General features: G+C 31.7%; 4 protein-coding genes across 7 annotated transcripts; all 4 read right to left on the bottom strand.

Moving 5' to 3' along the window:
• Positions 1–23,032: 23,032 nt before the first annotated feature.
• Positions 23,033–30,944, bottom strand: LOC130974004 (probable LRR receptor-like serine/threonine-protein kinase At1g06840). The gene is made up of 22 exons (XM_057898709.1): positions 30,839–30,944; positions 30,672–30,738; positions 30,216–30,320; positions 28,973–29,123; positions 28,805–28,876; positions 28,179–28,250; positions 27,959–28,102; positions 27,812–27,883; positions 27,650–27,721; positions 27,251–27,325; positions 26,967–27,035; positions 26,785–26,853; positions 26,639–26,710; positions 26,452–26,538; positions 26,311–26,379; positions 25,674–26,188; positions 25,239–25,397; positions 24,854–25,137; positions 24,610–24,661; positions 24,034–24,278; positions 23,773–23,907; positions 23,033–23,588 (listed from the first exon to the last, which is right to left on the bottom strand). Exons 2-22 carry the CDS (start codon positions 30,688–30,690, stop codon positions 23,241–23,243), a joined length of 2,886 nt encoding a protein of 961 aa, XP_057754692.1. The 5' UTR covers positions 30,691–30,738; positions 30,839–30,944; the 3' UTR covers positions 23,033–23,240.
• Positions 30,945–37,412: 6,468 nt separating this feature from the next.
• On the bottom strand, positions 37,413–43,573 carry LOC130976756 (pentatricopeptide repeat-containing protein At1g56690, mitochondrial-like). Of its 3 annotated transcripts, XM_057901685.1 has the most exons (5): positions 43,320–43,573; positions 39,384–42,201; positions 39,174–39,300; positions 37,736–37,909; positions 37,413–37,620 (listed from the first exon to the last, which is right to left on the bottom strand). In XM_057901685.1, the coding sequence occupies exon 2, from the start codon at positions 41,695–41,697 to the stop codon at positions 39,535–39,537; it is 2,163 nt and encodes a 720-aa protein (XP_057757668.1). In that variant the 5' UTR covers positions 41,698–42,201; positions 43,320–43,573; the 3' UTR covers positions 37,413–37,620; positions 37,736–37,909; positions 39,174–39,300; positions 39,384–39,534. The 3 variants fall into 3 exon arrangements, with proteins under 3 accessions (XP_057757668.1, XP_057757666.1, XP_057757667.1); XM_057901683.1 differs by having other exon boundaries at positions 37,413–37,909; XM_057901684.1 differs by having other exon boundaries at positions 37,413–37,883.
• Positions 43,574–46,237: 2,664 nt separating this feature from the next.
• LOC130973816 (probable LRR receptor-like serine/threonine-protein kinase At1g06840) lies at positions 46,238–53,420 on the bottom strand. 2 transcript variants are annotated; one of them, XM_057898487.1, is made up of 21 exons: positions 53,173–53,420; positions 52,663–52,768; positions 52,361–52,511; positions 52,163–52,234; positions 51,961–52,032; positions 51,528–51,671; positions 51,358–51,429; positions 51,183–51,254; positions 51,001–51,075; positions 50,633–50,701; positions 50,453–50,521; positions 50,267–50,338; positions 50,005–50,091; positions 49,795–49,863; positions 49,162–49,670; positions 48,916–49,080; positions 48,542–48,825; positions 48,364–48,415; positions 48,024–48,277; positions 47,269–47,403; positions 46,238–46,993 (listed from the first exon to the last, which is right to left on the bottom strand). In XM_057898487.1, the coding sequence occupies exons 2-21, from the start codon at positions 52,757–52,759 to the stop codon at positions 46,634–46,636; spliced, it is 2,880 nt and encodes a 959-aa protein (XP_057754470.1). In that variant the 5' UTR covers positions 52,760–52,768; positions 53,173–53,420; the 3' UTR covers positions 46,238–46,633. The 2 variants fall into 2 exon arrangements, with proteins under 2 accessions (XP_057754470.1, XP_057754471.1); XM_057898488.1 differs by lacking the exons at positions 52,163–52,234; positions 52,361–52,511; positions 52,663–52,768; positions 53,173–53,420 and having other exon boundaries at positions 51,893–52,032.
• A 12,541-nt stretch (positions 53,421–65,961) lies between these two features.
• Positions 65,962–69,997, bottom strand: LOC130976194 (probable acetyltransferase TAP2). The gene is made up of 8 exons (XM_057900980.1): positions 69,880–69,997; positions 69,686–69,771; positions 69,496–69,556; positions 68,126–68,309; positions 67,666–67,765; positions 67,430–67,530; positions 66,956–67,049; positions 65,962–66,327 (listed from the first exon to the last, which is right to left on the bottom strand). The coding sequence occupies exons 1-8, from the start codon at positions 69,912–69,914 to the stop codon at positions 66,248–66,250; spliced, it is 741 nt and encodes a 246-aa protein (XP_057756963.1). The 5' UTR covers positions 69,915–69,997; the 3' UTR covers positions 65,962–66,247.
• Between the last annotated feature and the right edge of the window lie 2,092 nt (positions 69,998–72,089).

Here is a 72,089-nt window from a genome sequence, read left to right as displayed (position 1 = left end):
AAGAACAAGCAGATGTCACTCGTTCTTACCTTGACAAAGCTGCAAAGAGGATGAAGAAATGGGCTGATAAGAAGAGGAGGCATGCAAGCTATCAAGTGGGAGACAAGGTAATGATTAAACTTCTTTCACAACAATTCAAAGCCTTTCGCAAGGTTCATAAGGGCTTAATTCGCAAATACGAAGGGCCATTTGAGATCATTGGACGTGTTGGGGAGGTTGCTTACAAAGTACAACTCCCTCCCTCTATGAAGATCCACCCGGTCTTCCATGTGAGTATGCTTAAAGCATATCATGAAGATCAAGATGAACTGAGTAGAGGTGACTCGAGTCGTGCTCCGCCTGTGGTGATTAGATCCTTCGATAAAGAAATCGAAGAGATCTTAGCTAATCGTGTTGTGAGACGAAGAGGGGTACCACCAAGTATTCAATATTTGATCAAGTGGAAAGGGCTCCCGATAACTGAAGCTAGTTGGGAAGCTCGTGAAGATCTGTGGCAATTCCAAGAACACCTAGAGCGCTATCATGAACAGAACGCGATGAGGACGTCTGCGCATTAGGTGGGGGAGAATGTCACGGTAAATTTTTAGAAGGTTAGATTTAACAGTGTTTGTATAGTTTTCTGGAGTATTTGAGAATACTCTAGATGGTTCCAGAACATTCTAGAATATTCTAGAAGGTCCCGGAATACCCTAGAAGGTTCTAGAAGACTTTAGAAGATCATAGAATATTCTAGAAGAGTGTGGATTGATATAAAAGTATGAAGAGTTGTATGGAACAATCTAGAAGTATTTAGAAAGTTGTGGTAGGATAGATTTGTAAAGAAGGTTCTGGATGATTAATCTGGACCGTTGATTAGATTTAATCATAACCATCCATTGAGAAGGTGGATGGCTATAAATAGAGGTGAGAGTTAAAGTTTGTGGGTGTGAATCATTTGTAACCAACACTTGAGTAATAAAGTGTTCTTTCCACCAAAGCTTCCTTTCTCTTGTGTTCTCTTGTGTTCTTAGCTTTCTTGCTAAGTATTGAGGGTTAGGCTGACTTGGTCTTAGCTCAAGAGGTTGAGTAAGTCCGAGTGCCGGCACGGTAGCGTTGGAGTGTGTCCAAGGCCGTGACACATGGCCCCCCAAAATTTTTGTAAAAGTTTTAGTAATTCTACTTTAAAGAAAATAAAATTAGTTTGTTTGATTAAATTGATATATTTTTAATTTATGTATTTAAATTTCATGTTTATCTTCACCATTCTTTCAAACTTTTTATCCTATCCTATTTGACATAACAAATAGCATATATTTAAATCAACAACAAATAACATATTTTTAAATCAACGTTACAAATTAAATATCATTATAGAATTAACACTAAATTATATTTAGCTTCTCATATAGCTTCATGCATTATTTTATTTTATTTTATTTTTAAAATAATAAAAATTATAATATAACTAATAGTAATATAAGTTATTAATAAAAAATTATTATTTTATTTTTAAATCAACTTTAAAAATTTAATGCCATTATAGTATAATACTGTTTAAATTAATAAATTTTGATATTTTTATTTTATTAGAAATGTAAGACTTTGTTTTGTTGTATTATATTATTTAATTTGTAATAAAAGTAATAATAAAAATAATTAATCTTGAGACTTTTAAGAAATAAATATTATCAAAAGTAAAATTAATTTTTTAAAATATTAAAAAATAATTTATAAGTTATAATTAATTTTATATAATTTAAATAAAAAATCAATTTTAAAAAAAAATCAATTTTTAGATAAAAAAAAATTAGTTTTTTAAATAAAAATAAATTTTTATGTGCAAAAACTAATTTTTTTCATGTAAAAATTGATTTTTTTAAATTAATTTTTTATTTATAATCAAATTGACTTATTAACCTAAACAAAAATTTTTATTAATCAAAATCAGAATTATATTTTATTAATCTTAACTATATATAATCCTACATATTAATAATAAATTTAAAAATAAAATAATTATATTTATAAATTTTATTTTAATATAAATAATATTATATAATTTTTTTAAGGATTTTTGGCCCCTCCAAAAAAAATTTTTAAGCTCCGCCATGTAACTATAAAAAGATATAAAATAAATATGACATTCTATATTTATATGTTGTACAAATTGATATGTATGATAAGATAATTAGGAGATTAGTTTTTTTGTGTAGTATATCGGTTTAAATATGTATATAGAATAATGTGTAAATTAAAATGCATAGTAATTTTTATATCCCATGTAGCCTTTTACTTTTGAAATTTATTGTTATTCATTGTTCTGATTTTGTATAAATTAAAAAATTTATAATCATAAAAAAAATTCAAGAACATCAGCAATACAATTCACTTTAATTTTTTTTAAAACAAAAATGGTAACTTATAAGTAATAGATACAAACTATTTTAGATAAAATATATATTATTATTATTATAAAAAAAATTAAGTTCATATCAATAAAAAAATCTATTCATATTGACAGGTAATAAAAAAAGAAAATATTCACTTACATATTGTTGTTGTCGAATAAACCAGTTTTATAATTTTAAAGACATTCTTCTTTGTATATAAAATTTTATGGAAGAGTTATTTTTAAAGGAAAAAAAAATATGAAAAAGGTATGGTTAATAGAAAATAAATTAGTCTATCATAATTTTTCAATGACATTTGCAATTGAATGTTGAAGCATATCTAACATTGTTTTTGAAAACCGTACATTTGAAAAATACTAAACTTTGATGAAAAAGAAGAAAAAAGAAGTTAAACAAAAAAGAAACACAATAATAAAATGTATTTTTGTTGGATGAAACATTAAATTAAACACACATTAAATTCAAAATATTTTTGACAATGTTGTTAAATAGTTAATTTTTATTTTAGTAGTTAAATATTTACTTGAAAAATAAAAGTGAAATGTATATAAATAAAAATATTATTTATATATTAAAACTAATTACTAAAATCAGTTATTATATATTTATGTATAAATAAATATTATTTAACATATTTTTAAAGACAAATTACTTAAAAAAATTGATTGGATTTTAAATTTATCATATTAGAATTTTCTAAAATAATAAACCTGTTTGTAACTTTTTTATATTTATATAAACTGTATAGGGAGTAGCAAATCTTAAATTGAACGTAATTCGTGCGTAAATTACGTAGAAAAATAAGTTTAGCAGAAATCGCTAAACGGCCTAATAATTTCTGAAGGATATGTACCATGCATAATTTGTATTATCTATAGTGGATTACGTTTAATTTAAAAACTGTTGTATCTTATAATAATTTATATAGATATAAAAAATTATAAATACGTCTATTATTTTAAAAAATTGTAATCTAATAAATTTAAAGTCTAATTAATTTATTTAAGTAATTTACTATATTTTTAATATATTTATATTTTAATATATATTTTATAATTAATTTTAGCGATCGATTTTATATAATATACACTTATCATGATTGGTATATAAATATTTGTATTTATTTATATAGATAGTGGTCAATTTAGATATCCAATGACGATTGAATAGTTAATTTGTACGTAATGTGTAATGTGGCACCCATTATGTTGTGTGTAGTGAAAAAAATAAATTTTAAGTCAGAAATGATAAGCCATGTTCCGCTTAAAATAATAACTAATAAATAACATCAACATGTGATATTACTTCTAGTTCTAACTCTGCCAATAATCCTAATCAATTTCGCACTACCATTTGTCAAATAAAATACTCTCATAATTCTACTATTAAATATGTACCAAACTAATAGTCAACAGGTCAAATCTAGCTATTAATACAGCCATAATACATTTCTTATTCTTTCTCTCTATCTCTTTTCTCCTCATTATGTTTGGTAACTAAAAAGTCCACAATTATTAAATGTAAATATGTTATTTTTCTACTTTTCTTATCCATGTTGGAATAAGATTTTTTTTAAATAAACAAAATAGATATTTTATTTATCAAAATAAATAATTTATAGTATTTTTATTATAATATATCAAATTTTTTATTTTATTTACAGTAAATAGATGTGTATATTTTATTTACAATATAAACTAGATATGTGTAGTATTATTTTGTTTATAATAAACAAAATACGTAAATAATTATAATATTTACAGTATAAACAAAATAAAATTACAGATATCTCCTGTAAACGAGATAAAAACGTTACACAATATATGTATAAACGTGATACAGTTATATTGTCTAATATATTTTGGTAAAAAAGTACAAATTATTTATTTTATTTATTTAAAAAAAATTCTGTTAGAATATTCCCTGAACTAAATTTGATGCTTTGCCAATAAGAAATGTATAAACAATCCTCGAAGCTAGTTGTATCCTAACATGGTTCGTGCTAGTAAACGCCTAAACTATAACTATTAGTTAATTACTTTGCACTAAACATAGCTTTTCTAATTCTATGGGATAATGACATAATTGGTGTATGCTTATATTTTATACTGAAGATAAATATCAACTATAAAATAAATATGTATAATTTATAAAAGATTATACAAAAATAAGTATCATTAAAAAATGAGAAATAAACATTCATCATTTAAATAAATAAATAAATATATAAGCTAATAAAAATAAGTAAAACTAAAATATTTGGTATATATATATTTCATTGTATTAAAGTCTATGTAAAATATATCTACTAATAATATGGTATAAAATATATAAAAATTGATATTAAATTATTATAGATGTATTTATGCCATATTTTAAATTATGAATTATAATTTAAATTTCATTATTTTTATTATTTAGTATTGAATTCATTTTACAATTTTTATAAGTTAAGTTGACTCAATTTCTAGTGATTAAATCAATGATTAGATGTACTCCGTACTCTGTACAATTTTAAAAATCGAAGATGAGTGGTGGAGCGAGCAGGAAAGAGACTTTGAGGGTGAAACACGACGAGGCAGCCGATAATGTCAGCAGGAGAGATAAGGGGGAGAGCGGGGAGGGCTTGCATCAGGGGGAAAGGATGATCATATTTCGAGAGGGGTTCTGTGAAGGTTTCTTTTAGGGATAAAGTTGTGGGTTCTAAGATTACTAAAGTTTTTTCACTCGTTGAAACTTTGTCAGGAGATAACATTGCGGTAGTTTCTGGGAAGCAAGGAGATCTCTTGCCACCGAGTGTCAGGTTTACCCAAGAAGCTAAGAATTGTTTGGCAGAACCTTATAAGAATGGTATAGTGATTAAGGTGTTAGGTAAACATTATAGCTACACTGCATTATCTCATAAACTCCGAACGGTATGGCGGATTAAGGGAGGTTTTGATTTATTGGATATGGGGTTTGACTACTTTCTTGTGAAGTTTGATGTGGTTGAGGAGCGAGAAAAGATTCTCTTAGGAGGTCCATGGATGACTGAGGAAAATTATGTGGTAGTGAAGCCTTGGGATCAAGAGTTTAGATCAAGTGAAAACTGTTTTGAAGCAAGTTTAATGTGGATTAGAATTTCCGGATTACCAATTTGGTGCTACCAAGAAGATGCAATGCTCCGTGTTGCGGTTGCAGTTGGCATTCCCGTCAAGGTTGATTTGACAACAAAATTAACTGAAAAGAGGACGATATGCTCGTGCCTGTGTTCAGATAAATTTAGGATTGTCAGTGACTAAGAAGATTCTTGTTGAAGGTGTTGAAGATGAGGTTGAATATGAAAGTCTTCACCTTATTTGTGGTTCTTGTCTCAAGTTTGGTCATGATATGAAGGTGTGGAAGACTGACAGTAACGCGGGAGGAGGAACTAATGCCAAGGTGGTCGGCGATGTAGCAAAGCAGTCAGAAAGTTCAAATTCAAAAAATATGGTGCATGCGGAAAAGGCAAGTTTTCATTTTGGTAAGAATCTTGGAGATGAGACTGTAAATGTTACTGTCCCGAATTTGGTGGAGAGTGATTTGCATGCTGTTCTGTAGGCCATGCACAATATGAGGATTTGGAAGGTTAGACTCAAGTGATTAGAAAAGGAAAGTATAAAATGGGTCAAAAGCCTTCTCCTAGCACCCATCAGGTCCAACCAAAAGCAAAGAAGACTCCTAACAAGGCTACCAATACTTGGACAAGGCCTAATGATGAGCGGATAATTTGTACGCTTTTTGGCATTGTTTTTAGTATGTTTTTGGTAGTTTTAGTTGAGTTTTTATTATATTTTTATTAGTTTTTAGTTAAAATTCACTTTTCTGGACTTTACTATGAGTTTTGTGTGTTTTTCTGTGATTTCAGGTATTTTCTGGCTGAAATTGAGGGACCTGAGCAAAAATCTGATCCAGAGACTCAAAAGGACTGCAGATGCTGTTGGATTCTGACCTCCCTGCACTCGAAGTGGATTTTCTGGAGCTACAGAAGCCCAATTGGCGCGCTCTCAATGGCGTTGGAAAGTAGACATCCTGGGCTTTCCAGCAATATATGATAGTTTATACTTTGCCCAAGATTTGATGGCCCAAACCGGCGTTCAAAGTCACCCTCAGAATTCCCAGCGTTAAACGCCCAAACTGGCACAAGAATGGGAGTAAACGCCCAAACTGGCACCAAAACGGGAGTTAAACGCCAAGAAGAGTCTCTACACGAAAAATGCTTCATTGCTCAGCCCAAGCACACACCAAGTGGGCCCGGAAGTGGATTTTTATGTCATTTACTCATCTCTGTACACCCTAGGCTACTAGTTTCTTATATATAGGACCTTTTACTATTGTATTTTAATCTTTGGATTGTTTTTGATCCTTTGATAATCTTTGGACATCTAGTTCTTAGATCATTGGGAGGCTGGCCTCACGGCCATGCCTAGACCTTATGCTTATGTATTTTCAACGGTGGAGTTTCTACACACCATAGATTAAGGTGTGGAGCTCTGCTGTACCTCGAGTATTAATGCAATTACTATTGTTCTTCTATTCAATTCCGCTTGTTCTTTATCCAAGATATCACTTGTTCTTCAACATGATGAAGGTGATGATTGACGCCCATCACCATCCTCACCCATGAACAAGGTGACTGACAACCATTCTTGTTCTACAAGCATCTGAGGCTTAGTGAATATCTCTTGGATTCTTTAATCGGAATCTTCGTGGTATAGCAGGACCTGATGGCGGCATTCAAGAGAATCCGGAAGGTCTAAACCTTGTCTGTGGTATTCTGAGTAGGATTCAATGATTGAATGACTGTGACGTGCTTCAAACCTGTAACCTACTGGCGTTAGTGACAGACGCAAAAGAGGATTCTATTCCGGTAGGGGAGGGAACCAAACCGGTGATTGGCAGTACTGTGACAGAGTGCGTGCATTAGCTTTCACTGCGAGGATGGGAGGTAGCTGCTGACAACAGTGAAACCCTACACGAGCTTGCCATGGAAAGGAGTAAGAAGGATTGGATGAAGGCAGTAGGAAAGCAGAGAGACGGAAGGGAAGGCATCTTCATACGCTTGTCTGAAGCTCTTACACCAATGATATACATAAGTATCTCTATCTTTACCTTTATGTTTATGCGTTCATCACCATATCTAATTGAGTCTGCCTGACTGAGATTTACAAGGTGACCATAGCTTGCTTCATACCAACAATCTCCGTGGGATCGACCCTTACTCACGTAAGGTATTACTTGGACGACCCAGTGCACTTGCTGGTTAGTTGTGCGAAGTTGTAGTGATCACAATTTCGTGCACCAAGTTTTTGGCGCCGTTGCCGGGGATTGTTTTTAGTATGGACAACTGACGGTTCATCTTGTTGCTTAGATTAGGTATTTTTTTTCTTCAGAGTTCTTAAGAATGAATTCTAGTGTTTCAGGGTGATGTTCTTATCATCACCAAAGCTGATTGATTCTCATCAATTTAGCTCTTGAATGCAATGTCCTGCTGAAGCTTTGCCGGCCATGTCTAATTCCTTTAGACTAAAGCTTTAGACTAACATTGCATGATTCCTAGAATTCTCATTAAGAATTTTGATACCTTTATTTTTATTTTCACTTAATTTTCGAAAAAGCACAAAAAAAAATTATAAAATCATAAAATCCAAAAATATTTCTTGTTTGAGTCTAGAGTCTCATCTTAAGTTTAGTATCAATTGCATGTTTCTGTTCTTCTTGCATTTTTCGAATTTAGGCATGTGTCCTCATTGATCTTCAAGTTGTTCTTGATGATTTCCTTGTTTTGATCTTTGAATTCTATTGACTTGAGTGTTTTGTTGTTTCTCATATGCATTCTTATTTGGTTAGTGTCAATAGTATACAAACTGCTAAGTTTGGTGTCTTGCATGCATTGTTATTTGATTATTCCTCATTATTAAAAATCCAAAAATATTTTTAATTTGTGTCTTTTCAAGTCAATAATACAGAGAATTGAAGATTCAGAACATACTGCAGAGGAATCACACAGAAAAAGCTGGCATTCAAAATGCCCAGTGAAGAAGGACAGACTGGCGTTTAAACGCCAGCCAGGGTGCCTGGTTGGGCGTTTAACGCCCAAAAGGGTAGTAGTTTGGGCGTTAAACGCCAGAATGTGCACCATTCTGGGCGTTTAACGCCAGGATGGCACAAGGGGGAAGATTTTGTTTTCAATCAAATTTTTTTCAAGTTTTCAAAGTTTTTCAAATCAAATCTTTTTCAAATCAAATCTTTTCAATCAAATCTTTTTCAAAATCAATTTCTTTCCTTTTTCAAAGATACTTACTAACAATTAATGATTGATTGAACATTTTTTGCCTTTTCTGTTGAGGAAGGTTTTATGTTTGAATCATATCTTTTCTTGTTAGGCAAGTCATTAATTTTTAAAATCATATCTTTTCAAATTGTTTTCAAATCATATCTTTTAAAATTGTTTTCAAATCATATTTTCTCAATCACATTTTTTTAAACCAATCATATCTTCTTAATCACATCTTTTTCAAAATAGTCTTCAATCAAATCTTTTTAACTTCTAATTTCAAAATCTTTTTCAAAAATCACTTGATTTCTTTCCCACTCTTATTTTCAAAAATCAATTAGTGTTTTTCAAAAATTTTTCAAAATCTTTTACTTAATTTTCGAAAATTACTTCCCTTCTTCTCACATCCTTCTGTTTATGGACTAACACTATCCCTTAATGCAAAATTTGAACTCCATCTTCTTTGATAAGTTCGAATTTCCTACTTCTGTCTTCTATTTCTCTTCTTCCTCTGACACCTCAAGGAATCTCTATACTGTGACATAGAGGATTCCATATTTTCTTGTTCTCTTCTCTTTCATATGAGCAGGAACAAAGACAAAGGCATTCTTGTTGAAGCTGACCCTGAACCTGAAAGGACCTTGAAGCGGAAGCTAAGAAAAGCTAAGGCACAACTCTCTGTTGAGTACCTGACCGAATTCTTCAAAGAAGAAGAACACATGGCAGCCGAAAACAACAACAATGCCAACAATGCAAGGAAGGTGCTGGGTGACTTTACTGCACCTACTCCCGACTTCTATGGGAGAAGCATCTCTATCCCTGCCATTAGAGCAACAACTTTGCTTAAGCCTCAATTAGTTTCTCTAATGCAACAGAATTGCAAGTTCCATGGACTTCCAATGGAAGATCCTCACCAGTTTTTAGCTGAGTTCTTGCAAATCTGTGACACAGTCAAGACTATGGGGTACCCTGAGGTCTACAACTGATGCTATTCCCTTTTGCTGTAAGAGACAGAGCTAGGATATGGTTGGACTCACAACCTAAAGAAAGCCTGGACTCTTGGGAAAAGCTAGTCAATGCCTTCTTGGCAAAGTTCTTTCCACCTCAAAAATTGAGTAAGCTTAGAGTGGAAGTCCAAACCTTCAGACAGAAGGATGGAGAATCCCTCTATGAAGCTTGGGAAAGATACAGACAATTGATTAGAAAATGTCCTTCAGACATGCTTTCTGAATGGAGCATCATAGGTATTTTCTATGATGGTCTCTCTGAACTATCCAAGATGTCTTTGGATAGCTCTGCTGGAGGATCTCTTCATCTGAAGAAGACGCCTACATAGGCTCAAGAACTGATTGAAATGGTTGCAAATAACCAATTCATGTACACTTCTGAAAGAAATCCTGTGAACAATGGGACTAGTCAGAAGAAAGGAGTTCTTGAGATTAATACTCTGAATGCCATTCTGGCTCAGAACAAGATATTGACTCAACAAGTCAATCTGATTTCTCAAAGTCTGTCTGGAATGCAAAGTGCACCAAGCAGTACTAAGGATGCTTCATCTGAGGAAGAAGCTTATGATCCTGAGAACCCTTTAATGGAAGAGGTGAATTACCTAGGAGAACCCTATGGAAACACCTATAATTCTTCATGGAGAAATCACCCAAATTTCTCATGGAAGAATCAAGAGAGACCTCAACAAGGTTTCAATAATAATAATGGTGGAAGAAACAGGTTTAGCAATAACAAGCCTTTTCCATCATCTTCTCAGCACAGACAGAGAGTTCTAAGCAGAATACTCTGACTTAGCAACAATGGTCTCTGATCTAATCAAAACCACTCAAAGTTTCATGAATGAAACAAGGTCCTCCATCAGAAATTTGGAAGGACAAGTGGGTCAGCTGAGCAAGAAAGTTACTGAACTCCCTCCTAGTACTCTCCAAGTAATACAGAAGAAAATCCAAAAGGAGAGTGCAAGGCCATCAACATGGCCGAATTTGGAGAGGAAAGAGAAGAAGTGAACGCCAGTGAGGAACACCTCAATGGGCGTGCACTGACCTCCAATGAGTTCCCCAATGAGGAACCATGGGAATCTGAGGCTCAAATGAGATCATAGAGATTTCATTGGACTTACTCTGCCTTTCATGAGCTCTGATGAGTATTCTTCCTTTGAAGAGGATAGTATGTCACTGAAGAGCAAGTTGCTAAATACCTTGGAGCAATCATGACGTTAAATGACAAGTTATTTGGAAATGAGACTTGGGAAGATGAACCTCCCTTGCTCACCAAAGAACTGGATGACTTGTCTAGGCAGAAATTACCTCAAAAGAGACAAGATCCTGGGAAGTGCATGGATGAATCCATCATCCTTGGCAGACCCTTCCTAGCCACAGCAAAGGCTGTGATTGATGTTGATGGAGGTGAACTGATCATTCAAGTGAATGAAGAATCCTATGTTTAAGGCTCAAGGATATCCCTCTGTCACCATGGAGAGGAAGCTTGAAGAGCTTCCCTCAAATCAGAGACAAATAGAGCCCCCACAGTCAAACTCTAAGTTTGGTGTTGGGAGGCCACAACCAAACTCTAAGTTTGGTGTTGAACCCCCACATTCAAACTCTAAGTTTGGTGTTGGGAGGTTCCAACATTGCTCTGATCATTTCTGAGGCTCCATGAGAGTCCTCTGTCAAGCTAATGACATTAAAGAAGCGCTTGTTGGGAGGCAACCCAATGTCTTATAGTTAACTATTTTCTTTTGTTATTTTATCTTTTTTGTAGGTTGATGATCATAAGAAGTTACAAAAACAATGAAAAAAGCAAAAACAGAATGAAAAACAGGAAGAAAAACAGCACACCCTGGAGGAGAAGAAGCTGGCGTTCAAACGCCAGTAATGCTAGCTGTTGGGCGTTTAACGCCCAGTCTGGCACCATTCTGGGCGTTTAACGCCAGAAAGGGGCACCAGACTGGCGTTAAACGCCAGTAAAGGGCAACAACCTGGCGTTAAACGCCAGGAATGGGCACCAGCCCGGCGTTTAACGCCAGAAATGACTCAAAACGTGGATTTTGATGCCATTTGGTGCAGGGATGACTTTCCCTTGACACCTAAGGATCTGTGGACCCCACAGGATCCCCACAAACCCCTCACCTATCAAATCCCATCTCTCTCTTCACCACTCACCTCCATAAAACCCCACTTACCTCACCATCCAAATTCAAACCACTACTTCTTACCCTTTTGGCCTAACCACAAAGCCATCTCCCTCTCCTCCATCTCTTCTTCTTCTACTCTCTTCTTCCTTCTTTTGCTCGAAGACGAGCAAACCTTTTAAGTTTGGTGTGGTAAAAGCATTGCTTTTTGTTTTTCCATAACCATTTATGGCATCCAAAGCCGGTTCAACTGAGAAGGCATGACCTTAAGCCCATCGCTAAGAAGAAGATGGAGCAAACAAGAGACCCCTCTCATCAAGAAATCCCTGAGATACCTCAAGGGATGCACTTTCCTCCACAAGACTACTGGGAGCAAATTAACACCTCCCTAGGAAAATTAAGTTCCAACATGGGACAACTAAGGGTGGAGCACCAAGAACATGCCATCCTCCTCCATGAAATTGGAGAAGATCAAAGGATCATGAGAGAGGAGCAACAAAGACAAGGAATAGACATTGAGGAGCTCAAGCACTCCATAGGATCTTCAAGAGAAAGAAAGAGCCGCCATCACTAAGGTGGACCCGTTCTTTAATCTCCTTGTTCTTTATTTTTTCTGTTTTTCGAATTTTAGTGCTTTATGTTTATCCATGTTTGTGTCTTATGATCATTAGTGTCTTAGTGTCTATGCCTTAAAGCTATGAATATGAATCCATCACCTTTCTTAAATGAAAACTGTTTTTATCACAAAAGAACAAGAAGTACAGGATTTCAAATTCATCTTTAAAACTAGCTTAATTAGTTTGATGTGGTGACAATACTTTTTGTTTTCTGAATGTATGCTTGAACAGTGCATATGTCTTTTGAATTTGTTGTTCATGAATGTTAAAATTGTTGGCTCTTGAAAGAATGATGAAAAAGGAGACATGTTACTGAGGATCTGAAAAATCATAAAAATGATTCTTGAAGCAAGAAAAAGCAGTGAATACAAAAAAAAAAAGAGAAAAAGAAGGAGAAAAAACGAAAAAAAAGGGGAGAAAAAGAAAAAGAAAGAAATAAAGTTGTGATCCAAGGCAATAAGAGTGTGCTTAAGAACCCTGGACACCTCTAATTGGGGACTTTAGCAAAGCTGAGTCACAATCTGAAAAGGTTCACCCAATTATGTGTCTGTGGCATGTATGTATCCGGTGGTAATACTGGAAGACAGAGTGCTTTGGGCCACGGCCAAGACTCAATAAGTAGCTGTGTTCAAGAATCATCATACTTAACTAGGAGAATCAATAACACTATCTGGATTCTGAGTTCCTAAAGAAGCCAATCATTCTGAATTTCAAAGGATAAAGTGAGATGCCAAAACTGTTCGGAGGCAAAAAGCTACTAGTCCCGCTCATCTAATTTGGAGCTAAGTTTCATTGATAATTTGGAATCTATAGTACATTCTCTTCTTTTTATCTTATTTGATTTTCAGTTGCTTGGGGACAAGCAACAATTTAAGTTTGGTGTTGTGATGAGCGGATAATTTGTACGCTTTTTGGCATTGTTTTTAGTATGTTTTTGGTAGTTTTAGTTGAGTTTTTATTATATTTTTATTAGTTTTTAGTTAAAATTCACTTTTCTGGACTTTACTATGAGTTTGTGTGTTTTTCTGTGATTTCAGGTATTTTCTGGCTGAAATTGAGGGACCTGAGCAAAAATCTGATCCAGAGACTCAAAAGGACTGCAGATGCTGTTGGATTCTGACCTCCCTGCACTCGAAGTGGATTTTCTGGAGCTACAGAAGCCCAATTGGCGCGATCTCAACGGCGTTGGAAAGTAGACATCCTGGGCTTTCCAGCAATATATGATAGTCCATACTTTGCCCAAGATTTGATGGCCCAAACCGGCGTTCAAAGTCACCCTCAGAATTCCCAGCGTTAAACGCCCAAACTGGCACAAGAATGGGAGTTAAACGCCCAAACTGGCACCAAAACGGGAGTTAAACGCCAAGAAGAGTCTCTACACGAAAAATGCTTCATTGCTCAGCCCAAGCACACACCAAGTGGGCCCGGAAGTGGATTTTTATGTCATTTACTCATCTCTGTACACCCTAGGCTACTAGTTTCTTATATATAGGACCTTTTACTATTGTATTTTAATCTTTGGATTGTTTTTGATCCTTTGATAATCTTTGGACATCTAGTTCTTAGATCATTGGGAGGCTGGCCTCACGGCCATGCCTAGACCTTATGCTTATGTATTTTCAACGGTGGAGTTTCTACACACCATAGATTAAGGTGTGGAGCTCTGCTGTACCTCGAGTATTAATGCAATTACTATTGTTCTTCTATTCAATTCCGCTTGTTCTTTATCCAAGATATCACTTGTTCTTCAACATGATGAAGGTGATGATTGACGCCCATCACCATCCTCACCCATGAACAAGGTGACTGACAACCATTCTTGTTCTACAAGCATCTGAGGCTTAGTGAATATCTCTTGGATTCTTTAATCGGAATCTTCGTGGTATAGGCAGGACCTGATGGCGGCATTCAAGAGAATCCGGAAGGTCTAAACCTTGTCTGTGGTATTCTGAGTAGGATTCAATGATTGAATGACTGTGACGTGCTTCAAACCTGTAACCTACTGGGCGTTAGTGACAGACGCAAAAGAGGGATTCTATTCCGGTAGGGGAGGGAACCAAACCGGTGATTGGCAGTACTGTGACAGAGTGCGTGCATTAGCTTTCACTGCGAGGATGTGAGGTAGCTGCTGACAACAGTGAAACCCTACACGAGCTTGCCATGGAAAGGAGTAAGAAGGATTGGATGAAGGCAGTAGGAAAGCAGAGAGACGGAAGGGAAGGCATCTTCATACGCTTGTCTGAAGCTCTTACACCAATGATATACATAAGTATCTCTATCTTTACCTTTATGTTTATGCGTTCATCACCATATCTAATTGAGTCTGCCTGACTGAGATTTACAAGGTGACCATAGCGTGCTTCATACCAACAATCTCCGTGGGATCGACCCTTACTCACGTAAGGTATTACTTGGACGACCCAGTGCACTTGCTGGTTAGTTGTGCGAAGTTGTAGTGATCACAATTTCGTGCACCACCTAATCACCAACGTAGAATACATGCTATTGGATCCAAAGTAAAATTAAGCAGGGGCATCAATATTGGAAAACCGGTTAGTGTGGCTTCTTCGGAGACCCGTCACAATGTTCATCATCAGCAGCAAGGTGAGACAACAAATGGCACTGTGCAAAAGCGTCCTCGCCCAAATTCTTTACAGAATTCACCAGCAGATAAGGATGGAGCATCGACGACGGGTGTGGCACAAGTTTCGACAGAGAAAATTGTGCTGCAACTTGAGAGTCCATTAAAGGCAGGATCGTCGAAGACAGGGACATCATATTGAGTCTCGGATTGTTATTGGAGCTCCCTTTTTGCTATTTTTTATGGATAGTTTCAATATTATAGCCTAGAATGTGAGGGGTGCGTCTAACAAGATGGCCTGTGTGCATTGCAAAATTTGGTGAGAATATATAAACCATCTTTCTTCTTTCTCTTTGAGACTCATACTATGTTTAATAATTTGAAGAATTTTTGGGATAAGTTAAGTTTTCATTGTGTTGGTATTGAGGAAGCAGTAGTACACAGGGGTGGCATTTGGTTTCTATCTTCTATTGCTAATGCTTCTTGTGTGGTTATTGACCAAATTGACCAATGTATCACAGTAAAAGTGAGTGTAGGTAACTTAGTTTGGCTTTGTAGTGCAGTGTATGGGAGTCCTGAATTCGAAAAAAAAGTATGTTTTGGGATCATTTGCGTTCTATTAATTCAGGCCATAATGGACCGTGGCTGGCCGTTGGTGATTTTAATGAGATTGTGGCATCAGACGAGAGTACGGGTGCTTATTTTTCTTCTCACAGAGCTAGTCTATTAGCTACTACTCTAGATGACTGTGAGCTCTTTGATCTTAAAGTGACTGGTAGGAGATATACTTAGTACAGAACAGTTCAGGCTGATAGGGACTTGGTTAAGAAGTTGGATAGAGCTCTAGTTAATGAGGCGTGGATGACAATGTTTCCTGAGGGTTATTTTGAAATTCTTAGCAGGCTTCATTCTGATCATTGTCCTATTTTAGTTCGTTGTCATGGTGGCCCCAAAGTGAAAGGTTCTCATCCTTTTAGGTTTCAAGCTGCGTGGACAACACATCCTTCTTATAAACATGTTATTAGTAAGGCTTGGAATCAAGAGTTAGGAGGCGTTACTGAAAGGATTAAGATGGTTCAACATGCTTCTTTGGATTTTAACTCAAAGATTTTTGGAAATATTTTTGTGCGAAAAAGTAAGCTAGAATATTAGTAAGGTTACCGATGTATTATCTCTAAGAATTAAAGAAGCTGAATTGAGGAAAGATTACAATAGGCTTTTATTGTAAAAGGAACTTTTTTGGTACTAGAAATCTAGAGAGCAGTAGGTTAAGTATGGGAATATAAACATTAAATTCTTTCATCTTCAGACTTTGGTACGTAGAAACCATAATAGAGTACATGGATTAAATGTTAGAGATGAGTCTTGGTCTATTGATCCAGATATTCTCCAGGAAGAAGCGCTCTCTTTTTACAAGAATCTCTTTGGTACAACGGAAGAGGTTGAGGTTGATTATTTAGAGGATGTTCCGATGTCCACTATAAGCACCGAGGCTTGTGCTAGGTTAATTGACTCTGTCTCTTTTGCGGAAGTCAAGTCAGCAGTATTTAGTATGAGCCCTTTTAAGGCTCCTGGTCCAGATGACTTTCAAGCTTATTTTTTTAAAGAATATTGGGAGATAATAGGCACTGAGATTTGGAATATTATTCGAAGCGCTTTTTTGGGAGAGTACTTAAATCCTAGCATTATGGAAACTCTGATTGTGCTTATTCCTAAAATTGATAACCCTACCTTTATGAAGGATTTCAGGCCTATTAGCTTGTGTAATGTTGTTTATAAAATTATCACCAAAGTATTGACTAATTGATTTCGGCCTTTTCTTCCCGATATTGTTAGTCCTTTACAAGGAGGTTTTATTCCAAGTCGTGGTGCTCCTAATAATATTATTGTGGCCCAAGAAATTTTAAATTTCATGAAGCACACAAAATCCAAGAAAGGCACTCTTGCTTTTAAAATTTATCTTGAAAAAGCTTATGATAGGATAGATTGGAGGTTTTTGGAGAGTACTCTCATTGCTTTTGGTTTTTCTATCATCACTGTTAATTTGATTATGAATTGTGTCCATGCATCATCTCTTTCTATTATGTGGAATGGGAATAGATTGGATATTTTTGCTCCTAGAAGGGGGCTTAGACAAGGTGATCCAATGTCTCATTACTTATTTGTGCTTTGTATGGAAAGACTTGCTTGCTATACATCGCATAAGGTGGTCAAGGGTATGTGGAAACTAGTTTTTGTCACAGGGGTGGCCCAAAATTTTCTCATTTGATGTTTGCAGATGATCTCTTACTTTTCTGTCAGGCTACAAAGAGTCAGGTCCAAATGGTCATGCATTCTCTTAATATTTTTTGCAAGGCATCTGGCATGAAAGTAAATCTTGAAAAGTCTAAAACTTTTTGTTCTAAAAATGTGACTGCTCGTAGAAGGGATATTTTTACTAGTGTTTCTTTAATACGTTTTACTTTGGACTTAGGAAAATATCTTGGAGTTAACCTTAATCATTTCCGTACCAGTAGGGCTTCTTTTTATTCAGTGATTGAAAAAGGTGAGAGAAAGATTAGCTAACTGGAAAGGAAGGCTTCTAAATAAAGCAAGGAGACTTTACTTGATCAATTCTGTTGCAGCATCCATTCATGTCTATCATATGCAGGTATCTTTTTTCCAAATTAGATTTGCGATAAATTGTCTTCTATGATGAGACAGATCCTTTGAAAGGGTCAAGTTGATGGCAGAGGTCTTTTTCTTGTTAATTGGAGGACCGTGATCACTCCAAAGAAATGTGGTGGCCTGGATGTTAGAGATCCTGCGTGTGTTAATATATCTTTACTTGGTAAATTAGTTTGGCAACTTTTTCATTGTCAGGACAAGCCTTGGGTTGCTCTATTGAGGACAAAGTATATGAGAAATGAGGGAGTTTTAGATGGCCCTGTCCCTTGCAACGCTTCTCATGTTTGGAAGAGTATCTCAAAGGATTTTGGTGCCCTTAAGAATGCCTTCTCTTGGTGTGTTGGGTCACTTGATCAATCTTTTTGGTTTGACAATTGGAGAATTGAGGGCCCCATTGCTCAAGGTGTCCCTTTTGTACATATACCTGACTCTCATTTAACTATTAGAGACGTTTGAAAAGATGGTCAATGGAATCTCCATGATATTTTCTCTAACATTTCAGAAGATATCAAATAGTATTTGAATGCTTATACTCTGGATTTGAATGCTGGAGAGAGTTTAGGTTGGTCGTGGGATGTGGCATCTTCTAGACTCTACTCAGTTAGGAGTGGGTACAGTTGGCTAGCCAAAAGAAAGTTTGACTGAAATGAGCATGATAATTGGTTGTGGATATGGCGACTGCATATTCCTGAGAAGTACAAGTTCTTGATTTGGCTCAGTCTTCATAATGCTATTCCTACGGCAGAGTTTCATTTGGGTAATCGCTTAGTTTTATCTAGCACCTGTCATCGGTGTTAGAATGGTTCTAAATCCATTCTTCATTGTCTTCGAGAGTGCCCTAGTGCCAATGAGGTCTGGAACCTTTTAGGCTTGTATTAAGATAATTCGGATTTATGTGATTGGCTCCACAGAGGTGCCAGAAATGGAGATGTTTTTCTTTTCTTTTCGACCATCTGGTGGATTTGGAGAAGCAGGAATCATGACTTATTTAATATAGATGACTCTTGAAGTGCTAGTAAAGTGGTCAGTTTGATTCGTAGTTCAGTAAGGGAGTTCCACACTATTATTGCTATGTATCAATCTTTGTCTCCTCCTTCGCTTTGTTTGCATTGGGTTCCACCTCTAATTCATTCTGTTAAATTAAATTGTGATGCTAGTTGTTTTGCTCCTTTTGGCTATGCTGGTTTTAGTTGTATCATTCGCAATTCTAATGGATGTTGGTTGAAAGGTTGCATTGAAAAAGTCAAAGTGTGCAGTATTTTTTTTGCTGAATTATATGCAATTTGGAGAGGTTTACTTCTTGTTTGGGCTAGTGGATTTTGTGAGGTTATTTGTAAAACAGACTGTTTAGAAGCTCTTTTTTTGGTAAACCAAAGAATGTTTGGTAAAGATATTCCGGAATGGGGTTTGGCAAAGCATATATTATGAATTAGAATTGGAGAGTCTCTATTCTTTTAGTTTAGAGGAATACAAATAGTGTTGTAGATTGTATGGCTAAAGCAGCTACTTATGGCGTGAACATTCATTCGAATTGGAGTCAACCACGGAATGAGCTTCAACATCTAATAAATTTAGATATGAATTTAGCCAATTAATTTAGTTTTGTCTCGATTTTGTTTTCTTTTTTTCCTGTTTAGTAAAAAAAATAATAATTAAATAATAACTAATTTAATTATCAATTCAATTTTGATAAATGTGGTCCTATAGATATTTGTTAAGGATACTAAAATAAAAAAATAAATTAAATTTTCTTGATGCACTTAACGTCATTAGGAACTTTAAATTTTTATTTTCTATAAAAAAATTGATACTTTTTGTTCTTAAACCCTAATGAATGTCCTCTCCGGCTCTACTATATTAATATGTTTGAGGTTGCAAAAGGATATATATTCACTTGTTATAGTGTTAATCCTAATAGATATTATCCGCATCCTAATGAATTATAACTCAATTTTGCATAATTTTTTCGTACTCATATAAAAAGTTGTAAATTTAAGTCTCTTTATTTTTAATAAAAAAAAATAGATACTATTCACATAATATTTTAAAAATTTAAATTTTTTGTTAGTTCTTATCATTTGATTAAATTTTTAATTAGATTTTTATATATTTTTTAATTGAATCTCTATATTATTTTTAATTTTATAATTAGATTTTTTTAATATAAAAAATATTAGAATTAACTGAATATTTCTTCGCAAATTGAAGATATACACAATTAAAAACCGATCTTTGACTGCATATATTTTAGAAGAAATATTCTATTAATTTTAACGTTTTTTATATGAAAAGGACCTGCTTATAATATTAAAATTAGTATAACCTAATTAAAAATAAAAAAATATAAAAATCTAATTGAAAATTTAGTGAAATTATAAAGACTAGCTAAATAATTAAACCTATTATAAAAAGAATAAAGTGAGAAATAAACTTTTGAAAATTTATATTTTAGATAAATTAATCCAAAAAAAATATCAATAAAATTCTCCATGATAATAAATATAAACAAGTTAGTTTAAATTATATTAAAACCTTATACTCTAATCATAAAGGCTAATTTAAAAGTAATATATTCAGATTTACTATCTTAAAAAATTTTATTAACATTTTTTTTAATAATTATTCTGTCCAAAATATAAATTTTCAGGAATTTATTTATTACTTTACACTTCTAAAAAGCATTACAACAATAACTCAACATCATTCTAACATCTCACCTAGTCACTAGGGGTGTTCATGGTTTGGTTAATCCAAAAACCAAACCAGTTTTTTGGTTAACCAAAAATATAGTATTGGTTAATTAACCAAATTGGTTTTACATGATGAAACCGGTTATTAACCGGTTAGTGAAATTCAAAACCGGTTTTTAACCGGTTATTAAAACAAAAACCGGTTTTTAAAAAATAACCAGTTTTTATATAAAAAAACCAGTTTAAAACCGGTTTTTACACCAAAAACCGGTTTTTATATTAAAAAATTGGTTTTTATACCATAAAATTGGTTTTTACATGTAAAAATAAATTTTTACACAAAAATTAATATTTTTACATAAAAAAACCCAAACTTTTCGAACCTTTTTTTAATTGAATTTTTTTAATCTAATTTTTTTTTTCTTTCTAAATGATACGAGTAACATTTGTAAATAATGAAATCCCTTCCATTGCTTTTGTTCCTTTTTCTTTCTTATCTCTTTTCAGCATTTTCTATAAATAATTTTTTCTAATATAAATAATTTTCTTTCTAAATGATACGAGTAACTTTTTCTTATCTCCTTTTCTCTCCCCCTCCTCTTCTCTCTTCCTTCTCTCTTTCTCTTTCTCCCCCTCCCCTCTCTTTCTCTTCCTCTCTCTATCTCTCCCTTCTCTTTTATTTCTCTCTACCCCCTCCTTTCTCTCTCCACTTCTCTCTCTCTCTCTCTCTCCCATTTTTTTCTCTCATCTTCTTTTTCTTTTCTCTCTCTCTCTCCCCTTTCTCTTTATCTATCTCTCTCTCCCTTTCCCATCTTTCTCCCCCTCCCCTTTCTTTCTCTCTATCCTTCTCTCCCTCTCTCTCCCCATGCTCTCTCTCTCTCCCCTCCTCTCCCTCTCTCATTCTCTCTCTCCTCCTCTCTTTTCTTTTTCTCCTTCTCTTTTTCTATCTCTCTCTCTTTCTCTCTCCCCATCCTCTCTCTCCCCTCCCTCTTTTTCTCTCTTTGTCCTCTTTTTCTCTCTTCGTCTCTTTCTCCTATCCTTCTTCTCTCTTCTTATCTCTCTCCTTTTTTCTTTTTCCTCCTTTATCTTCTCCTCCTCTCTCTCTTCTCTCTCGCTTTAGAGAGAAGAGGAAAAAAGAGATAGAAGAGGGATAGAGATTGAGAGAAGTTTGAGAGAGAAAGAGAAAAGAGAGAGTAAGAAAAAAAAGAGGAGAAGAAGAGAAAAGTAAGAGAGAAAAAGGAGGAGAGAGAAAAAATGGGATAGAGATAAAGAAGAAAAAGAAAGAGAGAGGAGTGAGAGAGAGAGAAAGAGAAAAAAGAAAAGAAAAGAGGGAGAGAAAGAGAGGGGAGGGAAATGAGAGAGAGAGAGAGGAAGGAGCGGGGAGAGAGAGAGAGAGAGAGAGGAAAAAATAGGAGAAAGGAGAGAGATAGGAGGGAAGAGAGAGAGAGAGAGAAGGAGAGGAGAGAGATAGGAGGGGAGAGAGAGAGGATGAGAGATAGAAAAAGAGGAGAGATGATTAAAGAGAGGAGAGAAAGGAAGAGAGAGAAGGGATGGGGAGAAAGAGGGCAAGGAGTAAGAGAGAGGCAGTGAAAGAGCGGAGAGAAGGAGAGAGAGACAGAGAGAGAGGTAGAGAGAGGGAGAGAAGGAGAGAGAAAGAGGAAAGGGGAGAAAGAGAGAGGGAGAGAAAGATAGAGAGACAAGGGAGAGAGAAAGAAAGCCGAGGTGGAGAGAGATAGAGAGAGAGAGAAAGAGAAAGAGGGGAGAGAGAGAAAGAGAGGAAGAAAGGGAAGTAGAGAGGCAAGGGAGAGAGGGGAGGAGAGAAAGAGGAAAAAAGAAGAGAGAGAGAGAGAGAAAGAGAGAGAGGAAGAGGAGATAAAAAGAAAAATGAGTGAGAGAGAGAGAGGAGGGAGGGAGGGAGAGAGAGAGAGGGGGGAAGGAAGGGGAGAGAGAGGGAGAGGGGAGAGAAATAGGGGAAAAAGAAGAGAGATAAGGAAAGAGAGAATAGAGAGAGAGAGAGAGAGAGAGAGAGAGAGGAGGGGGAGAGAGAAAAGGAGAGGACAAAGAGGAGGAGGAGAAAGAGGAAAATGAGAGAGAGAGGAAGGTGAGAAGGGAAAAAGAGAGATAGGAGAGAGAGAGAGAGAGAGAGAGAGAGAGAGGAAGGTGAGAAGGGAAAAAGAGAGATAGGAGAGAGAGAGAGAGGAAGGGGGAGAGGGAGGGAGAGAGAGAAAGGGGAGAGAGAGAGAGAGAGAAAGAGTATGTAATTTGGTTTTGAAATTAGGTTTTGATTTTAATTTGGTTTTGGTTTTGGTTAACCTGTTAAAAACCGGTTTTTTTAAATTTGGTTTTGGTTAACCAATTTTAAAAAATATGGATATGATTTTTAAAATGGTTTTATTAAACTGGTTAACCAAAATGTGGCTATGGTTTTTTAACCGGTTAACCACATTTTGGTTTTTTTATGCACACCCCAACTAGTCACCATGCTAAGTAAAATTAAGCTATAGTTACCAGTTAATTAGAATGAGTAACCAGTTCCATGTTTATCTACTGTGGGGACCGATAATAATTACAGAAATATTATGCCAAAAATCAGTTATACATGTATTGTTTTATACATTTTTGGTATAAATTTCATATTCCAATATGCAGTTTATATTTTATAGGGTGATTATTTTTGTAGCCGATTTTTTGTATATTAACAAGTGTACTTTTACATTAAAATATTCTGGTATTGTCAAATTTACATAATGGAAATGATAAATTCACAAATGGTCCTATTTAGCAGTTTTCAACATGAGTCAGTTGATACGTTTTTACTGAAATTTTGTTGCCAGAAAATGATTTCTATCACTTGCTTGGCATCAACGTGGAAGTATTGTTGAAATGGCACCACTAACAAGGCAAATTTCTGAAGCAGATGAAGATCCATGATGGTCCTTACTTGGCATGAATGATGATGATGATGATGATTGCAGTGAACTGTCATTATGGCAAATGATATCTGAGAAAGAAGTTTCTGTTCCCGGCAGCATTGCGGCTATGTTTTCGAGCTCCCTCACCACATCAAGCATTGATGGTCTCTTCTGAGTAACATCATGGCAACAATTTATGGCCAGAGTTGAGAATCTCTCAATACAATCTGAGGGGTAGGAACCCATTTTACTGTCTATGATGGAAAATATCATGCCTGAATTATAAGCCATATTCACCTGAAGCAATCAAACAATCTTTGTGTCATGGAAACAGCTTATTGATTTGCATTTTCTTGGTTCAATATATCATACTCAATGAAGATGTCTTTCTTTCTTAAACAGTCAAACATCTCAAATCATCTAACAGTTCTCAGTTATCATCTTCGTAGTCACCAAAGATGATTATAGAATAAACAAGTACCTCGCGAACAATGTTTTTCCCATGTGATATTGGCTGCATGCCAGTCAAAAGCTCCATAAACACAACTCCAAGACTATAGACATCGCTCTTATCTGTCAATTTATGAGTTAACAAGTACTCTGGATCCAGATAACCCTGCAAGAAAACTAACAACTTAAGGAATGTTCTAATCAACCTGCAACTACAATTAGTCTTAAAAAGCCTGCATAGGAATTTCATAATTGCATTGCCAATGATTGCATAGTTTAATGATAGTCTTACTGGTGTTCCCTTCACAACTGTTGACACATATTTAGGTTCATTCCCTTCATCTAGGTGTGGTGCAAGCCGCGACAGTCCAAAATCTGCTACTTTAGCAATCATCTTGGAGTCTAGGAGTATGTTTGATGCTTTGATATCTCTATGGAATATCGGAGGATTCGCCTCAGTATGCAGATATAGTATTCCTTTGGCCGAACCAATCGCGATGCGCAATCTCATACCAAATGTTAAGTTTCCCTTTGTGCCTGCCACATTATAATATCCATAAAGTTAGCCCTTTAATCATGGTTGTTAACTCTCTTTTCCTTATGTTGTTCTTAATCTTTTTCTTGCCTTTTACTAATTTGATTATCAGATACATTTCCTTTCTGAGTTGATTTTTAAAACTTCCACTCAAGACAATATCTCATTTTAGGAGTGAAAGAGAGATTCTTCAAAACAAATTTATAGAAGTTTCATACAAATTTAATCCTTATGAACTCACAATGCAAATAAATTAGGTAGTAGCAGATATCTGTATTGTACTTGACTTTTAGACTAGTTCTAATAGATTTCAAAGGAACTACATTCTCATACCTGAAAGCCAATCGCGTAAGTTGCCATTAGGCATAAATTCATAAACAAGCATCTGAGTCAGAAGAAATATTTATTGTGAATAAAACAAGTTCAAATTGATATCATGGAACTCTAATGTAAAAGTTATGACAGAATCTTATATAAGAATATGAGTATGATTTCTAACTTCAGAAGATTTCTTGACTACACCAAGCAGTAGGACCATTACATTCTTTATTTTGATCACATAGTAATTACAAAATACCTGCTCCCCTTCTTGATCACAATATCCAATCAAGGAGACTAGATTTCGATGATGTAACCTCGATAGTAGTTCAATCTCATTCAAGAATTCCCTTGTTCCTTGTAGGGAATCTTCTTGTGCTCTCTTTATGGCAACAATTGTTTCATCAGGTAGAGTGCCTTTATAAACGGTTCCATAACCTCCTCGGCCGACTTGATTCGAACTGCTAAAACTATCAGTGGCAAGAACCATTTCTTTGAAAGTGAATTCTTTTACACCATCTATTTTGATAGGAATACTAGAGGCTGCAAAATGATAAGCATTTTGATCACAACTGTTAACTATAAACCGAAAAGTACACTTTTAGAAGACATCTCAAAAGGCCTTATGTATAGTAATAACTCACAGCGACGTCTTCTCGAAAATGTGTCCTGCTTTTTGATATCTCTTCTTACAATAATGAGAGTGACTATTGCTGAGATTGCTATAACAACTGCCACAGCTGCTACTACAGCAAAAATGATTTCCAATCTTCTACTTTTGCTCTTTTCTGATTTTGTAATTACTATGGAAACAAGCACAAAAGAAGGATCAAACAATAAAACTAAAACAGGAAATTTGGACAAGAATTTTCTGCTGTCATATTATGTAGACAAGATTCTCTGCTTTTGTTTTGCAAAAATCTCCACTTACTTTAAAGAGAAGCAAATGTGAATCCTATTAGAGTTTTTATTACCCTACAAGTGGTGGCATGGTACTAGAACAAAAGTATAAGATGTGAATTCAACATAAAAACTAAGCATTGCAAAATTGGAAGCTAGACAGAAAAAGAAAAACTTACAATATTCATAAGGTCCCTCAAGGGTGAAATTCAAAAGTTCATATGGCCCATAAAAATCACTTCCACCAAAATTCCACGACGAGAATATGCTTCGCATTCGATAGACCTCGGATGAATTGAACTGATTGCGTGAATAACTAGCCTCAGGAAAGAGTTTCAAATACATCCTAAGACGAGTATCTTCTTCTTCCCAAGAATATGAATCTACTGATAGCTGATAGAAGTCCAAGTTCAAAGCATGGGTAACATATGATCTAAATGAAGCTTTGTATGGTGGGAAGAAAGAAAAACTCGGGCTTTTCAGCCGGTATCCAATTCTAAGAGGTGATGCACAAAAGCAAGGAATAGGTGAATCTGGGACATATTCAAAGAAATCATTCACTGAACAAGCTTGAGGGGGACATGTAGTTGTTGAATTTGTTAAGTAATTGTCTTCTTCTTCTCCTTCAAATCCACATTGTTTGGCCAATATTCCACTAGTTTGAGAACTCTTACATATAGGATTTCCTCCAAGCCTTGTAAGAAAAAGAAATAACAAAACACAAGAAAAGTAAATTATTCGGACAACATAGGCAAAACCAATTTTTGCATATAATTTTCATAGTTAACATGAAATGCATAAGAGGTGACAAAAAACCTTAAGGTGACGTTTGGCGGAGGACTCGGATCTCCCAAAATTCTTGAAAGTGAGTTGTTTCGTAGGTCGCTGCATAAAGTAGAAGAACACATAAACATACACAAGTTTGAAAAATTAGTAGGTTTCTGATTCAGTATTTACATTGTTAATTTAGCATTAGTAGTGAGAGTCATCTTCTGCCATATCTTAGCAGAGATTGATCCTGAAAAGTTGTTGTTCTCAAGAGACCTGTATTTGGCAATAACTTAGATATCAAATCACTTGAAAGAATAAATTCATTAAATTTAATAATTTCAAAGATGTCATGTTATAATGAAAACTTTCTCACAGTCTTTGAAGAGAAGGTAGCTCTGAGAAGTATCCAGGAATTGATCCATTCAGATTGTTATTAGAAAGATCACTGCAACAGCAAGAAATGACTAAATGGAAATCATTGCTACCAAAATGAAATTAAACTAACAGACTAGATCATACATGGTAGTCATATTTTCAGCAAGTTTTTTCGATGGTATGGGTCCAATAAGATTGTTCCAGCTAAGATCTCTGAAATAGAAGAGCAGGCAGACTAAATACATCATCAAGAGTAAACAGTTCCTACTATCATCACGCACCAACACGAAGCAAAGACACGAGGCGTATAGTATAGTTAAACATACAGATAGTAAAGCTGTGGTATTGAACTGAGATCAGGTACTTCTCCTATCAAACTGCAGTTTCTGAGACTTCTGTTATGTCAAAATATAAAAGCATCAGTTCAGCTAATAAATTCAAGTTATAAAAAAATCTTAAACTAGTTTGAGTTCATATTCTTCTTTTCTGTATGTTTTTCCTCATAGAATAATTTTAACTCATTGCTGTTTTGTTGATCTCTCTACATTTAATTCCAAAACAAAACAAGCCTTCAAGATTTAGAAGCTGTATTGTACTTAATAGCACTTACAATTTTGCTAGTCTAGATAAGTTTGCATAGGAAGAAGGAACTCTGCTCCCTGTGAAGTGATTGTTATCAAGTTGGCTGCAACAAGAAACGAACAAACAAGAAGCATGACATAATGTTAGGATGCAGTAACTTTGCACCGGGCAACGAAAATTTCAGGATAAATATGCAATGCCCTGCATAGGTATTAAAGAATCAAATTTCCACAAACAAAGGAGTTTTTATTAGCTTGATAAAATTTGAAAGGCTACATAACAATATCATCATATCATACAATGCAGTTAGTTTGATATTTTTGTATCAGCATAATACCAAGAATGCAATTGACCAATTGTGAGAATGCTAAATGAATCCTAGATTTTCACATCTTAACCTAAATTATATTGGAAGAGGAGAATATACAGTATCCGCAGCTGGGGTAAGATGGAGAATTCTGGTGGAAGATAGCCAGATAAATTATTGGTATCCAGAAGCCTGTAAAGCCATTCCAACAAACAAAAAGTGAGAAGAACTTTTTAACAAGAATAAATCAGAAAATAGACTAGAAATTCCTTAAAAACTCACAAGTGAAGAAGGTTGGATAGGTTTGAAAGATTGGGAGGAATTTGACCACTAAATGAGTTGTTGTTCATATGGCTGCAAGAACACAAACAAATAAATCATAACAATTGCACAAGTTGGCGAATGAAGACGGAACGAAAATGGACTAACATGTGCTTGACAGAGCTCAAGTTGGCGAATGAAGGCGGTATTGGACCAGAGAGTTGGTTTTGATCAACTTGAAATCTGTTTAGATTTTGAAGATTGCCAAGCTCATATGGTAAATTACCTGATAGTGCATTTCCATTCAGGAGCCTGTGCACACAAATATGTTAGCTTCTCACAAAAAGTAATGATTCAAACAAAGACTTAGTAACCTTAGCAATCTTACAAGAATCTCAATGATGTGATATTTCCTATCTCCCTGGGTATACTTCCTGTTATGTTATTCCACATGAAGTTCCTTGGAGAACAAGAAACATGGAGATGTTAGAGTATTAACTAAAACTCTCTGATAACATTTCTAGATAAAATCTCTTTTTTATCCTGAAATTTGTCAGAAGTTTTAAAAATATTTCTAAATTTTATTCTGTTTCAATTTTGTTCTAAAAATTTTCGATGTACATCAAATGTACTTCTAACAACTAAATTTTTAAAAAAATTACGACCAATTCAGTTGCTCGACAACTAGGAACCAGTGATAGAACTTTGCGGCTGACTTTCTAGTGTTAAAGGTTGTTCTTGTGAAATTGTTTCTAAATTAGTCCTAAGTTTTTTGAAAAATTAGCTGCCAAGGGTACATTTGATGCAAATTAAAAATTTTTAGAACAAAATTGAAACAAAATAAAACTTAGTAGGATATTTTAAAAACTTTTGACAAATTTTAAGGACAAAAAATATATTTTAGCATAAACAAATGTTATTTGTACATATACGACATAGAACGCCGTGCTGACTTGTGGCACAAAATCCCATACAAAATATGTACAAATAAAACGACTCGTTTAAATTGCTCACATTATCTCTAGTTGAGATAGCTGACCAAGTTGTGGTACCAAATTTCCAGAGAGATTCATAGTCATTAAGTAGCTTCAGTAAAATTAACATAACAAAAGTACAGTTAGAAGAACACACAATTTATCTATAAAAATTAGAAAATAGAGAAAAAAAAAACAGAGTCATTACAGCTCTTTGACATGGAAATGACCATCAGCCCCAACATTTAGAGGACACAAGACACCATTCCAATTTGATGTACATGGATCACCTTTGTTCCAGTTCCACAAATGGTTTAAGGGATCAATCAAACTTTTCTTGATTTGTAACAATGCATCCACTGCAAATGGAACAAATATAAACCAATGATCAAGGTTAATATTTGGAATAGTAGTAACTACCTTCTTCCAGCTAGGATGACTGTTGTAACTAAATAGTACAAATACTAAACTACTCTTGGAGTAGCTTCCCCTACAAGCTATCTTTCTCTTGTGTATAAACTGAAAACTCACTCAATTGAGATTTGAGAAATCACAATATACAGTTCAAAAAACACTCTCTCAAATTAACTAATCTCCATAAACACTTTGCTGACACTTGAATTAGAGGCTATTAAATTACTCTGTCAATTTATATAGTTTCACCAAATTTATAATTAAGTCTCTATAGTTTAAAAGTTTTATAATTTAGATTCCTACGCTGTTTTAAATTTTGTAATTAGGTCCTTGTCGTGCCAAAAACGTTAGAGTTATTAGAAAATTCCACCCCAAATTGAAAACACCCACATTTAAGAGCTAAATTCCTAAACTTGAATATCCTCTTATTTTTAGAATAGGTTTAATTACTCTGTTGGTTTCTGTAGTTTCGCGAAATTTTTAATTAGGCCCCTATACTTTTTTTTTTCTTTTAATTAGGTCACTGCACCAAATTTTTTTTTCAAGTAGGTCCCTCTTAGTAGTAATTGGCTTAATTATATAGGGACCCAACTAAAAAAAAAAATTGGTGTAGGGACTCAAATAAGAAAAAAAAAAGTATAGGGACTCAATTGAAAAAAGAAAATTGGTGTAGGGATCTAATTAAAAGAAAAAAAAAGTATAGAGACCTAATTGAAAATTTCGCAAAACTATAGGGACCAACAGAATAATTAAACCTTTAGAATATTATGATAAGTCTAATGTTTTTGGTAATACAAGGACCTAATTACAAAATCCAAAACAATATAAGAACCTAATTAAAAAGTTTTAAACTATAGAGATTTAATTACAAGCTTAATAAAATTATAAAGACGGTTAGAATAATTTAACCAAAAATAAAGGAAACTAATTTCAATGTTATGCAAGCATAGTTTTATCTATGGAGGCAAGAAGCCAAACGTAGAAAATTTTCAAAGTCAACGCATTCAAATTATACATAATTAAATCTGCAAACTCACCTTCTGAGGGGTGTGTGCTCTGTGCCACTGTTGTGGAAATTAAATAACAAAATGAAACAGCCAAAACATATCCATGTATCCTTCTCCTATTTGAAATCATAGTACCTAGAATAATAGAATTGTAGTTGAAATGAATAACGTGTAAATATATAGTATATTAAAAGTTAAAACATTTGAATAATGATAAGATTGATATAATCAACCAAATAAAAATGCCAAAGCTCAAGCTATGCAGTATTATTTGCAGAAGGAACATATAGTATTAACCAAAATAGAAAAGAGCTAAATCAAAGCTTGTGGAAAGGAAATTTCAAAGCTATTCAATTATTGAAATTTTTCTTTAAGATATATAGGAATTTCTCATACTATAAGTAGTTAGTTAATGATTATGATGTACAAAGAAATTATTAAAATTTATATACATTTTTAAGATGATTGTGAAGTTTAATAGCGTACCCATGCTGGTTGTGCTCATCGCTGAAGCCAAAGGAACATTTCAAGCAAAGCATGAAGCCATAAAGAGCTGAATCAATGATTAACTTATTCAAGCAAAAAAATAAAAAATTGTATATAAAAACAAAAAAGGAAAATTTAAATGAGTAAGCAGAAGCTCAGGCTCTTACTTGAGACGGTTACAAGTTTTCATAGCACAAGTGAGAGTTTGCAGCACTGCTTAGTCTTTAAAATTTTTATATATAACCGTCTTAACATAATTTTTTTCTATAAACTTAAATTGATAAGAATATCTCTAATATTTGTTTAAATAAAAAAATTTTTTGAGTTTGTTAATTTTTGCATAAGTCTTTTTTATTTATTTTATACTATTTCTTTTATTTTTAAAATTTATCAAAAATTAAATTCTAAATCTTTTAAATATAAAATTTTGATATTATATTATAATATTATTTTTTATAAAAATTTAAATCAATAAAAAAAACATAAATCATTATATCTCTAACAATAATCAATCCAAGTGATCTAAGGAAATCCAGTTTTCTCCTTTATAGTCAAAACATAATAAATGAATATTGTTTCCAATTACTATCGGCATAATAAATATTTTCTCTCCGTGTTTTGCATTTTATAGTTATTAGTTAAGCCTTCTAAATTTCATTATGATATTACAACTTGCGTGGCAATTATCTATAGACAAATATATCAAGATATTTTCCCCTAAGTGTGTGTCAAATAATGAGTCTATGTCTCTTACGAAAAAATATTAGAACCATACAATCAGTCAACATTTATTTTTTTTTCTTTAAATTTTTCGTTTTCTCTTCTTTTATCCATTATTTGTTACTATATTAGATGATTATCAATAAAAAAAAATTAATTCCCTAGCAAAACTCTCTTTTTTTTATAGAACAATTTACACAATAGTATTGCATAATATTTTATTATTTTACACTATCAACCTTTTATATAACTTTTGATCTTAATGAAATGATTATATATGATCATGTATGATTGAAAAATGGTTCGTAGTATATGAAAATTAAACTACTCTTTTTTACGCATTAAAACATTAATTTCTAATTTAAAACATTAATAATGGTACGTAGCATATTTCCAAGTTTCTTTTTCATTTCTCCTAAAACTGTAAATGAAAATGGGAAAATTAATAACACCAATTTCTCAATATTCAGAATGATAAAATCCAATGTCCCTTAATACATTTCACTAATAGCAGACATGAAGGGGGGAAAAATTAACAAGGAGAGAGAATGGGCTAAAAAAATTAGGGATGAATCCAGTGATGGATCCAGAAAATTTATGTTGAGGAGGTAAAAATAATGCACATTACTATCAAAAGATATATTAATTTAAATTTAAAAATATAAAAATGCACATTAATTATTTGAATACAAAAAAAAACCAAAAATTACATTAACCGTTAACTTTTTTCGCTTCAATTCTAAGAATTTCTTTTTATTAGAAGAGACTAATAGAGTGACTTCAAATTCTAGTGGTTCTTTTGAAATATTTTTTCATTATTATTTCTAAAAATAAAAAATATATATTTTAAATTAGTAAATTGATCAATTCACTTTAAAAATTTATATGCAACATAATTACATATAATAGAATAGAACGAAAGATAAACAAATAAATAATAAGGATCACTAAATTGAGAATAAAATAAAATATATAAATTCATGAAGAGAATAAAAAAATAGATTAATACCTAAATTATAATTGTTTGAGTTAAAATTTGCAATTGAAAATATCAAAAAGAGAAATAATGAAATTGAAAAATAAATAAAGTCATAGAGAGCTATATAAAACAAAATAGAGAATTTAAAATTTATCTTCTGATGAAGAGAAAATGTCCACTAGATAAGGATTAGAAAAGAAGGTTGAAATTATAAAATTAAAAGAGGGTTTAAAAGAATATATGAGTGACGGCTGGGATTTGAGAATAGAAGAAGACTAAATTTGATTAGGGTAACTGATAGTTAAAATGATAGAAAGATAAAATAGATTTAGAGATTTTAACAATTAGACTTTGTTTATTTGTAATTGGGTCATTTAAAATTTAAAATGGGAACATATATATATATATATATATATATATATATATATATATATATATATATATATATATTGTTGAAAAATATGAAATGAGAGTGGGGGCAAGTGCCCCCTCACGTAATGCATGGGTCCGTGCCTGGATGAATCCGATCTGATCGAATATAATATTCGCATTTTTAAGCTTAGATTCGAATCGGATATCAGATATATTTGCAAAATACAAAAATATTTTTAAAAATTTATTTTTGTTAAAAAAATCAATAAATTTTTTTATTCATTTAAATATGTTTATTCTTAAAATATTTAACTTAATTTTCTTAAATAATAAAAATAAAATAATATAACATATATGATAATTAGTTAAAATAAAACATAAAAATAATATTTATTTATTATTTATTTATTTTTATAGATCTGCAAATATGCGAATATATACATAAAACCTGCAATCTGATTCTATTAGTGTGCAGATCAGATCCAATCTGATATGATAGTCTTGTGGATCGAATTTATATCCGCAATTTTTGGATTGAATTCGGATAAATACGACGGATATGCGAATTAGATCCGACCTATCAATATTCCTAAAAAAACATAGAAAAACAAGGAAAAAGAAAAAAGAAAAAAAAAGTATCTTTAGATTTTAAAATATTATTTATACATAAAAATAATCATTAAATTAGTTTTTATTTATTTATGTATAAATATATATAATATAAATAGATATAATATTTGACTTATTTTTATGTATATTTTATATTTTAATATATATTTTATATAAACAAGTAAGTTTGTAGTTGATTTTTGATATATAAATATTAAATAGCATGATTGCTTTGGATTTCTTAACTAAATTTTAGTTGTACTTAATATATACACCTTTTTTTTTTTGGATTCCGGTATCCATCAACTACCTAGCAATTTTTCTCCATGACGGAGGCTGAAAAGGAAGTTTTAGCTTTTCTAAATTCCATTATTAAAGTGGCAAGGACTTTAATATTTGCTTATTTAGTTGTGTAAAAATATTTATATATAAAAACAGTTACCAAATTACCATGAATTTATATATAAATATATATTTTTTATTTATTTTTTAAATGTATTTTATATTTTAATCCGTATTCTATACTAGTAAATAACTAATTCAATGTGCATATAATGTAAATATTAGTTGTGTGATTAAAAGAAGTACTTCATTCAAAATAGAAATGTTAGCAGAAGTAAAAAAATATTTTGTTTTTAGATGTAATTACAGAAAACAAATTTATTATGTGTAAAAAGAAAAATTACTTACCAAGTCAGTTCTTATATATTTTATATTTTAATATATACTCTATACGATAATTAACTTATTGATTATTTGTGTATCCATTGCATGATTGTTATAAAAATACTTTCTACCGAAATAATTAGATATAATATAATATAGAGTAAAGTATTGTTTTTGTTCCCAACATTTAGGGTAAATCTTATTTGTGTCCCTAACGTTTAAACCGTTCTATTTGTATCCCTAACGTTTTTAAAAGTGATTCAATGTTATCCTGCCGTTAATTACACATCATGAACGCTTTAGTTTGAGTTTTAAAAAATCTCTTCTTGAAATTAGAATACAAATGTCTGGGATAGAATCGATGATCCACTCCAAAAAATAGCTCATCAAAAGTTGAAACTAATTCCTACAACATTTACATAATTCACTTTTCTAGGGACATAATTAAATCTAAACACAAATAGTGGGTATAATATTAAAATCGAACACATCCAAGTGAAACCCAATTGAGAATGAATACATCCAAGTGAGAATAATTGAAAAATATAATCTGATTTGTTAGTATAATTGATAGTAGGATAACATTGAATCACTTTTATAAACGTTAGGAATACAAATAGGACGATTTAAACGTTAGGGACACAAATAGAATTTACCCCAAAAGTTGGGGACAAAAACGATATTTTACTCTCAGTGACGGACCCAGAAAATTTTAGAAGTGGGAGCAAAAATATCTAACTAACTAACTTGTCATTTTAAACTTAAAATATCTTAATTAAATTTTAAATAACTTGTCATTCTAACTAACTTTATTTTTATTTATTTTTATACACATTCAATAAGAAAAATAGTGAATTAGTTGACACGTTAGCACTTATTGATACGCTAGTATTTATAATTTGAAACTAGATTTATATATAAATATTAAATACAAAAAAAAACCGAATATATAAAAAGTATATTTATATAAAATAATAGAAACTTAATTTATAATTATTTTTCTTTTTTAAATAATTACATTTTTTATATATTTTTAATTTAATTTTAATATATTATCTTATTAAAGATTTTATGTATCTATTTAATTATGTATTATAATTAAAAAATATAATTTTTTATATTTATCACCTAAATAGTTATCTAAAAGAATAAATTTAATTAAATGACTATGTTAAAAAATATACGTATTTTAACATATCAAAATTAACTTCTATATTTTTAAATAATTCTCCTACTACTCATTATAATTTTCAAATATTAATTATCACCCATTGAATTAAAAAATTTATTTGTTATAATATTTATGACATAAAATACTTTTTAATCTAAAATAGTTGTTGCAAGCAAGATTATTTAAGAGATAAAATTAAAAAGTATTATATAATTTTAAAATAAAAAATATTAATTAATAGATAGATATTATTTTTTTTATTTCAACTAATTTTTGAAAAAAAAATTAATAATTTTACTTATATTTAAAAAACTGAATTTTAATTTGGTAATTAACTAATTAATAAGTTTTAAAAATTATATTAACATTATTTATTAATTTTTTATTGAATTAATTTATTTACTTATTTTTTATTTTTATATTAAATCAAATTTAATAAAATAAATATTGTTACATATTTAATTTAATAAATAATTATTTTTAACATAAATCTCAAGACAATTTTATAAATTTTTGTGGGGGCAAAAAATATAATTATATATAATTATTTTTTTTCTTTAGTGGGGGCAAGTGCCCCCCTCCTATGTAGTCTGGGTCCGTCCCTGTTTACTCTATAATATAATATAGAAACAACTTTTTTTTATAAGATTACAAGTTTACAACATATATCATATTTATGCTAGGAAAAAAAATTACATTATATAATTATTTTTAAATAATGAATTATTTAATACTTTTACAAGTTAATATCACATGATATAAATAACTATTAATAAATAAAAGTTAATAACAACTTTATAATCTAAATATTTTAGTTAAAAACTAATAATGTTAATAGTTTTAAGTAATATTTAATATTTAACTCAACCTAAGATAATCTTTTATTATATATTTTTTAATTTTTTATTTAATATTAAAAAGTTAGACTTGTCTTTTTAAAATATTTTAGATTTGAAAAAATATTGATTATAAACATTTATGATAATAAATGTTTATATTTGTTATCTTCAACTGTTTTTGCTTTTGACCAAATTAACTTAATTTTTTGTTTATACATTTTCAAAAAGTATAAACAAATGACTCAAAAAGTAAAATAAATATTTATTTTTAAAGAAATAATCTAAAAATTTAAACAAACGAGTTTAAAATCCACAAAGTAATTTTTTATTGGAAAAAAACGTATAATGGCCACATATATTCAGTTTAAAGTGTATCTCAATGATATGACTATTCCACGAATCGGTGCATTTGATTTTGTTATGAAAAAATTATAAAATTTATAATATTGAATTCGGATCATCCAATTTTATTTTGTTAAAAATAAAAAAATTAAAGTATTAAAATCAGACCTATCATTATCAGTTTGTGTAGTGTCCAAAAAAAAATTTGAATGCACTAAAATTAGAGGTCCGATTTCATACATTTCTTTGTCCTTTAAATCTGACCATCCGATTTACTTAATAACAATTAAAAAAATTAATATCATGTTAAAAAAACACCAAGCATTCCAATAACAATGAGTAGCGCTCTATTTTCATCAATATATATATATATATAAAAGAAGCCTTAAAAAAGAACATCTTATCAAACGGGTAAAGAAAAACCTATAGCTATAAGCTCATGGGATAATTTATGTTGATATTTGTGGCTCAATCAAGTAAACATAATATAAAATTAATCCCAAGTTGTAGGAGGGCAAAGAAGTGCAGTAAGCAAATCATTCATTGAATCAATGCAAGCCGTCATATATACTGGACCTTGACTTTCTTCGTGTACTATGAATCACAGCGGTCGACTAAAGTCATGCAGACGTGTGTGAAACTGAAATGGTAACAATAGTTACCACTAATTTAATCAAATTCTTTCTTATCCTTATCTATTAATAACTTCGTGAATGAACATCCACTAGTTAAGTTGACCATTTTCCTTGAAAATAAAATCAAAATGAAATAAAGAAAAAAAATCCTCTTTCGTTTTAAGATGACACTGTTTTTTGTTAATTTTAGTATTTTAACTATTGATAAAAAAGATAAGCAAAATATAAAATCCCAATAAACATGAATTTATTCTTAATCCAAATAAACAATATAAAACATTTTACTCCATCATCCAATTACATCTTTTTTTTTTAGATGACTATTTACATTATCAATATAAAAAATAATTATTTATACTAATATAATATTACGTAATTAAATCCACGTGTAAAATTACATTACATGGATACAAAAATCAAATCTCATTAAAATTTGATAAGAATGAATAATTAAATGGATATTCTATTGAGAATATCACATAGTTACAATTTTTTTCAAGTCTATCCTAACATTCTGCCAATGGTTTTATCCTTAAAATAATTTACCCTTATCAAAAAGGAAGAAAATAAAACGAGTAGACGACAAAGCTACAGCAATGGCCCACACCCTACACATCTGAAGCACACATAAATTCAATTAGCATGTGTTGAAGTTTGAATAAATTCAATGCAAGACCTCAAAACTCAGCTACCTATTCCTATTTTCTAGATAACAACACAACAGATTTCACCTTAAACAATGGAGACATCCAACATAAAATCATAAAATATATTCCGAAAACCAAAAGGCATCTTGCTTCTTCTACTTTCTGCAATGGGAATGATGCCTCAGAGATGTCACTGCCTGAAGTGCTGAATTTTATGGTTTTCCCTCTGTCCCTTTTTTATTTCAGAAGACAAAGTCTCTGTGAGTTAAAACAACATTTCGTATGTAATTGTAACAATTTGGCAATTTTCATGGCAAAACAACTGCTTAATATAATAATGGAGTGTCAACTTATAATTAATTTTCTGGCACCAAGAAAAATTATAAAGAAAAATACTTTACAGAAAATCTCATAACCAATTCATTTTCTAGAAGCATAAAGATTTTTTAATTTCTGATCACTCTATCATGGTAGACACTCCCAAATTCTCTTTATTGACATGAAAACAACTGTTTCCAAAGTCAATCTCTTAATATAATCAGATGGTAAGCAATCATGTTAATGACACTGTCATACCAACATATGATTTCGCACATAAAAAGCTAAAATGGAAAACTAACTTCATGCCAAAGAACAGGCCATATTTACCTTACATAATTTTCTACAATGAAGTCCTAGGCTTTTATATGCACTAAAATATTTGCTTTAATCTAAGTTATTCCTTTATGATCATTTTGCAAGAGATTAATTGCAGCTTTCAGGACGAGTTCTTAGCCATTAGAATCACCTTAACAATCCAATGTGCTTTTCTTTTTTAAATGAACAATCCAATTTGTTAGTTATCTCTCAAGCAAAACTAAGAAGAAAAATAGACATAAAAGCCGTAGGTAGCTTGAAATGATGGTTTTTAAGAGTGGAAATAAGAACAGGACACAACCTCTTTCAATAAGAAATTAATTCAGTCTAATTGATATCACTGTAAAAAACCTTTATCTTATGTGGCTCAAGTACAAGAGAAAATAAGAAAGACTAGGGAAAACTACTTAACCTTTTCACTAAGACTATTTATGATCTCTTTATCCAAGGTATCAAGAGTAAACCACCATTTCGACACTTGAAATATTTTTGACACCATCATTTGATTAAATTTGTCAAACATTTTTTTTATCTTTCCAGGACTATTTTGTTGGAACTATAACTTTTCAAGTGACAAAATGCTGGTTTACCTGAATATCAATTTCTTATCCTTTACCTTCATGTTTTTTTTTTATTCTAGAAGGGAAGGGAAGAAAAAGTTTTGAATTAGAAAATGGATTAAGCTTTATATTTTAAGGCCTTCCCTTCTATCACTTTCCCTCCAAAACGTAGCTAGTACAAGATGAGTATCATCGGGGCTACTAAACAGTTAACTTGCAATGAATGTTTCCTGTATGATATAGGGTTCCATCCCCATCAGGAACTCCATAATCACAAGCCAGATCACCCAAAATATAGCAGTAAATGGGTAATAGCATACACATACCAGTAACAAACATCATGCATAACCTCTTTGAGCAGCTAAAATTATTGGTCCTCAGTATCAATGACCAATTTTTTGCAAGTGAACACTGTCATGCCATCCATTTTAATAGCAACACAAAGGCTTGGAGCTGCAAGAATATATAAGCATTAATTCCCTTTTTAACAAGAAATCATCAACAGAATATCCAGAAAGTAGCAATATAATACTCACCCCTATTGTGTTAAAGATGAGGTAAAGGCTTAAATGTACTAAGTAGCGAAGCTTCAGACCATCAAGAAAGCCCTCCAAAGAAAAAGCAGCCCTTGCTATTCCAATATACTCCTCAAGTTCAAGGCGATATGTAAAGATTTGTTTCCAGGAATCACCAATAATCCTTGCAAGAACAGTAACCATCCTTAAAATGGTGAAATCTATTAGCATCCCTCAAAATAATTTCTCTTCCAGTGACTTTAGAAATCAATTTGATTGCAGAATGGCAATCGCCACAAACCCGCAAATTTTTTATGACTCTAATTGGCATCCCATTAGGCACTTTTAGGAGACCATATGCTACAGCTAGTTTTTCACTATGATAACCCAAGCTATGTGTCTTCTCTTCCTCATCCACATCATGTAGCACAAAGCTACCATCCGGACAGTACCCGGCTTCCCTTAACAATCCACCTAACTTCTCCAACATTTTCATAATAACTGGCTGCTCGGGGTGGCCCTTGCTGTCTCCTCCTGTGAACATATGTACCTTCTTCTCCACCTCAATCCAACTGCAGCCAGGCAATTTGATAACACTCCTGGCTTTTATTTTTCCCCTAAGGACTTCAACATCCCTCCATCTTCCTTTGGTGGCATACATATGCGAGAGCAGGACATAAGGCCCAGCATTTTTGGGCTCTAGCTGAGCAAGCTTCTCCACTGCAACTTCAGCCAAATCCAGCTTCATGTGGGTTCTGCATGCACCTAACAATGAACCCCAAACAATAGCATCTGGTTCCATTGGCATCTTTTCTATTAGTTTCATTGCTTCATTTAACTTGCCTGCTCGACCCAGCAAATCAACCATGCAAGCATAGTGTTCGATTCCTGGTTCCACTTGATATTTGTATTTCATTGACTCAAAAAATTCAATCCCTTGATCCACCATGCCACTGTAGCTACAAGCTGTAAGAACTCCAACAAAGGTAACATCATCTGGTGGAACTCCCAAGAAGCACATGTCACGGAAGACATCTAAAGCTTCCTCTGCCAAACCATGCTGGGAATAACCTGTGATCATAGAATTCCACATAACTACATCTTTCAAAGGAAATCTGTCAAAAATCTGTTTTCCTTTCACAAGATCACCACACTTAACATACATTGTGATCAACACTGAGGCAACATACAAATCTTGATCAAACTTGGATCTCACCAACTGGGCATGGACCTGTCTCCCATGATCAAGACTTGCTAGGCTGGTACACACAGAAAGAACACTGATTAATGAGGGAAAATTCAATGCGACACCTTCTCTCTGCATCCTACCAAACAAATCTAATGCTTCTAACTCATACCCTTTCCTTTCATAAACCTTGATCATGGCACTCCAAGTCCCCTCATCCCTCTCCTTCATTTGCTCAAACACACATCTTGCCTTATCCAGATCCCCATCAAGTCCAAATCCCAAGATCATCTCATTACATGCAATAACAGGCTTCCCCGGCATTGCCTTGAAAATCTCACAAGCCTCCCTCATCCTCCCACTCCTAGTATACCCCATCAGCATTGCTGTCCAAGACACCTCATTCCTCTCGGGCATCACCTCAAACAATTTCCTTGCAACATCCACACGCCCATTTCTCGCATACCCGGCAACCATGCTAGTCCAAGTCACCACATTCCTCTTCGGCATCTCATCAAACAATGCCCTCGCTTCATCCAGACGCCCCTCTTCACAGTATCCACCAACCATAATCGTATATGCCACAACATCCTTAACGGGCATCATATCAAACATGTCACGTGCATCCTCAAAACGCCCACTCTGCAACAACCCACCAAGCATCACAGTCCAAGACACCACATTCTTATCTGGCATCTGCCAAAACAATGCTTCAGCCTCTTCAAGCATACCCATTTGAACATAACCACGGACCATCGAAGTCCACGAAACCACATTCCGGTCTGGCATTGTGTCAAAAACTCTCCTGGATTCAACAATCATCCTGTTCTTTATGAACCCGGAAATTAAGGTGTTAAAGGACACAGTGTTCCGTTGGGGCATTTGGTCGAACAGTTGGAGGGCCAAGTGGGGTTGGCGGGTTTGGAAGTAACCGGATATGAGGGCGTTCCAGGAAGCAGTGGTTCGTTGAGGTTGGGGAATTTGGTCGAACACCTTGTGGGCGTGGGAGATTTGACCGGTGCGTGCGAAGTGGGAGATGAGGTTGGTGGTGGCGGTGCAGTGTGTTCTAACGAGTTGCATGATGATGGTGGTGAAGAAGAAGCGTGGTCGATAACGTGAGGTTGCATGACGAAGAGTGTGAGTCAACATAACTTCATCCAAATTTGTTGTCAAATTTATTTATGATCGCTATGCTTGTGAAGACATTCTTATTGTCAAGGTTGCGAGAATCGAGGGAGGAAGGAAGGTGTCACCGAGGCGAATACTCCACAGCCGAGCAGAGAGAGACGTCGCAGTGAGAGAGAGAGAGACAGAGTGAGCTCGAAGAGGGACGGTGAGGAGAAGCGAGCAGACCTTCCACGGGCGACGACGGCACCCACGGTCTATCCCCGCCGGCGGTGACAGCACCCTCTACCGGAGGAGAAGAGTTCGGCAATGGTGGGGGCTGCTGCCTTCGGCGATGGTAAGGGCTGTGTAATGAGTTTTGAACTTTTGATGATGATGATGAGTGGGTTTAGAGTTAGAGGAAGGGGAGCAGCCGACCAGGGGAGCGTGTTTTAGGTTTTGAGAACCGGACTGGTCATCAAACCGTTCTAATTATTACTTTACTAATTTACTGGTCCAACCAATCCAACCGTGATTCAACCAAAAAAACTGTTTTAAAATAAAATAATAAATAAATTATAAATAAACATTTTAAAATATAATTATAGAATAATATAAATCTTAAAATATCTTACAAATTTAAAATACTACAAGAATTTCAAATTTATTGGCATTTCAAGATTTAAGGATTTATATACAAGACAAGAAGACTAAAATGCCATAAGCATTCTCATACACAGGTGGATAGCAATTAAAATAACAATAGCTGATAAACTCGGCTTATATGGCACATCACCTAGGTTGAAACCACAACATGATTTTAGTATGTGAACGTTATGAATAAGTTATACATAACCAATTAATCTCAATTGGAAAATGCTCCAAATCCTATAAACAAACAAACAACTCTACCACAGTCAACAAGAGGTAAAAAAGAAAAGACAATCAACATATATCACACATTCATTTGTACAACAATTAAAAAGTAGAGACAGGTACTACAGAAACAAATTGAAAGCTTGCTGATAAACAAACATGAAATATAAATCAACAAATTCATTGAATTTAGATGATAAACATAACAACTACCTAAGTGAAAAATTAATTTAGATTCATACCATGAAATAGGAATAAATTATTATAAAAAAACAAACACTTAAAAAATGAGGCCAATAAAAACCATTCCTAAAACATGAAGCTGTGAAAAAAACAAGTATGCAGCAACATAAAACCTCAGCACAAACAACACGGTATAAGTTATCAACAGGCACAAAATCATATCTAAACAGTAGCAGCATTCAGCAACAAAGAACAAACATTTAAAAGGTGACACTAAGTTATTCATCAACAACACCATATCTAAACTCAACAATCACCATTCAGCAATTACAAAACACTGAAAACAGCAGTACATTATAAAACACTAAAACAGCAACACCAGTACATTATCGAACAGCAACACCATTCAGTAAGGCAGTGATAATACTAAATTAAATATTAAACACTAAATGAAATTTTAGAAATTAAACAGAGCATTAGCAAGGCAGAAGAAGAACATTAGCAACAATATTTGAGCAAAAATTTCAGAAATTAAAAGGAAGAAGAAGAACCAAGCATTCAGTAACTAGAGCAAAATTAAAAGGAAGAAGCAAAGCACGACCACTCACCTTCGACGAAGACACGGACGGCAACCGACGAGAGACGAGACGACGGCGACAGGTGAGATTATAGCAAACAGCGAGCTGCTCCAACCTCCAAGCCACGAAGAGAGAAGCCAGTGGACGACGGGCCGAGCTACCTGGGTTCTGGAGCCGAGGAAGAGGAAGAAGCGGAGACAACGAGAACGGAGAACCTGGGGCGGCGGCGGTAAGGAACCTGAGGAAGAAGCGGCTAGGATTTTGCTCCAAGCTGGGGGGTTTCACGAATGATGGGGAAGGGGGGGGGGGGTTCACATTTCGGTTTTTTTTTGTTTCACACAAAATGGCATCGTTTTCATAGAACCGGTTGGTTATCGATTCGGTCTAACTGACCAATTTCTAGCCGATTCAGCGGTTATTAACAGTAGATCGGACCATTTTTATTGCTGATTTCCGGTAGAATCGGTTCGACCGGTCAGTCCAGTCCGATTTTTAGAATTTTGGTTTTTTGTTAAAAAAATTTTTTCCTTTAATTTAGTAAAAATTTTAAAGATACACCTTTATTTTATTTTATTTTTATTTTATTGTAAAATTTTTTTTATCTTGTTAAATATGTTTCTAGTAATTAATTTTTCAAAAAAATTTAGGATTAATTTAATAATAATTTTTAATACAAGTAAATCAAACATAATTTTTATGTATTTTTATTGTATTAGTTTAAATTTTTTTAAAATTTAGCTGTTGAGAATATATTTAATGTAAATCGAAAATTTTTTGGACGAAAATGAAACAAAATAAAATTTATAAATATTTTTAAAATTGTTGCTAAACTTCAAGGGTAAAAAATAGAATTTAATTTTGATGTACTAACGTACATAATCGTGCAATGACCATCGTTCTTTTAGATAATCATTCACGCGATCAACATAAAAAAATAGTTATTTTTTGCTAATATAATATTATGTCATTATGTGATTAAATATACGTGTAAACGATTTTACACAAACAATGCATTATAATTAAATTCTAAACAATATACATTTTTTTATTAGAAATTTAAAATACCAAAAATCTTTAAAGAACAATCTGTCGATTCAATTGGTTTACCAATTAATTATTAGTTTGATCGGTTTTTTTATTAGTTTTTATTAGATAATTTTATGCTCTAATTAAACGGATCAATTTTATTGTGTTTTTAGAGTCATACCTTTTTTTTTTTAAAAAAAATAGGGAGAATCAAACTTGCAAAAGACTGCCAATTCAGTCATACCTTATTTTATTCAAATTTGTTTTGGTCATTAGGTATGTGAAATGAATTATAGAATTTTTCAATAACTATTGCAAATTATATATGTAAATTTTGTACACCAAAAAATGAAAAAAAAAAAAGGCTTTTAATAGTTAAATATGCATAAGATAATTACAGTAATTTTAAATGAAACTTTTTGTCTACCTTAAATCACCTAGTTAAAATAGAAAAAATAGAGATTTTATATGAAATTCAAAAGATAAATTAAATAGATATAGAATATTAGAATTTAAATTCTTAATATGAATTAACATGCTCTATCATATATCTTTGAGAAAAAATTTTAAACGACACTTGATAATTATTTTGAACGAGATTCTCAATAAAAAAGTATTTTTTTAATTTCTGATCTTTATTTTTATGAGACTGATTAGTCCTTCTATCAATATTTTCTCTGTATATTAATGGAATAAACTTACATAGCATGTTAAACTGTTGATTTATCCATTAAAAACCAATTAGGATTGACAAATTCTTTTTTATTGTGAGTATTGTTATCTTTTTTTTCTTTATGATTGAAAATTTAAAACAACCAAGCAAAAAAGGAAAACAAAATCCTAAGGGACTAAGAAGGCGGCAATCCTTCTGAATACTCATCTTAAACTCCTTCTAAGACACTGGAAGCTCTACATGCTGCGAATGCGATCTCAACGTCGTCTTTATCATGGTGTTCGTCACTGTGTTTGCATATCGCAGGATCAAGCGAAAATCAACGCGCCACTTCCAAATCTTTTAAGAATAATTGTCAAGGCCGTTTAGTTTTTTATTTTTTTTATTATCTTTTTCAAATACATTAGCTAAATTTACTGTGTAAAACTAAGAAATATTAGTGATTTTAAATTTTTTTTATTTATAATAATTAAATAGAGAATATATTAGTGATTAACATGTCACATAAGTATGTTCTGAAAAGAAATCATTGGCAGAAAAGCTAACCAGTCTCACCAAGTTAAATATTAAAGACCAAAAAGGGTAATTTTTTTTTATTGAAGGCCTCGTAATCCTTCGAAAAAATTATCAGGGTCGAGATGAGTATTCACTCTATATCTTTTTATATAATTAGAGAATTTACTATGAGAAATTGTGAAATTATACTAAATTAACTACATAAATATTGTTCTTTGTAATATTATAAATGTGACTATATAGTAGATAGTTGCTATTTCATATTGTTCTTACAAAAGTAAATTTAGTATTGACATCACAATTTTATAAAAAGATTTGAAAACGTAAATGTCATTAGTTCATATAACACTATTTGATCTATCTTTTTTTATTATAATAGATGTTAAACTTGTGATTACATAAAAGAATTTTGCTAAAGACACTTTTTAAAAATAAAAAAGTGAAAAGGCTTTACTAAATTGATAAAAAATAAAAATTTCAATGGTTAAGATGCGCATAAATTTACTTTTTTCTGTTTTCCTATGAAATTTATCTATTTTGAATTCTTAACAAGTTTAATTATAGCCAATGAGTAATAGCTCAAATGGCATAGTCTCCCCATACTCAATTAAGAGGTTGCGGGTTCGAGTCTCCTATCTTTGGTAAAAAAAAAAAAAAAAAACAAGTTTAATTATAATACTGGTTAACTAAACCTAATCATTAATTAGGTCTAAATATATTAACTTCCAACAAATAGAAAAAATGTAAGAATAGTATTATTTTTTTGAATTCCATTTTCCACCAATGGTATTTGATTACATGTGTATACTGTATATAGTGTAGAATGTACAAACTCCCCCATGAGGAGTTCAGAAAATAGCTACATTATACATCCCTACTAAACTTCCTACCTCCTACCATCATCGCATATATAACAATGTTAGCATTAAAAATGATGCTCAATTACCATAGTTACAACTTTTTTTTTTGTAAAATGTGTGTAGGGCTATCTACAATATTATGACACCACTCGAAAAATGTTATTTGTACACAGAAGATCGAGTCGACTCATATCTCATCTACCATCTATTAAAGGAAAAACAGATGGGAATGAGATGTGAGTCGACAATGTACACACGACACCCTCGCATCACCGGGGAACAATGGTGGGAACCACACCACTGACAAGGTCACTTCCTGAAACATAAGAAGACGTGTGTTGTTCCTCCCTAGTTACATTTGATGCTGATGATGAAGATTGTGCCATTTTGCCAGAACTATCAGAGGTTATATCAGAGATTGAGAAACTTGTCTCAGTCTCTGGCAGCATTCCAATGATGTCTTCAAGTTCCCTAACAACGTCCAACATTGATGGCCTTTGCTCTGGATTGTCTTGGCAGCAACTCAGGGCAAGACTTAGGAACTTGTCTATACAATCTGATGGATAGAACCCTCCCATGTTGCTGTCTATGATGGAATCTATTGTGTCAGATTGGCGAGCCACATTAACCTGTCAACATAATGTTTCGTATTATTTTTGAGAAGGTGGAGACCTGATGCAGTTGTCTTCATATGAAGTCGATAGTTGAGAATCTCGAATTTTTGAGAAATATTTCTTGAACTGAGCAAACATACTACTTATCCATTAAGATCGTTATGTTCAAATAATATTAATCTTCAAATATATCAAAGTAGTATTATGCTTCTGGATTCATAATGTAAAAAAGTGACTTAATTTTAGCAATGCTTTTTAAGGGTTGCAAAAATTGTTAATTGAAGAATTACCTCGCGGGCAATGTTTTTCCCGTGTGATATTGGTTTCATGCCGGTTATAAGTTCGAGGAACACTATCCCAAGGCTATAGACATCACATTTGTCAGTCAACTTATGTGTCAACAAGTATTCTGGGTCCAGATAACCCTGCAGCCAAGTATAAAGGTCAGAGATTCTATTGCTTTCAAGAGTGCTAGAAATTTCATGTCATGGAAGAATAATTCACTAATGTATAATATTTTTAGTTCTCATATACGCTGTTTCGCTATCAGATGTGATATGAAATCTATCCAATTGAAGAGGAGAGCTGTCAGATTGGTTGGAGCATGAGATTATTATCACAAGTATGTTTAAGCTCCATGATAGAGATATTGTATTAGTTACTAGTTAGTGATTAGTTGAGATCCTTGGTACTAATTAGAATAGATGTGATTAGGTATTAGTTAATTATTCTACTATTTTATAAGCTATAGTACTGTAAAGATGAAAACATCAAGTCAACTAGTGTAGCTTTAATACGAAATTTTAGATTAACCAACTATTACTTGATCACATGTATTCTAACTAATTACAAATACTATCTAAACTAATCACTAAGGCAAGCATATCTATCACTATCAATGTGTCGAAACCCTCTTTCTCTTCATACTTCCTATGTTTCCCTACACTTATTTACTTGGTCTTAAGATGATTTGTAAGCATTGCAAATAAAGCCTTATGGTTTTTGCAACTACAAAAAATTGGAAATTTGAAATTGTCAAACGTACCGGTGTACCCTTCACAACGGTTGACACATATCTAGGGACGGTTCCTTCTTCCTCAAGGAATGGCGCAAGCCGCGACAGTCCAAAATCGGCCACTTTAGCAGTGAACTTAGAGTCCAAAAGTATGTTGCTTGCTTTGATATCTCTGTGGAATATGGGAGGGTTGGCCTCTGTATGCAGATAAAGTATCCCTTTAGCTGCACCCATCGCAATTCTCAGCCTCATAACAAAACTCAGGCATCCCCTCCTCTTTTTGCCTGTTACATCATTGCATTGTTCATTAACATAGATCACATCTTACATATATGGAGAAGAAGAAAGGTTAAATTCGACAATTTCTTACCAGAGATCCAGTCCCTTAGGGTGCCATTGGGCATGAATTCATAAACCAGCATCTGAACAAACAGAAAAAATAAACATGAGAATAATATTATACTTTGGTAATGTTCACTCTGTATATTTATGCAGATCAAACTCTTCATTAAACTAGTTTAAGGAAGCCAAGTGCAGCCATAATATACCTGCTCCCCTTCTTCATTACAATATCCGATCAGTTGGACAAGATTTCGATGATGTATCCTTGATAATAGCTCAATCTCAGTCAAAAACTCCTTCTGACCTTGTAAGGAACCTTCTTCGGCTCGCTTTATGGCTACAAATGTTTCATCAGATAAAATGCCCTTGTATACATTCCCATAACCTCCTTCGCCAACTTTAGTCGAGATGTCGAATTTGTCGGTAGCATGAGACAACTCTTTGAAAGTAAATGCTTTGACACCATCTATTTTGATGGATACATTTGTGGCTGCAAAACCGAAAGAGAAAGAAGTATTTGAATATCTTTTTTCAGAGATAAATATAACACTATATCAGCAGAAACATTTAGAATACTTACACACTCGCTTCCTCGAAAGCTTGCTCTGGTATTGGATATGTTTTCTAGTGATCAGGATATAGATCAATGCAGATATTGCCAAAACACAAGCAACACCTGCTACAATAGCAGCAACTAATACACCAGTTTTAGTTTTACTCCTCCCTGATTCAGAGCCACCCGTAACTATAGAAGAAAAATGGAAGTTAAGAGAAACTCAACAAAGTTATGCAATTCTTAATAGCTAAGGTCCATCAAGAGACTCACGATTCGCATAAGGTCCATCAAGAGTTAAGTTCATGAGTTCATATGGTCCGAAAAAATCAGTTCGAGGAAATTTCCATGATGTGAATATGCCTGTAATGCGACGGACCTCACTCTCATTGAACACATGGGAACCATTTTGTTTGTATGAAGGAAAGATTTTCAAGTACATTCTAAGACGAGGTCCCTCTTCCCAAGCATAAGAATCAATTGATAACTGATAGAGGTCTAAGTCTAAGGAATCAGTTATATATGACTCAAAAGAAGTAATATAGGGAGGAAAGTAAGAAAAGCTTGGACTTTTCAATCTGTATCCAATTTTCAAAGGTGCTGCACAAAAGCAAGGAAGTGGGGAAGACGGGACGTATTGGAAGAAACTATCTGATGGACAGGCTTGAGGTGGACATTTGAGTTTTGATTGCAAGGCTATGGTTGCTACTTTTCCTTCACTTCCACAATATTGAACAATATTATGAATGTTAGAATTCTTGCAGATAGGATTGCCGGAAAGCCTTCAAAGGAAAAAAGAAAGTAGTTATAAGAAATTTATGATCAAAACATAATGGTGCTAACATGAATTAAACAACAGAAGGAGAATTCAGTTATTGATTATTGGAACATATTCTATGATAATACCTCAAGGTAACGTTTGCCGGGGTAGTTGAATTTCCAAGAATGTCTGAAAGGGAGTTGTTACTGAGATCACTGCATAGATAAGGCAAATATAATGGCACCACTTAGGAAACTATACAAAAGAAATTCATTCCATCATCTTAATAAATTCTCAAAACAGATCAGTTTGAAATAGAGAATCAATGTTGTTATAGATTGAAGTGGAGCAGATACATTTTAAGTTTAGCACTTGCAGTTAAGGAGATGTTCTGCCATATTCCAGCAGGGATGGATCCAGACAACATATTGTTCTGAAGTGACCTGTGATAAACCACAGAAGCGAAACATCAAACTAATCTGCAAAGAATTGCATTTGTACAAGTGTCTCACTAGAGTCTATATCGCAACTCGCTTCTCCTAAACAGTTTTTATTCAAGAAATCCAAGATGGTGTTATATAATAATCACATATAATAGGTTGATGAGTATCTTCTTACAGTTCCTGAAGAAGAGGCAGGTTTGAGAAGTTTCGAGGAATAGATCCATTGAGATTGTTATTGGCCAGATTGCTGCAACAGCAAGAGCATTACTACATCAGACTCATGTTGATCATCGCTAGCATGAAAATAAACGAACATTGTTATATATACAAAATATATAAATAAAATTGGCTATTTACATACATGGTTGTCATATTGTCTGAAAGTTTATTTGTTGGCAAGTGTCCTGTAAGATGATTCCAGCTAAGATCTCTACAACATGAACCAACAACCACAAATTAGAGGGTAGCCATAAAAAGGAGAAGAAAATTATTTCAATGTCACTAGTCACAATGCAAAATCACCAGAGATAGCTAAACATACAAATAGCTAAGATTTGCTATTGGGCTGAAATCAGGAACAGTTCCTTGTAGATTGCAGTTTCTCAGACTCCTGCCAAGCCAAAGAGTAAACATTAGCCCCGAAAAATAAATAAATAAAAATAAAAATTGTTCTTATGTTCTTGAATGCTAAGCTTGTGACTTAATATCCTGCTTGAGCTTGAGCTAGGAGCCCAAAGCATGTGATTTTTTACATACTTCCAAGTTCCAAAACTTCACATGAAAGCTCTTTGGCGATTAAGCATAAAGATTCAAAAACTCCCCATCTTTTACCACAAATTATATTTAAGAATGATACTATCAAAGGTAGGATATCAGACATTCGGATTGCATGGTTAAAATAATACTTACAGTTTTACAAGCCTGGATAAGTTTGCATAGGTAGAAGGAATTCCATTCCCACTGAAATTATTGTTATCAAGTTGGCTGCAAGGGAAATCAAATAGATGCATATTAACTTCTATAATACACTAAGATGAAAAAGTTGATAACTGCTTCAAATAAAAAAGAAAATATATGGAAGTAGGACATACAGTATTCGCAACCCTTGGAGCATGGAGTATTCTGGTGGAAGATAACCAGATAAGTTGTTGTTGTCCACAAGCCTTTAAAAGTCATTTCAACAAAACAGGCACAGTTAAAACTTGAAAACAATTAATCAGTCCAGAAGGCATCTCAGGAAGCAAAATAAAGAGCTTAAATACTCACAAGTGGATAAGATTAGGCAGCTTCGAAAGTTCGGGTGGAAGTTGACCACTAAATGAGTTGTTGTTCATGTGGCTGCAGGGAATATGCAAACAAATCAGATAAGGTGATAAATAAGAAATCCAGCTTCAAGTTCAGTTGGTTGTGCATATGGGCCATCAGGATTCACTCACAGGTGTTTAACATTGGTCATGTTGGCAAATGACACTGGGATTGGACCCGACAATTGGTTTTCGTCGACTTGGAATCTGTTTAATTTTGTAAGGTTGCCGAGCTCATCCGGTAAGCTACCGGATAAATTATTTCCATTCAGAAGCCTGAAAGTACAAAGCATCATATATATATATAATTTCACCCAACTCCATAAACCTTGCTTCTAAACTCAGCCAACTAGATTACTCCATACATGTCTATTTATAACGACATCAGGACCAGCAGAAGTCCAAATTTAATTCTGGTTATACACATAGGCAATCATGATTGATCTTTTGAAACAAATCTCAGACAATATCAACAAGGATGACAGATAGAACAACACCTTTGAAAAAAGAGAACTTGATGAGGATCAATTATAATAATTTCATCTTCTTTGGTATAGGTTCTTACAAGAGTTTCAGTGTTGCAATATTCCCAATCTCCTTTGGTATTGTGCCTGTCAGCTTATTCCACATGAAATCCCTTCAATTCAAGCACAAAATAATAACAGATATTAGCATGACATAACATAACATATTACTAGAAAGCCCCTCTAAAGCTTTTGCTCTCTTTTGTTTTCCAGAGAATTAATTCATAAAATTTCACAACTCACAGGATCTCCAGCTGAGACAGCTGACCAAGTTCAGGTGCTAGAGTTCCCGAAAGATTCGCAGTCATCAAGTACCTTTCAGTACAATTGTCATAAGAGAATACTAATTACAATTTATAAATCCCTGGAATATTAATTCTGTGCCATATAAAACAAGACAACTTTGGAGAAAGAAAAAGTAGAACGATAGAGAGGCCATACAACTCCTGGACATGGAAGTAACCGTCATCCCCAACCTTATCGAAACACCAAACTCCAGTCCAGTTTGATCTACAGGGGTCACCCTTATTCCAGCTCTTTAGTTTGTTCATGGGATCAATCAAACTTTTCTTTATCCCTTTCAGTGCATTTACTACAAATAGAACATAGACATAATATTTAAAGGTTTTAGAAACTTCACATGACAAGTCAAATTGATATTAATTATATGCATGTAGCACACTTTCCAAAATCATATATCAATTAGACTTTTAAGGCATTTTTTTCTCCTTCTACAAACTCACCTTCTGAAGGATCTGTTGGCTGTGATGCTGCTATTGAGATGAATAAACAGAACAAAACAGCCAAGGCATATCCATGTGTTCTTCTCAGAGCCGGCATCACAGTATCCTACAAAGAAATCAAATGGAAAAAAGGATAACATATCACCATACATTCAGACAATTCAGCAAACACATTATAGGCATAAAATGAAACTTCTTGCACATAAAGTTAAAACCAACAAAAACATGAAAATAACTATAATGTCCCTTTTGATCTTGTCATTTTCCAGTGCAAAATCAACCAAATCACAAAAGTAAGAACAACCAAGATGAAAACAAGACACATACAATAATAGCTTGTGTTGATTCTTCCTATGGATGGAAAACTTAGAATAGACGTTCTAAGGTGGCAAAGCTTATATTCACCTAACTTTCTCAGATAACTCAAAACAGTAATCAACTCAAATATGAAAAATAAAAAAAAATCATATCAATTATCAAATGAGTTAGTAAATTAAATTCCATACATACCCCAAAAGAGAGAGAGCTAGATAGAAAGAAATTCTTAGTTGAGAAGTTGAAGTTGGTATGATTGAAATAATAATGACTGAGATTGAAATGAACAGTAGTGAAAGAAATCCCTTGAAATCAATCAATCAAAGATCCAAAGTCAAAACTCAGAAAGAAAAAAAAAGAATTCTCCGTGGGGAACTTGTTATCATCTTAATATAAATCATTTAAGTCCTTATTCTTCATCATCACCACTGATATCATATGATAATAATAATGATGTTAATGAATGAATATTCTAAAATTGCTTAGACATTATTATTATTTTAGTTTAACTAGTAATATAAATTAATTATATTTATTAAATTGAGAAAAATCTTTCTCTGAAATGGAACTGTCATCATGGTTGGCTCATCCACTTTCTCAATAGTCAAAAGCTCACCAAATCTGAACACGCTAATATTATAATATTATTTTAATTTTAATTTTTATTATATATTAATAGAATAGAATATAATAAATAGCAAAATGTGTGCACCAACTTTCTCATTTCAATGTAAGACACCAGCCACCATTCTTTTTCAATCAATGCATGCACCGCCACCCACACACGTAAAAGCAAAGTTATTAGTAGTGTTTGGTAATTTTGTGTATAATATAATGTTACTTTTCTATATATAATATTATTTGATATAAAAATTACGCATATGTTTGGTTTATATTTTTTTAATATTTTGTACAAAATAATGAAATAAAAAATAAAATTATATTATTTTGATTTTGTAAGAATAAAAAGTTTTTGAAAACAGAAAATGTTAATTTTTAATGTCTTAAAATCTTAAAATAATTTATCTACTTAATCTACTAAAACTGAATTTTTTTTAATTAATTAAAGTAAAGTGTCAATAATTCATAAATTTTTTTCTCCCAAATAAATTTACTATAATTATATTACAATTAGCATTTAATAAATAATGCATGACTATACTAATTTAAGAAAATATATTCACTATAATTATATCAAATTAATATTCAATACATTATGAAACTAATTATCAATCATCAATATTTTTAATTCTCATTCATTATGTAATAATTTTATTAGTGACAAGTTGTTACATTAATAGTAACCCATTTATCTTATTATTATTATTATTATTATTATTATTATTATTATTATTATTATTATTATTATTATTATTATTATTATTATATATCAATAATTAAATGCTAAAATAATTAATGGTGACCTATTTCTAAAACTGAATTTTTTCCTAACTAATAAAGGTGATGTGCATGTCAATTCCTCATAAAAGCACAATTTTCTCTTCTAAATTTATTTTTAAAAAATATCTTTATTATAATTATATTACAATTAGCATTTAATGAATAATACATTATTATACTAATTTAAGAAAATAATTTTATTATAATTATATAAAATCAATATTTAATGCATTATCAATTAATAAAAGTGAGGTGTCAATTCCTCATGAATTCATTTTTCCTCCAAACTGAAAGCATTATTCTCTCTTCAAAATTTATTTTAGCAAAAATATATTTATTATAATTATATTACAATTATCATTTAATGAATAATGCATGATTATACTAATTTAGAAAAATATCTTTATTATAATTATATAAAATCAATATTTAAGCATTATTAAACTAATTATCAATCGAATATATTTTTATTCAATTTAATTATATTGATACAATTCTAATTCTCATTCATTATGTAATAATTTTATTAGTGACAAGTTGTTACGTTAATCGTAATCCATTTATAATAATAATAATAATAATAATAGATATCAATAATTAAATACTAAAATAATTGCCAAACATGGTCTTCCTAACTTCCAATTAGTTAACAATTTTAATTTTAGTTGCTATGTTTTATTTTCTGCATGATTATATTAATTGTCAATAATTTTTTTATAATTATACATCAAATTAGCATTTAATACATAATTATGTTAATTCTCGATAATTTTAATTTTTAATTATTATAATATAATTCTAAATTAATCGTAATTTTCATCAAGTTGATTTTAATATCTACCTTAAAAAATTAAAACAACAATCTATGATTTTAATTATGATAAAGATGTATATGATATGATAATGGCTTATTCAATCAAGGCAAATATATAATGTATAACGTAAATAATAAAAATTAACTTAATAATAATTAATTTATATAATTATTTTTGTTCTAATAAAGACTATATTATATAGTATTTTTTTGTGGTTTGTGAGCCTAGATATAAGAGTAGAATAAAAATATATTTTTCATTTTTCATCGAAATTGATCATTTTAAGGTATAATTTATAAAATTTTATATTATTTTTTATATACTCATTCTATTATATTATTCTTTTGATAATTTAATGATTGATTGATTGTTCTTATTCCAGCTTATTCTTTTCATCTAATATTTTAGTGCGATTGTCTTTTGCCGTAATCATTTACAATGTACCACATCAATCAAATACCATCTCAAGTTGTATTCACTAATTCGGGTTCTAATAATATGGATGTAAGCGTCTAACGAATGGACAATAAACTCTATTTTACTGAAAGATGGTTGGATCTACTCACATATTATGACCAGTCTAATGAAATATGGGTAAAGTTAGTTTTCTTGGAAAGAGCTCGAATTTTTATTAAGGAATTGTTTTCATGGAGTTTTATAGGTCAAGTTCAAGTTCCATCCCCTCCATGCTTTCTACGTCTGTCCAGAAATTTTGGAAGTGGAGCACATAATGAGATTGAATTTTCTCAATTTAAGTTCAATTTTGGTAAATTTGTATCAAATTCAGAGATGCAATTTCAACAATTGGTAATATATTCAAATTTTCTTATTTTAAGCTTTTCGTAATTAAAATAATTTTATAACATATTGTGAATTTTTTTTTTTAGAAATTATTGGCCTTCTTTTGCATCAATGCAATGCCATTATATTGAGGAGAATAAAGGTCAGTTTAGTTTCTCAGTGTAATAATTCTATACATTGCCGTATTGTATGAATAGCGGATGATGAAACTTATTTAACAAAGCACGAATTTTAAATGTTTAAACTTATAATGTTGTTTCAGTTGGTTGTCATCGTTACGAGAATGACTCTAATTTATACGTGTCTAAGGACTAGAATAAATTAAATATTACTTAAATAATTTAGTTCTGATATTGATATTTGATTAAATTAATTTTAGATTAATTTAAATTTAAATTTTTACCTCAATTTATATATTACAACTATTCTTCTTTAATATGTTATTTTTAAATTTTTGAATATAAAATTTCTTTTGTTTTGATTTTTAAATTATTTTTATTTACTCTCAATGCGTACAAAATACGCTTTTCTTATCTAATTTCACAGCATGTGCCTAAAGAATTGTTGTACCTACTAATTTAGCTAATAATAAATTAATAATACATAAAATCATATTTTGGAAATTAATAATTTTTATTCAAATAGAAAAACCCTAATAAAATTAACTTGAGAAGAAGACAAGAAGTCTAAGCTGGGAAGAAAAAACATACAGGATGGATAACCATTTCTTATTGCAGCTTTGTGGCAGAGGAGATAATTTATTGTGTCGTAAAAAAATCTAATCAAATTGGCACAAGTTCAATAAAAAACTAATAACGTGTGTATTATGTTTTTCTTTTTTTTTTGTTATATAAATTTTTGTTAAAAATTATAAAAATTTATCAATACAGCATATATATTTTTATACATAATACATAAATTTTTGTTATAAATATATTTTATTAATTAAATGAATAAATATTTTAAATATATAATTTTTCAAAAAATTTTTATTTTGTACCAAATTTTTTGTGCTAAGTGTGTATTTTATTATTTGGATTTTAATATTTTAGGTATATATATAGTCACTCAGAAATTTTTATACTGTACACAAATTTTTTATACTATGTATTAAAATTTAATTTGTGTTTAATAGTTTATTGAACATATATAAGATAAAAAAAGACGATAATAATAATAAATTGATGATGATAGTGATAATAACAAAAGAGGATAAAAAAAATAAAAAAATAAAAAAATAAACAAAACTTGATTAAATATAGTTTAAAAATCACTTGGCCTTCTAGTTTTATTTTATCCCATAATTGTAAAAAAAAATTAAAAAATAACAATACAATTTGATAGTGTTTAGCTAAAACGTTCGCAATATTTATTGTATTAATAATAATATAATGGTAGCAGTAGCACACGTAAATAAAAACATGTAGAATGTGTTAGTCACTTACTATTATTGGACTCACTTTTAGTTAGTTAATTAAAATGTTTAGTTACCAACTTGTGCATTGAGGTTCTCAAGACATCTATCTTCATTATATATTTTTTTAATTTTTTTGGATGTCTTTCTCAAGGCATGTATGGGGTATTGACTAATTAATTAATTAATTAATTAATTAATTATGTTGTATAATAATGTGAGTGAAAGGTTAAATATAATACTATCAAGATTTGACTTTTTAATCCAATCATACATATGCTGCGGCTGTTACTTGTTACAACTTACAACCATCTAAATCTTATTATGATGGTGTGATGATTTTAAATATCTCACTTTGATTATTACTAATATATTAAAATAACCTCATATTATTAATATTTCAAATTAAAGTCCCTAAAATTAAAATATAAAATAAAAGGTAAAGGATTTCTTGTGAGAGAGAAATTATGGGGAGAAAACCGAAATTAGGAACAAATAAAATATTATTAAACAATATAGAATAATATATATAACCAAATCCGGCATGTCTTGATGTATGAATGATCAACCAACTTTTATTAACTTATCCATTGATTTATTTCAAAGAACATCTTTAATACCAGCTACGTGTAGAAGATTAAGACTTGCTTAGCTTGTTCGGATTTGATATCATTGAGGGGTTAGCATCTCTTGTGTTCATACTATGTTTCATTATCACCTTACCAAATAATTAAAGGGACACTTTTGTCATCACTTGTCAAAGATATGACCTAGCTAGTTACCATAATATATATTGTCAATTAAATTAGTAATTTTATATTTATATTTCGATAAATATCTTTAATATTCACATAGCTAATATGCATATTTTTTCTATTAGTTTAAACTTTTAAAAAAAGTAATTTTAGATATGGTATCAAAACTTCTATAACCTAAAAATTTATAATTCGGTCATTGGTGACCCAAAAAAAATTAACATAAAACAAATAAAAAAATTCACACAATCCTAAAAAAATTTATAATAATAATACACATTAAAGATTAATTATTTATATATTTTTTTTTATCGGTTTAAATATTTTATAGAAGTAGTTTCATAACAAATAGAATGTTATATGATTAGATTGAAAAAAATGATATGACCTAATAAACCTAGCTAAAATAACTAGTTAATTGAATTGATTAATAATGTGTTAAGATTCAAGGGAAATGATAATGGAAGGGTGAAATATGAATTTTATTAAATGAAATAACAGAAGCAAGTATAACACACTATAGAGGACAAAAGTTTCAATGTAATAGTGAAAAAAAAGAATCATTATAGTAAAGAAAAGAAAGAATAATGTGAAAAGACATCACAAAAGTACAATTTCTCGACTCCTCGTCTAGTAACCCGTGTAGAATTTTAGAAAAGGGGAATCAATGAAAAATTCCGTGACAGAAGAAAAGGAAGGAAGAGAAGGAGAGAGAATAGAAAAGAAAGGAGAAAGATGAGAATATCATAAGGGAGTGAGAAATATCACATGACGCTACCAAGAATAGTTCTCTAACCACCTATTAGTAGCTCTCGCACTTGCACTTCTTCTTGGGCTTTGATTTACCCTTATATTTTTCATCTGTCCTTAACTTGTAACTAATTCTTCCTCCAACATATGTGGCTTTAAGGCATGATTGCTATTATTATTTTTTGCATGGGCAGTATGGTTAACCTCAACATGCCTTGGCTTATTCATATTCATTACTGTTCTGGCCCAACCCAATAAGAAATGGGATCCATCAAGCAAACCCGCAGTTCGTCTGTACGACAAAACGCCCTCAACGTAACCCAGTCTTCACAAAAGAAGATCTGGACAGCTGGTAGAAGCTTCTGAGGGGTTGGGCCCTAACAGAAGGATGGCCCATCCGAACAAATAGGGATAAAGGAGAAGGACCTACTTCTCTCCCCAGGTACGTCGCCATAACCCTAATCTTATCGTATGGATGCTTACTTTGACATCAGAGTGTCTATGCATGTAGCTCCACCCGCCGTCACACGCAACCTCTCCCGTCGAAAACTCACGTTCAGGTTCCCTCAATATCTCATGCACCTCGTCGTCTACCAACCATCCGAACTCACGAACAGTTACAAATAATTCTTTTACCTACTTTTGTTTTTTCAATATTCAACACTGGCAAATAATACAGGATTTTTGTACATATAATTTTAGTTAAATTATACAATTAATCTTTACATTTTTACTAAAACTATAAATTAGTCCTTACACTTCAAAAATTTATAATTAGATCCCTAAACAAAATAAAATTTTATAATTTAGTTCTCACTGTTCAAACAAGGTTTGAGTTAACTAAATATTCTTTAGCATATTTACTAACTTGAACATATAAGTTGTACATGTAAGACAATAAAAAGAAAATATCTCTCCATTTTATATTCTCAAATTTGAAAATGGCAAAAAATCTCACACATACTTTTCGTAGTCTTTATTATCTTTGAGCTTTCTTTTTCTCAAAATCTTTCTCTTACTTTGCTTTCATTGTTGGATTCAGTTGTTAAATGTGGTTCGCAACGGATGAAGACGGTGAAAGCTTGATATTGTTAAAAGCAAAAGAGTAAATTTTGCAATGACATCATTGGAAGAGACAAGAATTTGTAACCCTCAATTTAGCTTCTAGTTGTGATATGAACATTATGGACTTATGCTTTTATTTTATTTTCAATGGGTAAAACTATTTAGTGTATTTAAAATTTTTTGATAGGCCTTTCTTTTGTAGTGATGGAAGATTTGTTGTTTATTATTGATCTTCATCATGGTGGTAAGTTAGCTAATACAAGAGATAAAAAAAATACCTGAGTAAAATGATAGTGGTGGCATTGTAATTTTACTTAGATAAGTGGTCATTGCAAGAAATTGTTACTAAGTTAAAGGAACAGATATACGGACAATGTCGAAATTTGGTGGATAGAACTTGGAGTTACATTGAAAGATGTTCTTAGTGAATTAAAATCTGATGAAGATACTATGAGAATAGATAAGTTTGTAGGGGAACAAAGAACAACTAAATATTATCATGTGTATGTGGTTAATGGATGTAGACAAAGAAATAAAATTGAAATAATCTCTAATTATAAAGACGATGTATCTTATGATGACAAATACAATGGTAGTGACAATGATTTAGTTGAAATAAAAGTGATGGGTTAATAAAAATTTTCTAATAAGGAGAATAAATTTGATGACAGTATTAATAATAGTGATCATGAGATCACTTTGACTTTGTTATTGTCATATAATTGGATCTTTTTTATTAGTTTTGTTTTGTTTGGCATGTGGCTTACTATTTTAGAAGGACCATTTTAATTACACAACTATGAATATTAACTATTTTATTTTGTATGTTGTCTAATAGACTTTTGTAAAAAAAATAATATCAATGTTATTTATTTTATTGGCAAAATAGTCACTTGTACTGGTGCTCAGTAATATTTTTCATTATCACTGAAACATATATAATACAAAGATTATATTTAACAGTACACAAACACACTACAATACACTTCTGCCTCAATTCATAAAACTTAACAAAATAAATACACTGTAAATATTAGCACTACTACACAACTCAACATCATAGTCTACAATTTTTTTTTATTTTTTGGATATCACTCTCTAATCTTCTAATTTGTTGTTGAAACAATGCAAAAGCAGCATACAATCTTCAAACACTTGCTTCTATACGTTTTATCTCCATATTTAATCTATCAACATATTTTTTTTTTTGTATCTTTATTAGTATAGAATTACTAATTTTATCTGACCTTTCAAAATCTTCAGTATGCTTTGAGTTTTCTGTAGTCTTATTTCTTTGTTAGGCCGATGGAGACCCAGACCCAACTTTGTCTTCTTTATTAATCAATTAAAAAAATTAGCATCTTCTACTAGGATAGGAGATAAATCTTCTATTTCAATTCATCACAATACTAGAAGTTTGAAGTATCAGGACATCTCCACAAAAACAGTGGGTCATTTTCTCCAATCTTCTATTAATCAATTACTTATTTTTATATATCACTCTCCAATCTTCTAATTTGTTGTTAGAACAATACAAAAGCAGCACACAATCTTCAAACACTTGCTTCTATACGTCTCATCTCCATATTTAATCTATCAATCTTTTTTTTTGTCTTTATTAGTACAAAATTATTAATTTTATCCAACCTTTCAAAATCTCTAGCATGCTTTGAGTTTTCTATAGTCTTATTTCTTTGTTAGGTCGATGCAGATCCAGACCCAGCCTTGTCTTTTTTATTAATCAATTAAAAAAATCAGCATCTTCTACTAGGATAGGAGATAAATCTTCTATTTCGATTCATCACAATACTAGAGGTTTGAAGTATCAGGACATCTCCATAAAAACAGTGGGCCATTTTCTCCTTTTGCTTGAATCCACCATTCACATCTTCTTCGTCAATTCATTCAAAGAAATTACACTTTGGTACTTTACAACAAGTCACAAATCTCCTATCTGAATTGTTCATACACGAGAATGAAAGCACAACAACTGTTTCCCCACAAAAAACATTGATGTTTTCTCTTATTTATGCTCCTAGATGTCTGAGCTTCATGACTTGGATCCATCCAAACTTAAAAAAATCCTTGAACCCTAATAAGAATAGCAGAGAGATGGAAAAGATTTTCGAATTTGTTTGGACGTCATTAAATTATTAGAAAAATATATTCTTTTAAAAAAATATCTTTTTTTTTTTAAATTTTTTTAGTGTGTTTGGTAGAATTTTAATAATAAAAGTAAAATCACTAGAAAAATTTAAAAAAAATTATAAGCTACAATTTACAATTTTTTAAAAAAAATTTTATTTAAAAAAAATATTTTTAACATAATAAATAAACAAAAAATACTTTTATATTATTATACCCAAATATAATTGTTAAATAAAAAGATATTTTTACATGAGATATTTAAACATGAAATTATTTTTATTTTTTAAAAAAATCTTTTGAAAAATATTTAAAAAAGATATTTTCATAAAAACTCACCGAAACAACCCTTCTTCATCTTCTCATCATAAACGAGCCCTAATTACATTTCTGAGTAAGGGTATATGATCAAACATATTTTTCAACCTTTTTTTTTATACGTTTAATGTCATTGAGACCCAATTACAAAATCATACTTCTTCTAGGGATCTAATTATAAATTTTTAAAATATTAAGATCAAATTGTAATTTCAATTAAAATATAGGACTAACTAGAGGTGTTCATGGTCCGGGCTCGAACCTTTTAGGGGTAAATTTGGTGTGATTTTATCGGGTCTAGAATCGGGTAAGGGTTTCAAAAATAGACCCGATCATTATTTCGGGTCGGGTTCGAGACATAGCTCGAGACTCGAGTCACCCGAATTCGGCCCGGTGACCCGATCATCATACACAATTAAAATTTTGTGTTATTAGTGATAGATGATGGCTATTCTTATGTGAAATTTAAGTATGTCAAACCTTAATATTTTGTGTTATTAGTCATTATAAGACTATAAGTTAATGTTTTATGTTTAAAATGCATAAGACTTTAGACTAATGCATAAAATTGTGTTATTTGTATTTATTTAAATATATGGTGTTATTAGACAATATTAGTATTGATTGTGGTTATGCTTTAATTTTAGAGAAAGGTTGGTTCTTGCTATATTTTTCTAAGTGAATTTTACTATGTCAAATAATAGTTGGAGTCTTGAAAATTTAGATATTTTCACATATTAGCTTACAAGAAGGTAATGTTAACGGTCCGATTTTTTCCTGATTTTTACCCGGTATAATCGTGACTCGAAAATGTATAAGTTTCATCAGGTCTAGAGTCAGATTCGAATCTAACAAATAGACCCGATATATATTTTAAACCGAATTTGAGTTACATCAAATTCGATTTTATCTGACCATCAACACTCTTAGGACTAACCATATAATTTAACATATAATTTTTATGGAATTCTGTGGCATTCTATTTCTAGCTAAGAGTAGAAGCAACGAGATTAGGATTAACACAAGACGTGCTGTGGAGAAATTAAAGTCTTATAAGCAGTCACTATTGGCCTATTGCGAGCTGGGAAGTTAATTAATTTTGGTAGACATCATCATCATATATTTTTATTGACTAAGAAAAGCATTACTCCACAAGCAGCCTCTTATAGAGTCATTAGATGTTTCTGTCATTCCATCTATGCCTCTATATTAATTAACTATATTGTTTTCAAAATTTTAAAGAGATGCTTGTTTCAAGATTTTTAATTGCAGTAGTAGAAAAGCCTTAGAGTATGTTTACTTAGAGTATGTTTAGACCGAGAATTGTAAAATTTTTGGGACAAAATGTAGAATAATCAAAATTCAAAATGTAAAATAATTAACTTGAATCAATTCTATTGAGTAATTTTAAATTTTGAGTATATAGTCATTTTGGTCTTTAAAAAATTTCAAACTGAACACTTTAGTCCCTAACTAAAATTAATTACTCGATTGGTTCTTAACAATTAACTCCGTCAGTCACTTAGATCCTTTATTCCGTTAATTCTAACAGAGAACAAAATAGTCCCTGACAACTCTAAAATGTCTGATTTAAAATTCTTTGAGGACCAATCGAGTAATTAATTTTAGTTGGTGTATTTTAGTTTGCATACACAATCAAATATCAGAAAAAAGATATATTTGCATCTTTTTGTAAGTGTATGTAATAATTTATTGCATGTTCTACTTCAATGCCGTCTGCCATTCTAGCAAGCTCTGTCAAGTTGCTCCGTGAAATCCAAAGAACTCTCAGTTTAAGTTGTCTTTTCCATGAGGCAAACTCTTAATTTCATTCAATTTGATTTATCATTCTTTATTCTTTAAGATTTTTCTTCGTTTTTCGACCACGCACCGTTGGATGAATACCTTCAGTGTAGTATTTTTGAAAAATCCCCAACTTTTATTATGCTGTCCTGCTTTTAGACATTTTTATATTTTATTTTTTAATAATTAATGAAATATAACCTACTATCTTTAAAAAAAATATAATAATTTATTGACTAATGACAAATGTTTAAATAGAATTTAAATTTGTAACATATTAGTCATGATTTACCGGACCAAGAGATATGGTAGAAATAAAAAAATAATCACTTGCAATTTGTTCTCACTGTTAAAGTTAAGAACACTTCGGACACAATGCTAATCAATTATTATATCATTCTGAAACGTATATTTTGAATAATAACTTGGACAAGTACACAATTTTTTTCCCTGCCAAAACCGGATAGAGAAGGAATTTTCATTTTTCCTATGAATATATAATGCGACTTTAATCAAATTAGGTTGATGTAGTGATTAGTTCACTAGACTTGGACAAATGTTGGAAATTCGAATTTTGTCTTGTGCATGTAACAACTCATAAATTCTTAAATAGAACTCCGATTCGCGAAGAATTATTTTTTGACTTGCCGGATTGAAGGATACCATAGGAAACCAAAAAAATATAGTGTGGCTTTTGGATCACAAGTTGAGAAAAGCATGGAAAAAATGAAAAATTTCATGGGAAAAAAAGTGATATTTTGAATCCAAAATTTCGTCCATACTAACATATAAGAGAAAGGACCGACTGGTATGAAAATTTGATAAATCAGATATTTATTCTATTAGTATTAACTCATATGTGTAGGTTTTGCAGGTTGAGATGGTACCAGAGGATATTTCAACTTTTCAAGTTACAGTTTTACTAGCTCTATTTGGAGGGACTTGGTACCAAAATAATAATATGTATATTTTATATAAAAATTAAAAAGAAAACTAAGAATAATTACCACTTGTTTATTTGTTGTGAATTTACTTGACAGGTGTGATGCGTTTGGTTGTTAGCCTATGATAAACCATGGTCTATTTCAGGAACTATTAAACAACATTTTGAGAATTGAACAGGTACACTTGTTAGAAAAAAAAAAACGTAACAAGTGATTAGTTGATTTTTTTGTTATCATTTAGAATACTTGGCTGAAAAGGAACGACATAATCTTCAAAAATCAAGAAGCAAATGTTGCAGAAATAATTAACAGATCGATTAGAAACTATAAAGAGTGAAATGATATTTAATTCTTTTTTATTGTTGATAACAATGTCAAAATGACTAAAAATTACTTGTAATTTTCTTGTGTCATACTCTTTGCTGTTATTACACTTTATTGTGTTGAGCTTTCTATTCAAAAAAATTTCGTCCAACAATAAAAACTATTATTTGATTATACATTATGCATAAAAAATGGAGGGGAACGGTCAGTTTGGTATTAGTATGAATGTAAAATAGAGTAGAGGGTGAATTTTCATAGATAATATTTCTATATAATGAAATGACAAACAGATTTTTTATTTTATAGAAACTGCATAACTCAATAATCAAAATTAAATATATAAATTCTTAATCATTAAAAAATCACACAATTCTTTTGTTGAGTTAAAAGAAAAAATCCTATATAAGTATTTATCCGTCCACACAAAAAAAAATTATACATAACATTTGATTAATGAAATTTTCACCCTCTTTTACTCCCAAACCAAATACTAATAGGCACCAAGAGATAACCAACATTGTCACATTTTTTTTTCAAGTACAAAGTAAATACTCAAGTTTTTATATGTGAATCTAATTCTTTAATCAAATAATTTGGATATAAAAAGGAAAAATACTAGCGCCTAACGCAATAATAATAATTACAAATTGATGTCAATTCTGTGTAATTTCATATTATAAAATCAAGACATAAACTTGCATACACATTGGTTGCAAAGTTAATCAATGGTTGCCATTAGTAATTTGGGTACCAAAACATGCCTTTTATGCCTTCAGGGTCAGCTTCAAAACCTAAATTCCGGTAGAAATCCACAACTGCATTCAACATACAAAACAAAATGTGAAACTCCAAGCATGAAATGAAACCCTAACCTTCCAATCAAATGTTGGACTAAAGGAATAGCAGAATGTTCATAGTGTGCTGGCCATCAACAAGAGGCGATGATAGTCGGATCAAAGAACACGTTTAACGAAGTAACATGCCCGATGATACTCCTAACCGAGGATATTCCTAACATGCCCCTTAAATATTTTAGGGTAAATTCCTAAATTTACTACGAATTCTCTTAAGGTTAAGTTATATGACACTCAATATACTCACATGTAGTTATCTTCATGTGAAGTTATTAATTAAGAACCGTTGGATAATTTGACATGTTTGACTAAATTGTTATCTAACGGTCTTAACTAACAACTTCACATAAAGACAACTGCATGTGAGTTTCCACAGTCAATGACTCAATGTAGGCATAAAAAATTAAGGCCTGTCGCGTGTAATATTACCTAACTTCAAGAAGGTCAGTGTATTTACCCTAAGGCCAAACTATCGAAATGATGGCGCAAGCGCACAAAATATCTAAGCACTAATGACATAGCAGTCAAGTTCTATTATATCGGACATTGTCGATGATAATAAGCGTAAACTTTGCGAATGTTGTTATACCTTTACTATCTGCAAACAGAGTTATATTGCCGATGTCCCTTTGCAAAAGAGCTCGAATCAGTTTCTCTACAAGAGCTTTACCAAGACCTTGGCCCTATACAAGTTACAACAACATCAATAACCAGTACTTCAGCTAACACGGCCGGAATTCATGCTTACATGAGGCACTCAAGCACAAAAATGATTTGGCAGAAATGCCTGAATTCGACACCACTTTATAAGCATACAAGCTTAGCTTCCTCTGAATTCAAGTGCATTTATTTTACCCAACATACTTTCAAGCAAACAACAGAATATAAGTTGCACATAAAGCATGATAAAGGTTATTGCTTATTGGAATTGTTCTTTCTTTGCCTTAAAAATTATAGCTTAATTTTTATGTTATAAGTTCAAATAGAGTTATAGACACCAAATGTAAACTCTTTCGGTAAGCAGCACCAAAATTGAAGTTAATGTTTGGTTGACAGAAAATACCTGGTAACCAGGATCAACTAGGACATCCCAAATTGTGGCATTGAAGGCATGGTCTGAAGTAGCACGAGCCATGCCGATTAATCTCTTTTGTTCATTCCCCTCTGTGAAATAACTTCGCCAAGTACACCAAAATGTTCATTAAATAGGTTTGGATAACCACAGACACAAAGAAAAAGCATAACAACTGAATAGTCAATGTAAACGCAGGACACGGCAAGGAATCATATTATTTTTACCTGATCCTGGAGACTTTCTTACAGAATGCAATGAGGCTACAATATAGCTATTTTTTAAAGCAGCAGCTAATTTCGACAATGGCCTCCGTGGCCACCCTACCTGTTAAAGAGATTAACCACTCGTCATATGAGTGCAGGTTTGTTTATTGAGAAAAAGAAAAAAAATAAAAGGGCCAATTTAGTACTGAAATTTTGGATTTAAGTAAACTATTTCCATGAATGATGTAAATAGGTAAACGAGTTCTTTATGTTGTTAATTGTAAAGGAAACTAGAATATTGAACAAGAAATTAATTATTGTTATCAGTCCAAAGATGTAGTAAAGGAAGTTCTTGATGATTTTCATCAATTCTTCAGATAAGATTTAGATGAATTCCAAGGCTAGCATATGCATTATTACACCAAACAAACACGATAATAGAAACATTAATGCATGAGATAAAGACGCATTAGATACACACCTTGTCACAGAGAGCTTGAAGGTCATAAACATCAATATCTCCACCTGAAGAGAATATTATTTGCTCAATTGTTCCATCAGGTTCAGTCTTTTCAACAAGGACAAACTCTTGAGGCAAAGGTTCTTCATCTTCTTCATCTACGTTGGGTGGATCAACAACTTGTGTGGTGTTGTTCTTAATCAACCTGAGAAGGAGAACAAGCAAAGGAACTTTCAAGATAAAAGATACACTATTGGTCAATATATCATATGTAATTGATAGGAGGTTAAATTATTCAAGAAGTTCATATAGTTTCATTCAATCTTCAATTAGATCCTAATAGTTTAAGACTTAGAAATCAAATCCATATATTGTATACAAACTTCAATAAGGTCCTAGGCTCCGTTCGGATTCTATCCAGAGACAGATACACCGAAACAGAGAAAGAGAAAGGAAAATAAGAGACAAAGACTTAAAAGAATAGTATTAGTATTCTGTTTGGAATTAACAGCAGACAGAGACAGAGACAAAAACACAAGTTATGTATTTATATCTTGTTTGGATGGATGATGACGAGCATGAAATGCATGACAAAAGACCCTATAGACATGTTTTTCAGCCAAATCTCTCTAATTTATATATTTCGTGACGAAGGCCCTATACTGTACAAAACTTCTCTATTAATTTAGTCATGATGAGGAGGGAGACTGAGATCATGTGAAGATTTGAGGATGAAGAACAAGGCTTTACATATGCGAGGGAGCGAGGAGAGTTAGTTAGGTCATTTTGTTCAGAAAGGAATGTGAGGATGAAGGGTCTCTATACTACCCAGGACAATTTACGTATCGTTTCTTCTATTGTCTGCTATTTCATATTGTAATGCACACCAATTTCCGGTTTCTGAGGTTGAATTCCACCCCAGAACCTCAGATTCCACTAATACATTCAGAACTGCTATAAATTCTTTGTTCTATACAAAACATTCCTTATACAGAAGATTACATTAATCAAAACAAAAATTTCTATACAACAAAACTCGTCGAAAGTGTACCTACCAGAGCTACAAAATCGAATGACAACCGGAAAATATAACTATATAAGAACCACCCCTGCAAATTGAAGGAAAAAGTAACTACTCCAACATGTTAATTATCCTTCCTTCATGATAACAATTTTACCAAACTAAGGCTTCCAGATTTAAATTGTGATCCGCTTACAATCATATGATCCATGTTTTCTCACAATCACAATGCAAACCGCAATATAAGCCACAAAGTAGTCATGTTTCCATTGAATATCCAATAGATTTTGTGCAATCCGAGACTAATAAATACAATGTCCAAACATAATGCCATTTTCTATCCCATTTTTTCAATCAAATTGCAACATACCCAGATTTAATTGACTCCCAAAATCCAGCCTTGAGCTGAAAAGTCTTTAACTTTCTGGTTTCTGCATCAAAAACACAAAACACACAACATAACCCACAAATTAAAAATCAAAACTTGACAAACAAAAAACGATGGCATAATAATAATCATAATACCCACATGAAGCAAGAGAGTGAGAATAAGAGAGAACCTGTAGCAGAAAAGGAGTAACTAAGATTGGAAGGAATCAATAACTGTGTTTTCTGAATAAACAGTGGGCAATTTGCAACAGAGAACCTACAACAACAACAAGAACAACTAACTAACTAACTAAACGGAAAAAAAAAAGAAAAAAAATTGGACAACAATTAAGGTTGAGAGAACAAAAAAAAGAAGAAAACTTACGAGGAAGGAAGAGGAGTGAGGTTGAGGGTTAGCATTGTTTTGAGCCACCCAACCCAACACAACCCATAAACTGATTAAGGATTATTACTCACACAATATGTAAACCATAATATCATTATTCATAGCCATATTTCATATGATACATCTATTTATCTGCTCGCTTGGCTTTTTTATTTTTATCTTTTTTTTTATTCTCTCTTTTTCTTTTTCATTTTTATTTAAAGGACTTTATACATAAATAAATTTAAATAAATTACCTGTTTTCTCTAAACTAAAATGAAATACACAAATATTTTAGGATTTGTTTGGATGAATTTTTTTAAAAAAAATCAGTTTTTTTTTAAAAGATCTTTTAAAAAAATAATCGTATATTTAGATATTTTATATAAAAATATTTTTTTATCTAAAAATTATATTGAGGTATAACAATATAAAAATATTTATTTATATTACAAATATTTTTTAATAAAAAATTTTAAAAATATAAATTGTAACTTTTAAAATAAGATATTTTTATTTTTTTAGTATTTTTATTTTGATTACTAAAATTTTGTTAAATATACTAAAAAAAGATTAAGCTAATAATACTCAAACAAAATTTTATGTTCGTAATTATGTTTTACTAATTGTCTATTATATTAATTAGATACTATTTATTCTTGTTTTTTTTTTTTCTTGATATAAAACTATCATTTAGTAATTTTGATTGGTTTTTATTTTTATTTTGTTTTTACATGAATTTAACTCATAGGTAACAAAAGATGATAATGCATGATTGTATAATGCTTTATTTACAAATTTTTAGATTGTATCATCCTATCTACAAATTTAGGTCATTAACTATCTTACTGTCATTATTGGAGAGCAAAAAAGTATCTTAATTCAGATTCAATTTTTATAGATAAAGAGAATATAGAGAATAATTAAATCTCTTTAGTTCGAAATTATTAAATAGTATAGATTGTTTTGGTTTGTCACACACAAACTAATATGAATATTGATCAATTCAATGAACGTTATATACAAGGCTACAGACAAAGAGGCTTGGAAGGCTGCGTTTGTTTTGTGTATTCTTTAATACATAGACACAGAGACATAGACATTGAAGACACATACACAACAAGACACAAATTTTTTAAACTTGTTTGGTATACAAATATAAATCAGAAGACACAAAGCACAATCTTGTTAAATTTCAATATTACCCTTATTGCAAACTGATATCAGTATCACCACTACACAACCACTATCTCAACCAAACTACCACCATTAACAATTAGCCACCATCTCAACAAAAAATAACTACCAATAACAATCTAAAACTAAATAACAAATTTAATCTAACAAATATCAACAAAAAAAATTCAATCTAACAAAATTATTTTAACAAAATTTAACAAAAATTCAAACAAATAAAAAATTAAATTATACAAAAAATAGTGCCAAAAGGGAGAATAGATCTGGAACATGGTAATAGATCTAGAAACACAATGCGCAGAAGAACGGATAACGGATCTGAAAAGATGGTGAAAGACGAGCATCAACGAGAGGTGAAGCAGAGGCAACAACAGTAAAAAGTGACTGTGGCGGCGACAAAAAAAAGAGTGAGGGAGGAGAAAAGGGAGGAAGGGATAGGGTGGTAGCGGTGGTCTGGGTGGAAGAAAGGGAGGAGAGCCGGTGGTCTGGGTGGAAGAGAGGCGGTGGAAGGAAAGGAGGAAGAGAGGCTGCAGTGATTTGGGTGGAAGGAAAGGAGGAAGAGATATGGTGGCAGACTAGTGGTACGATAGGAGGAGAGGCGATGGTAGTTGAAGTGACAAGAAGAGAAGATGAGAGGTTAAACTCTCTGTATTTTGAAAGTGGAAGAGAAAATGGATAAAAGGAGACTGAGGAAGGAGAAGAATTTGAAGGGTAATTATGAAAATTAAGTGTTAAAAATAGTGTGTCTATGTCTCAAGTTTAGTGTTCCACCCCTCCCTGCTATACACAAATTTTGTGTCTTTGTGTGCCTTTGTGTCTTCCCGTGTCTATCAGAATTTTATGTCTTACTAACCAAACGAAGAACGCGTGCTTCCGTGTCTATGTCTTGGGAAGACACACCCACTAACCAAACGCACGCTTAATGTCATGTTGCTTTTCTAGAAATGAATATGTTATCAATAAATAAAGTCATTCTGAATAAATTTTAATAAAAGTAATTATCTATAATAACT

The sequence above is a fragment of the Arachis stenosperma genome, chromosome 4 (genome assembly GCF_014773155.1).
Source record: "Arachis stenosperma cultivar V10309 chromosome 4, arast.V10309.gnm1.PFL2, whole genome shotgun sequence".
Lineage (NCBI taxonomy): Eukaryota > Viridiplantae > Streptophyta > Magnoliopsida > Fabales > Fabaceae > Arachis > Arachis stenosperma.
Note: the sequence above shows the minus strand (reverse complement) of the source record. Positions and strands in the feature narration are given on the sequence as shown.

What these genes read in the sequence shown, in the direction of transcription:
- LOC130974004 (XM_057898709.1), bottom strand. An exon ending in GCTGAAAATATGACTACCAT is followed by an intron (nt 26,711 to 26,784) that starts GTATGATCTAGT and finishes TTGCTGTTGCAG; the next exon opens with TGATCTTTCTAATAACAATC. An exon ending in ACTAATGCTAAATTAACAAT is followed by an intron (nt 26,380 to 26,451) that starts GTAAATACTGAA and finishes TACTTTATGCAG; the next exon opens with CGACCTACGAAACAACTCAC.
- LOC130976756 (XM_057901683.1), bottom strand. Translation starts at nt 41,697, where the DNA reads ATGTTGACTCACACTCTTCGTCATGCAACCTCACGTTATCGACCACGC.
- LOC130973816 (XM_057898487.1), bottom strand. Translation starts at nt 52,759, where the DNA reads ATGCCGGCTCTGAGAAGAACACATGGATATGCCTTGGCTGTTTTGTTC. An exon ending in CTGCCTCTTCTTCAGGAACT is followed by an intron (nt 50,092 to 50,266) that starts GTAAGAAGATAC and finishes GGTTTATCACAG; the next exon opens with GTCACTTCAGAACAATATGT. An exon ending in GCTTTCGAGGAAGCGAGTGT is followed by an intron (nt 48,826 to 48,915) that starts GTAAGTATTCTA and finishes TCGGTTTTGCAG; the next exon opens with CCACAAATGTATCCATCAAA.
- LOC130976194 (XM_057900980.1), bottom strand. Translation starts at nt 69,914, where the DNA reads ATGCTAACCCTCAACCTCACTCCTCTTCCTTCCTC. An exon ending in TGGGAGTCAATTAAATCTGG is followed by an intron (nt 68,310 to 69,495) that starts GTATGTTGCAAT and finishes TCTCCTTCTCAG; the next exon opens with GTTGATTAAGAACAACACCA. An exon ending in AAGAAAGTCTCCAGGATCAG is followed by an intron (nt 67,531 to 67,665) that starts GTAAAAATAATA and finishes GTTATTTCACAG; the next exon opens with AGGGGAATGAACAAAAGAGA.